This window comes from Diospyros lotus, chromosome 15 (genome assembly GCF_014633365.1).
Source record: "Diospyros lotus cultivar Yz01 chromosome 15, ASM1463336v1, whole genome shotgun sequence".
Taxonomy (NCBI): Eukaryota; Viridiplantae; Streptophyta; class Magnoliopsida; order Ericales; family Ebenaceae; genus Diospyros; species Diospyros lotus.
The window spans coordinates 19,188,484-19,245,440 of record NC_068352.1 but is presented as its reverse complement, the minus strand read 5'-3'; the positions used below and the strand labels follow the sequence as shown (position 1 = coordinate 19,245,440).

At 38.5% G+C, this 56,957-nt stretch overlaps 2 protein-coding genes across 2 annotated transcripts; one reads left to right on the top strand and one right to left on the bottom strand.

Annotated features, from left to right (window-relative positions):
- Window positions 1-20,291: 20,291 nt before the first annotated feature.
- Window positions 20,292-27,771, top strand: LOC127792548 (protein CONSERVED ONLY IN THE GREEN LINEAGE 160, chloroplastic). Its single transcript, XM_052323074.1, has 10 exons — window positions 20,292-20,780; window positions 21,882-21,928; window positions 22,026-22,101; window positions 22,195-22,290; window positions 22,492-22,572; window positions 22,672-22,763; window positions 23,125-23,217; window positions 25,956-26,024; window positions 26,908-27,110; window positions 27,488-27,771. Exons 1-9 carry the CDS (start codon window positions 20,451-20,453, stop codon window positions 27,047-27,049), a joined length of 1,026 nt encoding a protein of 341 aa, XP_052179034.1. The 5' UTR covers window positions 20,292-20,450; the 3' UTR covers window positions 27,050-27,110; window positions 27,488-27,771.
- Window positions 27,772-28,359: 588 nt separating this feature from the next.
- On the bottom strand, window positions 28,360-43,832 carry LOC127791830 (phosphoenolpyruvate carboxylase-like). Its single transcript, XM_052321955.1, has 10 exons — window positions 43,062-43,832; window positions 41,782-42,173; window positions 41,480-41,564; window positions 33,906-34,128; window positions 32,411-32,514; window positions 32,210-32,297; window positions 31,775-31,929; window positions 29,790-30,788; window positions 29,130-29,516; window positions 28,360-28,823 (listed from the first exon to the last, which is right to left on the bottom strand). Exons 1-10 carry the CDS (start codon window positions 43,224-43,226, stop codon window positions 28,524-28,526), a joined length of 2,898 nt encoding a protein of 965 aa, XP_052177915.1. The 5' UTR covers window positions 43,227-43,832; the 3' UTR covers window positions 28,360-28,523.
- Between the last annotated feature and the right edge of the window lie 13,125 nt (window positions 43,833-56,957).

The window sequence follows — 56,957 nt, the reverse complement described above, 5'->3', positions numbered from 1 at the left end:
ACGTGCGTAGTCTACTGTGATTATCTCCTCTACCGAAATCAAGAGACTGAGCGACAAAAACATCTGTGATGGAACGTCATTTAAAAAAAAATTAAAAAAAAATATCTTATGAAATTTTATCAGGAGATAATGATAGTAATTATAATTTAATTTTAGATTTAGGTGAATTAATAGATATCAATTTTGATAATTGATAAAATTATTCTTTATTTTGACTTAAAAAATTCAAATTATATAATAACTTTTTGTTGTTGTTGTGTATTTGGGTTTTAAATTACATAAAAAAGTTTAAAGTATAAAAAATAAATATGTATCTTTTCACCAGTGGAAGGCTGTCACGTGGAGGCATAATTTAATTATCATGGGCGTTTGATGCGCTTCCATGTCGGCTATAAATTCCCTCTCCGGAATTAGAGTTTTGACTTTCTCTAAATTATTATGCAATGCAATTATATTTATGAATGGGCTAAGGTGTAGGCACGCGATCTATCGCGCGTGACGCGTCGGTTACTGGGGCTTGAGCTTAAAGTTGACCTTCTTCGCGTACGAATTACGCTCCTTTGGGTAGCGTGGAAATTGCGACACAAATAGAGGGGGAAATTGGGGGGGCGGGACCGACCGCATCGGATCATGTCTTTTTCCTTCAATTATCATCCATGGCTACTTGCGGTGCCAACGTTGTACGAGTGTTAAAAAGTAAAAACTCTTATCTCTCTCGGCACGAATTTAACAGTGAAGTTTGGAGATGATCAAATCAGCTCTAACAGGTTGCAATGCGACTTGGCGAGAATCTACCAATAACAACAAAGGGTCGAGGAGCTAGAGTGTTTGGCGATGAACTTCTTTGATAGGATAGAGAAGGGAAGCAAAAATGAGTTGAGGAACTAACCCTTGTGTTAGATTTGGATGTTGGAACCTAAATTCAACCCATCTTTCATTCTCCTTGGGATCTATATGAGTTCAATTTGAAAATGTCAAACTCACGTAGGTTCGATATTCTAGTCCAAACTTGAATGTATTCCATTTCAAATGTGAATCTCTCTCTCTCTCTCTCTTCTTTGGAACCGATTGTGGCTAGGTTAACCCATTGACAATATATTTTCATGTTGGTATGGTTCAGTTTTGACAATATTGAGATAAATGTATTTAAAAAAACTTAAATAATAAGTTACGTAACTTCATTTTTAATAATTGTTAGATAAATTTAACAAATACAATATGTTATTACAGAGATACAACAATTAACATTTATTTATTTGAAAACCTCAATAAATAGTTGGTAGGGCTCAGCGAGAAGGAAGAGGCAAAAGACCACCGAAGAAGAATGGAAAGCGAGGGCTCTACCCACTAGTCGAGGAGTAGAAGGGCGGAGCACTAAAGAAGTAAGAGGAATGGGCATCGGAGAGAGGCAGGGGTGCCTTGGATGGGTCTTCGGAGGATGCCTACAAGGTTCGCGAATAAGTCTTTCGAAGGATTTACAAGACAGAAGGCAATCAGAAGACACATAGGGATTTCTCCTATACAAGCCCTCTGATGCCTAAGTTAGTACATGTTATGAAGAAGTAAGAATATAGTATGATGTAGTATGCTCATGTGTATCATGCGAATAAGACGCATTGGTGCACTGTGAGAAGGTGTACGAGTGAGCGATATGAGTGGACTGTGAAGATGGACTCCTCAAGTGAGTGATATCGAAGGAGAAAGAGAGAGAAAGATTATGCAGTCATGATGGCTTACCTGAAGCCGATAAGGAAACAGGTATTTACAAAGGTCGGTCATGACTGGGACACGGGGCTAGTCGTGACTGGGACATGTGGATGTAGGGAGTGCATGATTCGTCCACAACACTTGGTGGCTCAGGGGTAGGCATGCATGGAGGACCTAGGTGAGAAACCCCTATCGGGAAGGGTCCTAGGAGGAAAGAGAACCTTGCGAGGTTGGCCTTATCGTTATGAGGTAACGAGGGATGAGATCTTGTGGGTCGCTATGAGGTTATCAAAGATTTGACCAAGTGCTACGCGGATGCCTAGGAGGGTCATACGTGGATACCTGTTAAGAAGAGGCTCGTAGCACAGTGCGGGCTTGTTGGCCGAAAGGCATGTAGAGGTGAGGGCATGAGGCTGCTTGGGTGCTGCATGAGCACGTTGGGGAGTGACTAGTTTATGGAAAGGGCCACGTGGGCACAGCCCGAGGCTGGTTGGGCACAACATGGGTCACGCATGGCGAGCTGAGGTGTGTGGAGGCTAGCTAGGTCTTTTGGTGGCTAAGTTTCTAGATGCTCGGGTCTTTGAGGCTCGAGTCTTCGGAAGACTCGAGTGGGTCTTTGAGGTTGTGCACGAGTCTTTGAATGACCTAGGTGTGGCTAGTCGTGGATGCCCACGCACGCGGGAAGTCCTTGCACGCACTATAGCACACAGTTGTGGTTCTTTCGCGACCAATCTTCGACTAAGTGTCTTTCAATGCCTTTTAGAGTTTCTTGATAACTCTTAGAGTCTCCCAATACCTCTTAAAGTCTTCCGATGAGGCTTGGAGTTTCTCCATGAGTGTCTTCCACATGCAAGAAAGACTCTTTCATGTGCACGGGGCTTTCTTAGGTGGGCAAAAGCCCCCATCAAGGCTTTGGTCGCCCTTTTTATAGGGCTTAGCCGCCTTGCCTTATCTTACTTCCTTTTCCCTTGGCTTCCTAAAGGTGATACCTCAGTGAATGTTTGTCTGGCCATGAACATGCTTCTTGAGGATATTTTCATTTGAAATAAAGAATCGAAAATAAAATCAAAACCTTTTTTGATTATCGACGCGAGAAGAGGTTGAATCTTTGTGCTGTGAGGTGTCACCCACCTTCTATAAGTGATCCACACCAAAAAAACGCTTTATGAATATCAATGAGCACGCCTCTTAGATCTCTTTGCATCAAACATGCAAGATTTAGCCTAACCCATTGGGTTTCTTTCCTTAGCTTTTATCAAAAGCTATTTTCTCTCTCTAAGGAGATGGAAAGACTTCTCAAGAGATCATCAAACCCATTGAGGAAGGTATAGGCTATAAGAGGCCTTATATAAGGGAAAAGTCAAACTAGGGATAAAACAAAGTCCCAGTTTTTACCCATTCTCATTCTTACTCATTTTTTTGTTAGTTTTACATAAATCTCATTATATGCGCAGCAGAATAAAAATTTAATTTGCAGGTATCACGTTTTTAAAAAGTTATTGTTTACAAAATTGAAGGCAAAAATGAAAAAATACCTCTTTGATGAAATCCAATTTTACTGTTAGGTTCCTTGCCTTATAATCCTCCAAGTGTAGGATATCGAGTCGATCCACTCAAAATTACTTAGATTCAAGAATTTCAAGAGAAGAGAAAGAAGAATTTTTCACAAAATTTCTAACTTACTTTTGAATTCACACACGCACACACATTTCTCCAAGAATTCTCTCAATTTTCAAGTGTTCCAAGAAGAATTAAATGAAAGGTTAATGGAGCTATTTATGGAGTTCCAATATAACCCTATTCCTTTAATGGGTTGGGCTTCTCAAACCCATTCCATTTAATGCTATTGGGCTAAGGTCAATCCAATGGAGTTTAATTGTGTTAAGTCCAATCCAATAGTGCCATTGAGTTAAGCTTAATGTGCTAGCAAAAACCCTAACCCAATTAATAATTAAATAATTATATTCATAATATAATTATTTAATTATTCTTATTTATTCAATAAATAAATGTACTATTATTAGTAATTTTAAATTACCAATTTAATCTTCTTCTATTTGAAAGTGATTTCTTTTTGGATGAGACTTTTTGGATTCACAAATAAATTGATAACGAGAATAGTCAACTATATTCTTATAATTCATGAGTGATATCTAACAATATATCATGATTATTCAATTTATTGTGAAGCATGTATTGTGAACCTTTTACTACATCACCATGCAATATAGTGCTTCTATCATCTTATATTCCGATAAGATATAAGATTATAGTTTGCAGGTCAAATCTCTTAATTTCGTCATATGACCAGATCCAAAATCAATCTTGACAAATGTGACATAACCTTATAAAACACATTCCATCGTTATATTACCTTGGCTAAGGATTTATCGTCAAGTGATTACTGAATCGCATATGATATCCTCCTCATCTCCTCATATATCTCGAGGTGATAGATTCCATATTTGACGCACATATACCTCATGCATCACTGAACTAGGCATATAAATACGTATAATCGTTCGTGACTAAAATAACCATATAATATCATTGATATCTTAATCCATCAATACATAGATATCCATGTCATCTCAAGTCTCAGGACTAATTACCCATTTGCAGTTAATATTGAATCATTGAACCGTGAGATAAAACTCATGTGATTCAATGTTATCAGTCCCGTTCAGTGAACTCGTTCATACAACGAGCACTCACTCATCTTTCTTTCATATCTCATATAGAATGACAAGAGACTCACAAACCTTATCTTTCAGTATCTCATACTAAATAAGAAGAAGACGATGTGCTGGCCTTTATGAGCTGCTATTATCCAGAATAGGAAATCTATGGCCAGTAACATGTTTATAGTATAATGAATTGTGGATTATCCGTAACTCGTATTCTTAACTCTTAATAATGGTATCCACTCCTTGTTATACTAATGGATATATGTTTTTAATTTAAACCATATTGCAATTTAAATAAAAACATAAACTTACCATTTAAATAATATTTAAAGAATTATAAGGGCAATTTATTGAATCTTACTTCTAATCAAACTCTTTGATTATGATTCGTAATTTATGTCATCTCATGACAAACATTAGCATCTTCCCCTTAAACCAAGATTGACGTCTAGCAACGTATTATGGCTCTCATATCATAATAAAATGCAAACAACACTTCAGATGAACCTTTTCGCGATGAGTTCTTGTGCTATTCGATCCCTCTATCATAATGCCCCAGTATGGTCTAGAAGTATGGTGAAATGTCAAACCTCCACTAACCAACACTATGTGTACAAATGTTAAGTCCACAACTCCTATAATTGAAGTAATAACTCTTATTAATTCTCAACTATCTGCGTTGGCCAACTACTTCTCGAGTTGTGACTTCATCATTCACATAGGGCATATACCTTTTTAAATCTTACTGAGGTCGATAGATTCCATCTTGCGTACTCACTTATCTTTGTATGATTCGAATCATACTCAATAACTATTCCATTAGGGACCCATCTTATTGGACCCCGTACAGTGGCATCAAAGTATGACGCTTTTTATACAAGATAACTATGGTACCTCAGGACAAGAGATTACTAGCACATGTCGCCACATAGAACTCTCAATTGACATTTAGTAAGAATTACCATTTGGGTGTTCTGAGGTTAGGTCATTCAGTGAACTCATTCACCAAAGAGCACCTACACACTTGCATTAGTGTCACCACACAAGTAGTCAATGAGATCAACTACTAACCTTACGAGCATGCATAGTGTGTACCAGCCTTGACAGTATTATAGAGGCCCCATTCTATAGTCTTATGACCAGGAAAAGTTTAAGAATGAAGTATCAATAATTCAGTCTCATTAGTATGATCTTATCATAAGCCGATTGATATTGCTACACTCTTTGGGCTTTATAAAAATAGGAAAACATAAAGATGAACGTATTACCAAGTATTAAAAGAAAAATACTTTTATTAATCAAAATATTTTGAGATTAATAATAGATGTAACCAAATCACAACTCTTATTATTAGCTCATAAGTTACAACTCTATTATCATTAGCATAAGCTCGTTGTATGATAGTAGGGAAATCGAAGATCCTTGCTCCAGCAAGGCATGTTGAATCTCTGCTCGAACACCTCTCTGAAACTTGGTCGCTTTCTAGGCCTCTGAAGATATTAAATCTAGAGCAAACTGAGCCAAAGAAGTAAAGTCACCTCATATTGGGACACTGTATTGCTACTTTACACCAACTCGATGAAGTCATGTCTTCTGTTCCCGTATCTAGTTAAGAAAAAAGTGCTCAATGAATGCTGGTTGGAACTCCTCCCATAGTGGTTCTTGATTCCAAAATTGCTTTCAGACCATTTTTCACCATCACTCGAAGTCACATCTTAGGAGAAAAGTAGCTAATTGCACCCTCTGTCTGTCAATACAATCCATAGCCTATAGATGCTTTTCTATAGATAACATTCAGTCTCCACTGCTGCAACATCTATATTCCCATAAAATTCAAGTGGTCTGAGTGCCATAAAGTTCTTGAGCAACTGACTTCCTGTATTGTCACTTGATCCTTGAACCACAGGATCTGAAGTTTGCCCCTTATCACTACCAATTGGATCCCCCTCGACCCCCTGGTCTACCTAATCCTGCCTCGTTTAATTAGTTGCGAGCGTTTCCATAGTCATCATCATCCCTGCCAGAATCCCTCACACTTTTGCCACCTCATGTCGCTAATCTCCATTGGGCTCGTCTGGAGACTCACGTGTAGGCTCAACTCGACCTCGGCTGAGGATCGACGACCGTCCCCTATGGGCATTCATCCTTCCTACACAACCAACATATCCACAAAATTAATTCTATAACCAAACTCACATCCATTCAGAAACATGCCCCTAACTCTACCCAACATGCCTACGTGTATACAGACTTGTCCTAACCCCACTCTGATACCAACTTATGACAACCCCACCTTTGGAGACCCTGGCCGAGGGAACTAAGGTAGAAGTGTCAAAAAGGAATGGTATCCACTGGAGTCATAAAGGAGAACACCATAATCACCTTATAACTAATAACAAGGTTATATATATATATAATTGAACATCAAGTTCTGGCATATACAATGAGGCCTTATACCCATAGAATCACAAAAAAGAGTAATATAAGGCCTTCAAAAGGGCAAAACATCTACAAACAGACACCATGCCAAAATCCCCCCAAAGACCTTCTAGTTGGAATAACTCTATACACGTTTAGACATTGGATCCTGCATTGTTAGGCTCCCCATCTTCTTTAGACTTGCCTCTACCTGGAATGATGTGAGCACAAATGAGCTACAAAAGCCCAGCAAGTATAATAAAATAAAAGATTATCAGGGGTAATAGGAGTATCAGGGTCTGAACCATAGAAGATAACGAATATCCCCACTCATGCACATATGAAAGAGAGAAACCGAGCCATATGCACAATGATCATGCAACAACATACACCCACGATATGCTAGCATCAAGCCATAAATGAACATATGTAGAGAATAAGGTGCTTGCTCCCACAAACACTACTATAGCATAATTATATCAAGGGATCTAGTTCCACACGAATTCGGCATCATAGCCCACCCAAGCTTTCGGCTTAACGCCATGAAGGATATATCCCAACATATCCCGTTGGTAGCGCATATCATATATCACATATAATCCCCAAAATCATGCCATGCATAAGCATAAACATCATGTCTCACACAAAACTCATGCATAAGACCTTTTGTAAATAACATGCACAATGCCAAGTATAATCATATTATCATGTTTGAAATGCATGGGATACACTCAAGGATAGGGATACATGATTCAAGAAGGAGAAAAGAGGTTTTCAAGCTCACAAGCATTTGGGCCAAAATAGGGAGAATCGATCAACTGATGCATTGGCATCTATCGACAGATTGCCCTTTGGATTGCCCCCAATTTGTCACTTAACAAAGGCAAAAACCTCCCCGTTCCTCTGATTCTCACATCCGAACCATGACAAAGTAGATCAAACTCTTACCAAACCTTCACCCTAGCAAAGGAGGCATAATTCCCAAGAAAAATAGGGAGAACAAGTCCCATTGGAAGCATTTACAAGGAAATTAATCAAGGAAGTAAATTACAATCATGTAGCAACTTTGCTCTCAAACTAGAAAGTTTTGTAAAAACCATTTCAAAGGCTTGAGATTTTCGACTTCTAATCATTAGAAAGGATGAGAACTTGCCTTAGTATCCTTTTTGATAATTCTTAGCCCTTCTTTACCTTCAACACAACTTATATGCTGCCATACATAGAGCTTTATATCTCTCTTTTGCCACAAAATAGAGGGAAAATAGAATTCTAAGCTAAGGAAGGCTAGAAGGTGAGTTTCCTACCTTGAAATCCCTTCCTTGAAATCCCTAAGAGCCCTAGCAGCTGGAGAAGACTCTCTCGATCCTCTACCGCCTCAAAATTGCTTATTCTTCTAGCTTTTCTCTTTATATATATATATATATACTTTAACATTTTGATTTATTTTAATTCCTTATTTCTAGCCCATCTTAGCATTTTAATTACCTTTATTTAACACTTCATTTCCCATAAATTAGAGGCTATTTACCTTGTACTTTAGCACTTTCACCTCAGCCTATAGTTTTAACTTGCTTCTTTCTCATTTGACTTTAACTTTGAATATTCCACCCCCTTTGCTTGCTCTTCTTTGACTTGTCACAGATTCCCCTTTGACTTCCTTAATAATTTCTTAGTCATTTAAGCCACCTTGCACATACCAAAATAATTCTCCAAGTAATTACTCACATAATAAGAAATTCCTAGAATAATACTATCTATGTAGGCATAACATACTATCGGGCCGTTACATACATAAACATAGTAATTGATTTCCAATCACATAGTAATTAATTATCATTGACCCCAAAAAGAAACTCCAAATAGATATAATAATTAATTAATTCCTTTTCCATCTTTTTCTTTCCTTTGCTATGGATCTTTATCACAATTCATAAAGAGCATTCTCAAATCTGTTTTGAGTGTTCATAGTTCATACTATGTTAATAATATAAGAGCACAAATATTTGATAATGAACAAGGTTCATATCTACCATTTAAATTGAAATAAAGGGTCTTTTTGTATCATAAACTAACAAGCAACTTAGCAAAACATAAAGACTAAAGGATACTTACACATGTACAGGAGACCATATGCAATAAAATTATGACAAAGTGGATAGTTAAACAAAAAAAGATCCCTGAAAATTGTAGTAATGAGAGAGTAATATAATATCTATAAAAATATATGTATATATGTATATTGTACGCGCACACACACACGTACGTATATTCTAGTCACTACTATCAGGATCAAACCGGTTCACTTGATTTAGTTGAACCCAGTATATTGGTTCATTTTTGGTATAATCAGGCTTAACTTTCATTCTAACTATTGCAATAATTGAAAGTAAAACTATCACCCAATAATTAATGAGTTGTTTTGACACGGCTTAAACACCACCCAATTTTGTCAATTCCTAAATAAATAACTCGTTTTACCTTCTAATTAAATGAATTTTTCCACAGGACGGGGTATTATACACCTTTATATATAAATGATAAACAAATACCCAAAACTAGTCTCAAAGCCAAATTTTAGTAGCCATTTAATAGTGACATTAGTTACAATTAAGTCACAAAAGATGAAGATTTAAACAAACAAATTAACCCACCCACTAACTAGCCCACAAGAACATATATGTATATACTTGCCATAGTCTACATATATATATGACTCGTATAGTACATGGGTAAAAAATAGAAGCAAGACAATGAGAACGAACAAAGGTGAACAAATTAACCTTTGAAGGTCAACGAACCTTTGAATAGAAGAAAAAGACTAAACCTTTGGATCTTTAAACTTTGAAGGTGAACGAACGAAGTCGAAACAAAGTAGTAAAGCAAAGATAGAGAACATTACCACACATAAACAACAATCAAATGCATCACCGCAAATTAACCTTGTTTGTCATAGCAACCATTGGCACTGGTCAAGCACGTCGTAGCAAAGGGGAACGCCGATTGCTTATACTCTTAACCATTTAGTGTTTAGGGTTTGCACAGAACCAAAATTGGGAACTAGCAAGGCAACAACCAAGCGTGATATATATATGTTTTCATCTCTAACTTGGAAAATAACCCAGATAATGAACTCGGTAAACTCAGTTCAAGTTTATCGAGTTTAACGAGTCAAATTGTGATCCTAAGCTGATTCCACCTAAACTCGATCCTACACGCTAGTTGACTTATTTTATGCCTACTGACTTGTAAAATTTTATGAGTCAACTTACGATTTTAACAACAATGCCCATTGTTATTCATGACCTGGTAGGAAAAAAAAATCTAAAAAAGATTTCTAGATTTGGGACAAACACAAACGCAAACATAGCTCACATCTCATCTATATCGAGCCTTTGAAATTAAAGAAACACAAACACAAAGAAAGAACACAGACAAAGAATGAACACAAAGTAACAGTTAAATAATAGAGAGAGAGAGGGAGAGAGAGAGAGAGAGAGAGAGAGAGAGAGGTTACTTGGAAGGAACGATCGACGGTGACTTGAGAGGGAATGATGGTGGTTATTGACAGAAGGAACGACCGACGAGAACAAATTGAGTGAATGACTAACGTCGAGGCTTCGGGATTCGACGATTTAGAAATGGGTGATCTTCAGTTAAGGAATGATGACCAGAATCGGAAGAGAGAGAATGACGACGGTGACCGCCTGAGTGACTATTGCTGGAAATGCATTCCTAGCCATTTTATGTATATTGAGAAATGGCCCTAAAATATTTTGCAATTTACAGAAATGACCCAAAAAAAGTTTCGGGCCGTTTTCTCTGTTTTCGAAATGGAAAACGATTTGGAAATGCCAAAACGACGTCTCTGAGTCATTTTCGTGCTTAAGTGCTTTACATTACACGCTTTTCTCAATCAAAGAGGAATAAGGGTAAAAATATGAAATTTAAGGAGCTTAAATGGACACAAGTGGACTTGGGAATATTTTAGAATTCCTAATAGCTCGAAGAACTTAGAGATGAAAAGTTTGAGGCTTAAATAAGAAATTTAATAAATGAAGGGGCATGTGATAAAGGAATTTTGGAATTTTGAAAATGAAGTAAGGGGCCAAGTGAAATATATAAATCCAAGGGGGTTCATATGAGGTTTCTTAAACCTTGCGAGATAAGGTGAAATTGACGAGGTAAATGTAAAAACACAAAGTTATGTATATATATGTGATTCATGCATGTTCTTGAATATTCTCGATGAAAGAAAAAAGAAAAAAGAAAAAAGAAAAAAGAAAGAAAGAGTTGTTAGAGGTTGGTGAAAAAGAGGAAGAGATACTGAAACAACATTGTTGGTTTTTTAGAACCTTGTGAGATAAGGTGAAATTGATAGGGTAAATGTAAATACACAAAGTTATGTATATATATGTGATTCACGCATGTTCTTGAATATTCTTGGTGAAAGAAAGAAGAAATAAAAAGGAGTTATTAGAGGTTGGCAAAAAAGAGGAAGACTCACGGAAACAACACATTAGTTTAAACTCCCTGTTTCTTTTCTTTTTCTTCTAATTTGAAGCTATAATCCTCTTCCTTGCACCTTTAAGACCCTTAGGTTGTCTTTACATATGTCGAAGAAGTAAAAGGTGTTGAAGAAATCAAAATAAACACTAGATAGTTGGTTCAAACAATACACAACTGCCTTCAAAATTAATTTCATTAATCCTCATTTTTTTATTTTATCGATTTGAGGTTATAATCCAATTCTATGAAACTCTAGTATACATGAGAGGTTTTGCATGAGTTGGTCCAAGTTAAAACGAACTAAAACTTGAAGTTTAAAAAGAATGGGTTTGCAGTTAGGGGTAAATTTGTTATTTTTAAAATATAATAACCTAAAATTAGAGATTAGCATTGAAATATAAAATTTAGAGGCTATTACTATTTTTAAAATGCAAAAAGTGATTCTTGTGATTGCATAAAATTTTAAGGATAATCATTGTAATTTTCAATTATATATATTGTTCTTTCTAGCCCAATGGGGTTGGTTGGACTAATTGCAATGGCAGCGGAATGTCGTGGTCTGGCTATGGTGGTTTGCACCTACAAGCACTCTGATGCTCAAATTAGTGAGGATTCAAAATAGAAAAGTGTGTGTAAGGCTTGGAAATAACATACCTTGGCCTGTGATCAAACTGGTTTATATAGAGGCGAGGGTGCCTTGTGCGTCACTGGCCATCATGGGAGGATATGAGGCTGAGATACACGGTAGTGATTGGGGCCATTTATGAGAATCTTAGATTCTGTGAAGATTAAGGGCTGATCGGGAATCAACGTGCGAGTTGCTCAGAGTCGATAGGATCTGTTACTAGTGTGAGGATCTCGGCTTGGATGGAAAGGTTATTGGAGCTTCTTGGGCCGAGATCTAGTCTGGGGTTGGGCTCGATTCTAGGCTATGGGCCTTTGGCCCAATGGATCAGTACAGTCTAGAGCCCCCCAGGTCGGATGTTTAGGTAGGCAAGGATTCAAGCTAGGACCATAACCGATGTGATGGTTACGTTCTAGCTTGTTAAGCTTGGTGTTGCCTAGCTTAGTGTTGCCAGGGTGTTTTTCGAGGTTCTGACAAGTAACATATGCGGTTTCAAAAATTGGGGTGTCTGCTTCGAGAGATGTGACGTCATGGGCGAACAGGGACTTGTTTCGACATTTTAATCTAAGGCGTTTAATGCGCATGATAGGTGGCATGATCTCTGTGAGTGTTTAGTGATGTTTGATCTCTAGCCATTGGATGCACCATGCGATATTTATATCAGGGCATCTATAGTTCGTTTTCCCATTTATCACTTTTGCCCTTGTGAACTATTTTTGAATCTTGATTTCCTTAGAGTTCTTGCATTTTTCCTACCTTCAAGCTCCCTCTTGCCTTCTTTTACAAACTCGCTCATTTACACAGGTAACTTTGCGCAACCTACTCTTTTAGTTTTTTAACCCTCCATTTTCTTTTACTATTTTCGGCTGGTTTATCGAGAGTTGTGACGAGTACGGGGAGTGAATCTGGGGAGGAGAACGATTCCATGATTGTCGTAAGAGAGCCCTTGGTAAGGAATCTGACACTTGGTTGTCAGGCTTTGTTGGTTGAGTATACGGGAGTGATTTGATGTGTTGACTAGGGTAGTTGAAATATATATCGAAAAGGGGAACGACTTATAACGGGTCTGTTTTCTTTGGTTCCCCTAGGGATGGTGTAGGTGCTTCTTCCATAGTTGAGTCATCTTTCAACCCGCTTTCTGGCGCAAGTGGTGACTATAGTTGGGTGAGTGAGGATGTGTCCAAGGTCGCTTCCGCATACAACTCCTTAAATAGTGTTACTGTTTTGAGGTCGCGGATCCATTTGTTAGTGATTGAAGAAGACGAGGGTTTATTTGAGTGTCGACCCTATGGGGAAGAGGATTGGGTTTTTATGGTAATAGACTCGGGGTTGATCTTTGTGTACGAGATGTTTTTTACACATCTTCGTTGATTGGTTTGAAATGCTATGGCACACACCCAAGAGGGGGGGTGAATTGAGTAATTTATAAACTTCGGCACTCTTCTGTAATCTTGACTTTGATCAATAAAGAATATTTCATTGATTTTCTGCCTTGTTTGTCCATTGATCTTCTACTTTATTGCATTCTGTTTTCTTCTAAGGTTGAGTCGGGAAATGTGATGGTCTTTCCTTAATTTTTTTACATTGTTCGGTGTAAGTGTTGAGCCCCGATTTGCATGCTGATTTGATTGTGTGTAATCTATTTATTATTGCTTCTTTTTGCTTTCAAGGTTAGGTCAGGTGAGTGTTTGTGAGGCGATTAAGGCCTTGATATCCTGAGGTCCATTCGTCGGGTCTGGCCCAAGCGCAGATGGGTTGATTGACCAAGCTTGACTGGGTAGGGTCAGCTTAGGAAATCGGGGTGACCTGAGGTCCACCCGCTGGGGCTGGCCCGGGCGCAAGCAGGCGGACTAACTGAGCTTAATTGGGTAGGGCATGACTTGGGAGTGTAACAGAAACAATCCTCTAAGCATCCATTTTCATTTATAAGAGAAGCTCGATGTAGAACCAAATAACATCTGACTTTATTAATAAGTGAAACTTGGTGTGAAAATTTGAAAAGCATAACATTTGATCTTATTGATAAGAAACCCTCATAGAACCAAATAACATCCCATCTAACAAAACAAATAACTTCATTGATAAGAAGACCTTGGTGCTGAATTGGGTAATAGAACATCTGAATTTATTGACAAAAGACCCTCGGCGTAGAACCAGGTAACATGTCATGTAACAAAATTAAAACAACAACGGCATTACCAAAGATTAGATTGGATCTATATAAGAAACATGAAGACAGACTGCAACATAAATTAATTTTAAACCGTAAGCAATTGACAAGGATGATTGTGAGGCCGATACTTAGCTATAGTACTTCCGTAGGCTGTCTGCGTTCCATGATCTCGACAGTGGTCATCTTGAGAGTTCAGTGAGGTGGTAAGCTCTGTTGCCAAGGCTACGAATGACCTAGTAGGGGCCTTCCCAGTTGGCATCGAGCTTTCCTTCATCGGGTTGTTGTCTCGCAATCTCTACCTTCCTCAAGACTAGTCTCCTTCCCAAAAACTCCGGGGGCTAACCCCAGAGTTATACCTTTGGGCTGCCCTTTGCTTAGTTGCTTGTTCTCGGATGTGAGCTAGCTCTCATACCTCATGGAGAAGGTCCAAATTGATTCTTTGCTCATCTCCATTGGTATCTTCTTGGAAGTGCTCCCTTTGGGGTCTCAGCTCCCCAACTTTCACTAGGATCATTGCTTCCCAGCTGTAAGTGAGCTTAAATAGGGTCTCCATTGTTGATGTTTGAATTGTGGTACGGTATGACCATAGCACCATAGGGAGATCTTCCGGCCATGCCCCTAACACCTAATCCAGCTACTTTCTAAGCCCAGCGAGGATAACCTTGTTGGTAGCTTTGGCCTACCATTTTATCTAGGGATGCTCAACTGATGTGAAAGCTTGACGAATTGTGAGCTTCTTACAAAATTCTCAAAATTTTGCGTTGATGAATTGAGTGCCGTTATAGAAAATAATTAACTCGGGCAGGCCATATCTACAGGTAACATTTTTCCAGATGAATTTTTTAACCTAAATGTCATAATTATTGCTAGGGGCTTGGCTTCGATCCACTTGGTAAAGTAATTGATGGCTACCATAATATGTCGTAATTTTTGCTCAACCAGTAGAAAGGGTCTGAGCAGGTCAATTCCCTACTTGTAGAAGAGCTAGGATACATTGAGGTTGTGGAGTTCTTTCGATGTGGAGTAATGGGCATTCACATACTTCTGGCACTTCTCGCATCTTTTTACATATTCCAGGCATTCATTGCGCATGGTCGGCCAATAGTGCCTGGCTTTTAGTATTTTTTCTATTAGGAACTGGCCTTCGATATGCCTTATGTAGACCTTCTCATGGACTTTGAACACCAGGTAAGCAGCTTGCCCCCATCCACGCACTTGAGAAGAGGCATGGTAAAGCTTCTTTTGTATAGTCGATCCCTGATCATGGTGTACTGGCTGGTCGTCCTCCTTAACTTCTTGGCCTCCTCCGGGTCGTCAAGGCAACACTTCTTCCCTCAAGAATTGAATAATGGGAATTCCCCAAAAGCTGGGGTCTATCTCCACGGCATGTACTTCTAAGTCAATAGTTAGCGAGTTTAAAGTTTCATGTATGACCGATTGGTTGTTTCCTGGAGCCTTGGTGCTAGAGAGCTTTGAGAGCAAGTCTGCTCTTGAGTTTTTCTCCCTTGGTATGTACTCAACGTAAAAAAATTCAAAAGCTTTGGATAGGATCTTGACCTTGTCGAGATACTTGCCGAGTTGGAGATCTTTTGTCTAAAATTCACCTTTAACTTGATTAGCCACTAACTGTGAATCAGTCTTTGCGATCAGCCTAGTGGCTCCAACTTTCTTAGCCAAACCTAGCTCGGCGATGAGGACTTCATACTCGGTTTGGTTGTTGCTCACCCTGAAGTTGAAGCGAAGGGACTGTTCGATCAGAAGATCATCTGGTCCCTCCAAGATTAATCCTACCCCGTTTCCCTTGATTTTTGAGGCTCCATCAACCGATAAAACTCATGGATTACTATTGGGACTTAGGGTAGGTGAAGATAATTCAGAGCAGAAGTCGGAAAGTACCTGGGACTTAATGTGTTTGCAAGGTTGGTACTGTATGCTAAACTCGAAAGTTCCACTGACCACACAATCATTCTGCTTAAAAGCTTGGGCTTTTGGAGCACCTACCTAATTGGTTGATCAGTTAGCATTGTGATTTGGTGACTTTGGAAATAAGGTCAGTTGTAACTAGGGCTTGGGCTAGCTTCTCAATCTTATGATATCGGATTTTAGGCCCTTGCAAAACTTTGTTGACAAAATAGATTGGCTGTTGTGTTTGTTCATCTTCCCTTATTAACACTGAGCTGAGGGCGCCTTCGAAAACGAAGAGATAGAGCAGAAGCTCTTCGTTAGGCTCTAGTCTGGAGAGAATGAGAGGGGTGGTTAGGAAGTGCTTTAGCTTTTACAAAGCGGCCTCACACTGTTTTGTCTATTGGAAGTTTGCTAGCTTTTTTAAACACTAGAAGAACGGTTGAGCTCGATCTGCTGACTTTAAAAGGAAGTGGGAGAGGGTAGCAATTTGGCCTATTAGCCGTTGGACTTCTTTCACATTGTTAGGGCTGCGCATTTTGAGGATGGCTCGACATTTGTCCAGGTTGGCTTTTATTCCCTGATTGGTGAGAATGAATCTGAGGAACTTTTCGGCCTGCACACCAAAAATGCACTTTTATGGATTCAGCCTCATGTTGTGTTGTCAGATTTGCTTGAAGATCTTAGCTAGATCTAAGCAATTGTCTCTATTTTTCGACGTCTTGGCCAGCATATCGTCAACATATACCTCAATGTTGTGTCCTATTTGACCAACAAACACTTTGTTCATTAGTTGCGGGTATGTAGCCCCTGCATTCTTTAATCTAAACGACATGACCTTGTAGTAGAAATTTGCATCCTTGGTGATAAAGGTTGTCTTTTCTTTATAATTTGGGTGCATTCAGATTTGATTATACCCTGAGTAGGCATCCATAAAGTTGAGATATTGATACCCTGAGGCCCCGTCCACAAGCCGGTCAATATTTGGTAAAAGGTAAGAATCCTTTGGATATGCCTTGTTGAGGTTGTTGAAATCTACACACATCCTTCATTTCCTCAAAGATTTCTTTACCATCACAACGTCTGACAGCCAGGTAGTATAGTGCACTTCCCTTATGAATCCGTCCTGGAAGAGCTTCAATGCCTCTTTAGCTACCGCCTGTCACTTTTCTTTTCCCAATTTTCTTTTTCTTTGTGTGATCGGCCTCGCATTGGAATCTATGGCCAACTTGTGGCAAAGAAATGATGGGTTAATGTCTGGCTTATTTGCGGGTGTCCAAGCGAAAAGGTCAGAGTTTTGCTACAATAGTGTGGTTAACTGCTCCCTGAGGTCACGGGAAAGCTTGGTGTCGACCCTGGTTATCTGCTTCGGGTGGGCCCTTAAGTTCACAAGGAGAAGCTCCTTTGTGGCTTGTGGTTAGCTATTCGGGGATTCACTTTGCTGGTTTAACTCGACCATGTTTACTCTATGATATGTGGCTCGGGTATTGGTGGTAGCAATCTGGTTGTCGCAACTCCCCCCAGCAGGCGGGGGTCGCTAAACTCTCAAGCTGTCGATGTAGCATTGTCAGGGCCTCCTTTCGGTTAGCGTGGACCACTTCGACCTCGGTGGCCGAAACTAGGAATTTCATCACCAAATGCAGAGTGGAAACGATTGCGCCCAAAGAATTGAGGGACAAGCAGGCCAGTAAGGTGTTGTAAGGCTTCTGGTAGTCAACCACCAAGTACTTGAGTTGATCGTCTTAAGTAATGGTGCTGACCCTGAACGTCATTAGCAACTTTATGTACACCCTTATGCTCACCTACTCCTCTAAGAAATCGACCAGGTTTTCGTTAAATGGTCTCAAATCTTCTTTAAGTATCCCCAACTTCTTTAAAGTTGACAAGTATATCAGGTCGATCGAGCTCCCTTGGTCTATTAGGACCTTCTTAACGACGAAGTTAGCCGCGACTACAGATATCACCATGGGATCGCCTAAGTTCTAGTTAATCCCTACATAGTCCTTATTGGTGAAAGAGATCACTGGGTGTCGGGACATTTTTCTTAGCTGATGTTTAGTGTTTCTAACGGTTATCATCGCCCTTAAGTGACGCCTTCTTGTCGAGTTGGAATCACCTCCACCTGCGAAGCCCCTAGAAATTGTATTAATGACTCCTCGTATTTGATCTAGAGGGGCCATCCTAGCTTTCTGACCTCATTCAGCACTAGATCTTCTTTGTGGGCTACGACTTCTTCTTAGGCGTCGATCATAACACAACTCTTTGCCTCGACTCTTGCTCTTATAAACAAACTAGCGGAGGTGGCCTTCTCTGACTAACTTTTCGATCTGGTCCTTGAGGGCGGTACATTCTTCTGTCAAGTAGCCGAACATATGATGGTAATCACAGCGTTTGTTGGTGTCTACATTTGGGTCGAGGTTAGGCTGAGCTCTAACCTCGAGGAGTGGAGTTATCCTCAAATTGTATACTTCTTGGAAGATTCGATCTCTCCTAGTGTCAACGGGGTATAAGCATTGTAGCCCAATCGGGGTGGCTTGGGTCCCCTGGCTGGCTCTCTTTGCCCCCTGGCTCAGTCCTTGTTCTCTCTTCTATGACTGAGCTCCCTCTTCGGGTGGCAGTCATGCTCGGTGGATGGGCCTAGCCGCTGGTTCGGCTATGGCTGAACTTGTGGCTGGGAGCTACTATATCTAGCAGCTGACACTTCTTCCATATTTATATAATTGGATGCTCGGACTCTTAGCTCGTCAAGGTTGGTGGGAGGCTTCTGAGCCAGAGAGTCAGCAAAGGTCCCAAACTTGAGCCTCATCATGATGGCGTGTAGTGAGATAGCTAGATTGAGATTCCTAATTTGGATGGCCTACTAATTGAACCGGTGCATGAAAGCTCAAAGCGGCCCATTCTCTCCTTGCTTCAGGTTGATGAGGCTGGCTGAGATTTTATGATGAGCTCAACTGGTGGAGAAGTAAGCGAGGAAGTATGTGACAAGCTTGAAGAAGTCGTGGATGGAGCTTGGCTCTAGAGTGGAAAACCACAGTAAGGCGGACTCTTTAATGTGATAGGGAAAGCTCAGCACATGAGATTGGATCAGCTCCCCCACTTAACAGCATAAAAGAGTTGAACATTGTTAAGTGCTCCTGGGGATAAGTGGTTTCATCATATAGCTCCAATGCGCCAGGAAGGAGGAATCTTTCTGACAGGGGGACAGACATGATGAATTCTGAGAAGGGGTGACTTAGAGTGTACAAGGATGCCAACGGTAGGGGAGCAAGAGTGTGAGTGGCCTGAAGCTGTTGGTGATAGTTGACTTCTACATTGTTGTCTACCCGCTCGTTACACTAGTCGCGTTGTTGCTTGCGGGTTAACTCAGCAGCTTGATCTTGAAACTGTCGAATGGTTTGGAGGAGGGCCTCCATGGTTGCTGAATTTTTTGGTTGATAGGTTGACGATGGTATTCAGAATCTCCTGGTTTGGGGCCATGTTATTGTGGCTTTTGTTTCTGACCATGGATAGTTTGTAGAGGAGACTAAGGGTTCGTCTTGTGGGGTAGGTAAGTTTTAATGAGCCCCACAGTAGGGTGCCAAATGTTCCTTCTGGCCCAATGGGGTTGGCAGAACTGGCTGCAATGGCAGCAAAATGTCGTGGTTCGGTGGAGGTGGCTAGCACCTACAAACACTTTGACGCTCAAATTAGTGAGGGTTCAAAATAACAAAGTGTGTGTAAGGCTTGGAAAGAACATATCTGGCCTGTGATCAGATTGGTTTATATAGAGGCAGAGTGTGCCTTGCGCGTCGCCAACTGTTATGGGATGATAGGAGGCTGAGATACATGATAGTGAGAGGGGACATCTCCGAGGATCTCGAATTTCGTGAAGATTAGGGGCTGATCGAGAATTAGCGTGCGAGTTGCTCGGAGTCAATAGGATCAGTTACTAGCACAAGGATCTTAGTTTGGATGAAAGATTATCTGAGTTTCTTGGGTCGAGATTTAGTTGGGAGCCAGGCTATGGGCCCCGGGCCCAGTGGATAGTATGGTCCATATATATGTGTGTGTGAAGCTTTCACATGTTTTAAATAAAAATAAAAATTCAACATAAAACATAAAAAAAAAAAAAAAAGGGAGAAAACATCAAACCTCTTTGAAGCAGTTTTAGTGCCAATTAAATTCGCCAGCATTATGCAGAAAATCCCTATTCTCCTGCTACGACGTCGTTTCACTCACAGTTACTTGCGGGAGCCCGAAGGCCATCCCTTTTGTTCGAGAGAAGATCACAGTCCGTTGTGTGGTTGAAGTAATCAGTTAACGCCAAGCCATCGCCACCATATCTCTCCGGATATTTTCCAAATTCTAACTCCGTAATCCAGTTCAAAAACCTTCCCAATTTTCATTTTCCGATTCACCCTTCAACCAGCAAACAGAAGCAGAAGCTGCTGCAATGGCGACTATCCTCAACTGCTACTGCATCTCAGCCACCTCCGCCGCCAACGCGAACTCTCCCATCTCTCTGGACCCACCGACTGCTTCAACTCCGCCGACGAAGATCATTCTTCCCAAGAATAAGCCCATGAAGTGGTCCACCGGAGTGGCCCCCGGAGAGTACGGAGGCCCGCCGACGACTTCCAAACTCCGGAAGTACTGGGGCGGCGGGGAAGACCCTCTCACCTCCGATGGCTTCATCTGGAACAAGGATTTTGTTGGTCCCATGAAACGCTTGATTCAGGACCCTCAGGAATCGTCTCCACTTCAATCCTCTGCTCCTGTTAAGGTCCACTGAGAATTGATTCTTTCCCCTTTGATTGCTGCTTCTTTCGCATACTTGATTTAGAAATCAAATGGCTTTTTTTGTATAATTTGTATTATTAAACAATAAAAGAAGGGTTAATTACCAATAGGAAAAGAGAGAAAAACTGAATTTTACCAAAGTTTCAGTTCTAGGCTGAACTTTTAATTTTTTCAGTAGTATCTTACTTTTGGATGGTCTGTTAAAATGATATGAAAAGAGATATTCTGTTAAAGTATGACGTGGCAAGCTGATGTATATGAGTTGTGTGATGAGGTTGCAAAAATTATCCTTGCCAAACTAAGTTTTTTGTTATCCAGTTTTTTTATTAGCTTTTGTATGGTGAGGTGCATAATTTTTGCCACCTCATTATCCAACTCATTAGACATTAGTTTTCTAACAGGATCAAACGGCGGTCCATAATTAAAATTAAAATAAAAGTAGGATGCTACTATTGAAAAAAATTAAAAGTTAGGTCTGAAATTAAAAACTCAGGTAAGAAGTTCAGTATTTTTGGTAATTAGTGAATTTATTCACCTCCCAAGCCACATTATACAAAATTCCCACAATATTTTCCCAATGGGTTTAGCTATTGTTTTTATCTCTTGGAAAATGTGTGATATTTGCAGTCATACTTATCCATGGTTTAGAAATCAAATGGATTTTGCTATTTTTCTTTTCAAATTTTTTCTCTGCATCATTAACTATTGAGCATAGCAAATGATACCCAATAAGAGACTGGCATTCAAAGCATACAATTCTGGAAACTAAAAATGCTATGTTGAGTTAATATTGATGGCTAAAGGAATGATATTCTTAGTCCAAATTTTAATCTGTTTGTTTTGTTTTTGCTGCTAAATCACTGTCTTACTTACCTCCAATTATGAAGTTGATTTTTGGTTTTGATTTTATGCATTTCGTGATTGCTCATTAGTCATCTTGCTTACTTGATGGGCATGTTTGTAGCAATTATGATCCACCAGGGTTGGCTTGTTATTTACACTGGCTAGATTGTGTAGTCACGTGTGTGTGTTTTCTTATTGTTCTTCAATCAATTATGAATTCAAATGGTTTTGATGTCAACAGGAGCCTTCTGGGTTTCTTAGTTTGAGCAGAGTTATGAGCCTTGATAGGTTTGCTTTCCTTTCTCTTTGCTAGTTTACTTTTGTTTAGAATGGTTGCTCCCCCCCCCCCCCCCTTCTTAATCCGTACATGTACTGTGTCATGCAGTTTGGAAGTTGATTTAAGCAAACAGCTGACTTCTCCTACTAAACCCGTTGTCAACCAGCCAGTTGAGGCAGCTCAAGTATTATAGCATTAATCCTTTCCTTTATCATTCTAAGATTTGTCTTGCATTTCCTATTTTCTTTATAAGAAAAAAGATTTATATTATCTTCAGGTCAGTGGCAACACAAGGCCAAGATGGAGACTGGTACCAACACGACGAGAGCAGGAGAAGTGGGATAGAGCTACTAAAGCTGCAACTGGAGGAAGCGTAAGTATTTCATGTAATCTGATAATAAAATCAGTGCCCAAAAGTTTTCTGTATTTCATCTTTGCTAAAAGAAAGCCCTGTCTACGGTGATGCTATTTTTCAATCTGAAAAGAACAAACTTTTTATCCTATTTATTGTTCTTTATAGAGTATGGAAAGGATGAATCTGTGTTCAATGCTACCATTGCTTCTTGTTATGTAGGATGTGATGTTTCGGGAAATAAGGCGACCTCGAGGAGACCCAGAAGTATTAGCTGCTCAGTCAAAGGAGCAGTATCTTGAGGTAAAATCACAACAAAATTTGGGTCAATATTTGGTGACTTTTGGATGCTAAAAATATGTGTTTCTTGACCTTTTATCTGCTTTAAAATTTGTTGTGCAGTTGAAGACGAAGTTGCAGATTCTCACTCTGGGAGTAGGTGGTATAGGTTTACTCTCTGCTTATGTTTCTTATTCTCCTGAGATTGCAGCAAGGTAACTAAGCAGAAAAAGGCACACTAGTAGTCCATTCCTGCCTTTTGTTATTTCTTAGGGTGACTTTTTTTTTTTTTTTTGGTTGGGGGGGCGACTGATGGAGGATCACAATAGTTTGCAATCAAGATGTGAAGATTTTATTTTTTCATTTTTTTAGTTCCGTAACCTCTTCCTCCCCTCCACTCTGGGCCCATTTCTAGTTCACTCTTTTTATTTAATTTCTCTCTTTTGGTACTCTCCGTTGTGCCTTACCATATACAGTTTTGGTAGCTAGTTCTCTGATGATTTCTTATTGAGACAATATTGTCCAACCATTTTCTTTTCCAGATAATTAATCTTAATGTCCTTTGCATGTATGCAGTTATGGTGCTGGGTTGCTAGGTTCTTTGGTTTATATGCGAATGCTTGGGAGCAGTGTGGATTCGTTGGCAGATGGAAGCAAAGGACTTGTTAAGTAAGCATTATATTATTCCACTCAACAGGAAATTTTAGCGGATGATATTCATGACATGCCTAGTATGTTCATGGACTTCTCCCATGGGTTTCAGACCAATCTCTGATATTAAACTGAAATATGTTATAACCAGTAAATTTTGTCTCATGAGCACCTAAATTTAAAGGGACTTTAAGAGTAAAATTCATCTGACTTGATCTACATTGGCTAAGAACTGATTCGTCATCCAAACATAGATGCATTTTCATTTTCTTTGTGGATGTGAAAATATTTAAGATTGAAGAAATTCAACTGCATACTTTTCAGTTTTCTTTGGATACATCATTTGTTGACAATTTGTTTATCATGAATTGATGATGGCTTTTTGAGTATCATGCGCTTTTAAGGGAGCCAATGGGACAATTGTCTGCTCTAAAAGAAGGAATTGTCTGAAACTGTTTTCTGTGTGGTTTAGAATGCTGGATATAAGGTGACTCCATTTCCTTTAAAACGGCAAAGTATTAAATTAAACTTCAGATATGCATGTCTGACTTTACAATGGTAAGTCTCAAAGGAAGATTTCTGGGTAATTTTGTCTAAGCAAAACGGCTATTGAACTATAACCACAATCAGATTCCTGCTCCTCATAGGTACATGTAACATGTTACGGCCATAATGCTCACCATGAGGCCATGCATGACAAAGGTATCACCACAAGGCCCCCTAACTAGAATGGTCATTCACCATGAGATCTCCCCACTATGAAGTTGCTTGCTGAGAGGCCCACTCACCATGATGCTGCATGGTTGTGAGGACCACTCACCATGATGCTGCATGGTTGTGAGGACCACTCACCATGATGCTTCATGCTTGTGAGGACCACTCACTTTGCAAGTCGCTTGCCATCAGGACCGCTTGTGAAGCAGTCTGCTCACCATAACAGCTCTCTCCATCAAAGTCATTCAGGGGCAACCTGCTGACCACTGCCTCTCCCATGTGGAGCCATACATTCATGTTTGCTAAACACTTCCTCAACATTCAGATTTTAGGACATAGGAGCTTTGCTTGTGACCATCTTGGGATGTGTAATTTAGATGTTAAGTGCTCTTTCAATGAAATTACCCCTCCCTTGAGGGAGTTTTCATCTTGATATGAGAGAGAGAGAGAGAGAGACAAATCTCCCTCAACCACAACCTTGGAGTTGTTGAGGATGGTGAGTGTAATGCCATGGGTCCTCACCAAAAAGTGCTAGCTGAAGGTGACTTATGGGATCCATGGGACTAAGTAATACACCTAAGGCCTGTTGGAGATGTGGAGCCTAATTTGTGACACCTATGTAGAGCTGGTATGGGGATCCTGTTGACTGGTCAGTGGGTAGGGGTCAAGGGGGCAGCGCCCCTTGTAACGGCTTGGGGGCGGAGCCCTTGAAACCTAAACAGGCCCAAATTAGGAGTTCTATTTTTGCCTTAGTCTTCATATATAAATACTTGGATATAATTATTGTAATTGTAACATTCTTAAATGGTGAAAAAACATCTAGTGCGGCTGTAGACACAGGCATTCCTTGCAGTACCATATAAATTCGGTCTTTTGTGTGTGTGATTTTGTTCCAAGTTTTCTTTATCATTTGATCTGTTCCCTAACAAGACCTTCCTAGTAAACTTCAAATGCGCGATTAGGTTGTCACAGTCACTGAGCTATTGCATAAATCATGGTTGAGCTCAATCTTTGATGCTTTGCCATCTGTAAATAGGGGCCCCAGGCCTCTACTCCATATAAAGCAGTTACAGCTCATTATTCTGCACTTTCTATCTATACTGTGCATAAAGCTGTTAGAGCTCATTGTTCTGCACTTTCTCTCCTTATGGGCTTGAGATTCCCTTCCATTGCCTCTTTACGGCCTTGATTCCCCCCCCACATTGGCTTATGCCACTTCTATCCAATTCTATGCTATCTCCATCTCCATGTGTAGCTGTATGTGCTAGCAACAACCTTAAATTAAGCAGCAGGGCATCAAACTTAAAATTAAGGAACAGGACATCACAATAATGGTTCTTAAAATCTCCTTGGCTCAGCTAATGGGATTTTCTGAGCACTTTGCCATACACTCATGATGTCACCATGACTTAACCAGTGGAACTCTTTGCCCAAGTGGTCTGCCATTATTCACTTGCTACAAGGACGTTTATTGTATAGCTCAATTGATGAACTCTATGCACAAGCACTCTTTCTATGGCGTACTCATACTTACAAAACCTCGTGAAGACTAATGAAACCCTTGGTTCTAGCTCTCCAGAACACCCACTGACACATGCAGGTTGTGTAGAAATATACAATGAGGCTCATGGTTCGCATGATTGGAGATTGAGAGCCTGGTGCAAGGACACAAATTTGTGTGTTTGTCTTGTGGAGCACATAGGCATGCAGTGGTGTTTCACTGTAAAGTAGCATGTAATCACTTGTGCTTCATTGAATTCCATGGATGTAGATTTATGTTACTACCATTAACAAAGGAAATAATTTATGAATGAAAAACAGAATCAACCTGTAGTTCATTTTTGTGTTGACTACTCAATCTTAAAAACTAAAGCAACACCTTTGGATCTGTTCTATATATGCAGTGCCATATTTTCATCCACCGTGACTGAAATGCACATATTTCTGATCTTATTCTTTATAAATGTGGACATCTTGAAGGCACAGATGACCTTTTAATGGTTTCCATCGTTTGGCTCAATGGTGATTGCATTTCTTTGCAGGGGAGCAATTGCACAACCAAGGCTTCTGGTTCCTGTTGTATTGGTCATGATCTATAGCCGGTGGAATGGGTAAAGCCCTTGAACTAACACACTTTCTAGTTTCTTCATTATGTTGTTTTATTGTTCTCCAAGACTGACCTTCCTCTGCAGAACTTCTTCATTTTCTAGTTTCTTCTTTGTTCTATATCATGTTTTCTTTCTTCAGAACTTCTTTGTTTTTCTCATTTTTGATGACTTGATCTCACTTATTCTCTAATTTACTTCTTGTTATCATTGTTGTTCATCTTTTCTCCCTGTTGTCCTTCTTTTCCGTGTTCTGGACTCTACAGTTCCCTTTTACCTTTAGTTGCCTATCCATGGCCTGCATGTTGTAATACGGTTTCTGTCCTTCATTTAAATAATAGAACAGAGGAAAGGAAATTTCTGGATATTACCATACACAGATCATAATGCAATTTACTAGAAAAACTCACATATTGTCCAGGTAGTGGTGTTGAGTCAGTCACCGGCACCTCATGTACTGGCCACTATTATAAAATATGTCAGCATCTATGGTACAGTTGGACGTGCTGTGAGAGTAAATATTCATTGGGTGTTGGTAAGCAAGTCGGGTTATTTTTTCTGAAATTCTGGACTCCACGTATCATGGTTAATATCATATTATGGGTTCATAAAAATTGCATTGCTATTTGCACTTTCTCAATCGCTGAATGAGGATTTATCATGTTCGTTTAAACTGGAGAACTTTCATATCTTGTACATATGAACGCCCTGGCAGCAATCTGCGGAGAAACTAGACACATGTGGTGTATCTATTAACATCCGCCCCCTGCTGCCTGCCCGGCATCCATAGGTTGTGTATCATTCATCAATAGATTGTGGAACTGCCAGAGGACACTACGTGGTTACAATGAGTTTGGCAGCCCTGAGAATTGTTGTGTGTTGGGTGCAGGATACTTGTACCAGACTACGGATTCATGCAACTAGAATTGATACCGATGCTAGTGGGATTCTTCACGTACAAGATTGCTACGTTTATCCAAGCCATTGATGAAGCTCTGACGATTGTAGTTGGGAAAAATACTCAAGTCTAAACCACTGGACAACCTGTGCCTGGGAACCGGCTTATTCCGTATTTTGGAGCTGCTGCCAAAGGTATCATCCAGTTTCTATGTTTGACCCATTTTCTGCACTCTCCACCCCCTTTTTGACCCCAATCTGAATTTTTTTTAAGTTGTCTTCTTCACTGACAAGTCAGCGATATGAATTTCTGGTCTATTTAGGAGGAGGACTGAAATGAGAAATCTGAGGGCCAACCCTTTCCAGATCTATTCTTGGATCCGTCCGTGACTATAATAAAACACATTATCATGCTCTAATATCACTTTTTAGGAGTCAGTTATATGAATTTTAACTCGCCAAACTAATATAACTTAAAAAAAGTATTTTCTTGGTTTTTCACTTAATAAATTATAATTTGGTCCTTCATTGCAAGAGCCTTGAATAATAATATCCTGTTTCCTTTTGTGCAGATAATGGTTCCATAAATTGACTGGATTGTATCACAAAGCAATATAGCTTGGGAGGGTGGGAAGGAAATATGTAGAAGACAACCACAATGTTATATATATATATATATATCCATTCATTGAAGAGTTATAGAAAGCTCTGTGATTTTAGTTAGGCTGCCATACAAAGAGAATGAAGCAGTTGTTTTGTTGGGCATGCAATGACAAAAAAAAGGTTGCGGTATTATTATTCTCTGTTATTGTACAAAACCACCCAACGATTAATTCATTCACCCAACATTTCTTCATTTTCTTCCATGCATATTTGGCAAATAAATAAGTATCCGTCTGGCATTCTTGTGAAATTTTTTTATGCTTAAAAAAACTGAATAATTTGGCTAATATTTGCCTAAGATTATCCTAAAAAATGCTTTTAAGTGTTATATGCGTTTGGCTAGTAATAAAGAGGAGTGCTATTAGCAATAAGCTTACAAGAAAAGGTATTAACAAAATGTTCATGCGATTAATATTATTTGATAAGTGTAATGTTTATAATTTTAAATATTATTTTGAGATAACTTTGAATAAAAATTAATTTATTATTTTTACTATTACTTGATAACAGAAACACCTTATTAGCTTCTTCTCGAACGGAGTTCGATAATTAGGTGCCGGCTTTTGTTGTTTTGGCTAGCAAAAGGGTATGAGCTATGAAAAGGCTCGAGACTTAACTTGTTAGGGCATTCATTTCATTTTTGTTTTGTCACCTCTTAATATTCTATGAAGAATAATCTAATCTTTGATAGCATTATCGCAAATAATCCTTTGTGTGGCAAATCAAACTATCATCAACCCCTATGAATGCAAAAACTATTGGCAAGCAAAAGATGGAAGGGGGGGGGGAATAAATAGTCAAGTTTGTACTACTAGCACACATAATTCACTTATAAATGCCAGTTTCTTCCAGCATAAGCTACCTCTGCTAAAACCATAACATAATATGTAAGTTCATACAAGAGTTTAAACAACGGATACCTAAACGGCGCTGCCGGAGTAGGCGTTAGCCGGTGTTCTGCATTCCGGCAGCAATTCCCTTCATGGTTAAGATAAGGGTGTCTTCCAGTCCGGGAGCGTACTCGCTCGTCGGGTTAAGCTTCACAAGTTCTGCAGTTTGCGGCTTCCTAGATTCCATGGTTTCTTTGGACAGATGCGGCCTCACCTTCACATCGTAGCTCGAGTCGCGGATTCTTTTCAGTGTATAGGCTTGCGACACGTTAAGGGTTGTAATGTATGCATCACGAAGACCGAGTCTCTGCTTCAAGTAGGGGTCTCCCTCAAGTAGATCTTTGTGCCCAGCAATCTACAACAAGGAAAAGCAGGAGAAGAGTCAGATGTATCAAACTAACACACACGATTGAACAGGATTTATATATCCATCCAGAAAACTAAATAAATTCCTTGTTGAATCGTTCCCGTGTTCGATGGCCTAGGACTTTTGGCTGCTTTTGTGTAAGCACGCCTTGATGTGTGGCTTGATGGTCATGGTTATAATTTGAAGGGCGGGGGGGGTGGAAGACAAAACTTTGTGGAGAATTTGGACAATCAATTGCATTTTAATTCTTCAAGGTCTCTAGGTGCAAGTCCAGAAGTTTTTCCGTCATGTTACCTGGAGGAGAAGGCTCTTTGTTTCTTCGTAGTTGGCTCTCAAGCGCCCTCCAAATGGCCACAAGTCTTCAGAGACGAGGAGCTTGTCATACAAAGCAGCAATCCCCGGATCTCCCTTTGCAAACACCATCTCCACCAGGTCAATTGTCACTCGGAAGAAAGGCCACTGATTGTACATCTCCTTAAGCATGTGTAAATTTTTAACATCCTTCTCAATGACATGCTTGAATGCAGCACCAAAACCAAGCCAGACCGGCAGGTGAAACCTTGTCTGCGTCCATGCAAATATCCACGGGATTGCACGAAGTGATTCTATTCCGCCACTCGGTTTTCTTTTTGATGGACGACTTCCTATATTCATCCGACCATACTCTGTTTCTGGTGTTGCCTGCAAAAGAATAACAATTTCATAGTGTCTTAGTTCTACGGTAATTCCATCTACTCCAATTGGATGGAACCAGTGAAATTCTGCAAGATCATCCTCCTCAATGTTACAGAACAAAAAGATAGTTTCAATGAACAAAAATTTACTTCTGAAACGGTTTTAGATGCTGATGCTGTTTAAGAAAACTTGAACAGATGTTATTTTTCTGGCATTTTCCAAATGGAGGGTCCATATGGACAAGTTACAAAAAAGATTAACAAAATGAAAAGTACTCACCAGGCGGAAGTATTCAACAAATCGGGACTCCTGGAAAACTATGGAACGATATTCTTTTGTGGCAATAACTGCCATCTCGTCCATCAGTGCACGCCACTCTGGCTTTGGTGAAACTGGAGGATGCATTCCATGCTCCAGAGTAGCAGCTGTGAATCGCTGGAGAGTCCTAAAGCACAAGTGCTCCTCTCCAAAACACTGTTCAATAACTTCACCCTGAACTGTCACACGAAGAGATCCATGAATTGTGTCAGGTGGCTGAGACAAAATAGCAAGATGGGTGGGACCCCCTCCTCTTCCAACAGTCCCTCCTCGACCATGGAACATAGTAAGCTTCACCCCAAATTCCTTTGCCACTTTTATAAGTTCTTCTTGGGCTTTGTACAACTGCCATGCAGCAGAAAGACGACCAGCATCCTTTCCTGAGTCTGAGTACCCAATCATGACTTCTTGCTTTCCATTTATCCGTTTCCTGTACCAATCTACTGAGAAGAGACGAGCCAAAGCAGCAGGTGCAGCCTCAAGATCAGCAAGCTTTTCAAACAATGGGACAACCCTTAATGGCTGTCTGACTCGACACTCACGCTGTAAAAGCTCCACAGCAAGCACATCAGATGGTGCAGTTGCCATTGATATTATGTAGGCACCAAAGCTATCTGGAGGGAGTTCAGAAATGACATGAAAAGTGTCCAACACATCAGCAATTTCTTCAGTCTTGGGAAGATCAGGGCCAAATAGAGGGCGCTTGGCACTGAGTTCAGACAAAAGCCATTCCTGCCTCTGTTCTTCTGACCACTCTTTAAATGATCCAATTTCCAAATGTTTCGTAATAGCATCAAGGACATCAGTATGCCTTTCTGATTCTTGCCGGATATCAAGTCTCACAAGCGAGAGTCCAAATGTGGAAACTTGCCGTAAAAAGTCAAGAAGGCTTCCATCAGCAATTGGCTGATCACCGCAAGCACAGAGTGATCTGTAACAGAGTTCAAGAGGCTCTAGGAACTGCAGAAAATAAAATAAGCAATAAGAGACAAAAACAAAAAAGAAACAAATATCGTAAGGCATGATAAGTGCATTTTTCTCTTAATTGCAACTAGTTTATCTATTTAACCATTGAGAAAAGGGAGGCATGAGGGACAACAGGTACCAAGAATAAATAACACAAAGAAGCCATCTACAGTCTTATGAGAACTTTGGAACTGAAACATCATATCATTAGTAGTCAAATTCCTGAGGAAGGCCACACCGCCACTGTGATTTCACAACAGCTCTGAACCTACATCTACGCACGACATTGCCCCAGTTATGATCCAAATAATACTGCCTATGATTTTTGTAAGGTAAGGATAAATCAGTTACTGGCTTTCATACATAAGCGTTCTAATTGAGTAAATGCATTAACATATTGTTGAATATCTACAATTCAGAAGGGGGAAAGGCAATGTAGAAATATTAGTCACTTCATGTCAGAAGAACCAAAACATAAGCAAATATACTGCCAAAGTAGAAAACATTGTACAAGGATCAAACGAAAAATCAGATGGTAAATAACAAGATTCCAGAAGAGTAAGAGATATTGCTTCTTGATTTCCACTAAACTTTCACATTTCCAGTACACCTATATCTGTATAGTTCTAATACTTCATGCCACTAAGAGGTGGAAGAATTGCTAAAAATACACATGGGATTGAATAGGCAACAGTCAATTACAGTCTTTGGTCTGTTCTATTTTGGCATACTCTAATGTGTAGTATGTTGGGCGACCACATCCAGATTTTGTTAAACAAATGTATATACTTGACAATTCTGGGAAGTAATATAATGAAAAATGCAGAAAAACGTGCATATTGCCATTCAATGTATATAAAGTGTTTTATAAATATAAATATGCAATTCTTCTATGAACAAAGCAAATAGTTTAGGGGTTAATTCATGTATTCAAATTTTCTTGGTGAGAAGAATTCAGAAAGTTGGTGTTATGGATAGACCTGCTCAACATTAGTGTAAGTTGCCTCCTCAGGAACATCGGAGATCTCATTGGCTAATAACTGACGAGCACGTTCTCGTGTATAATACAGCTTGTCCCTTACGTCACCAAGAATAACACGGTAGGGCTCATTTGGAGGAACTTGTTTCCAAAACTCTGCATGAATAGTAGATATTCATGAGAACAAAACCTTAAAAGAAACTAACAATATTTTGACCAATAAGTTGGAGAAAAATGACTCAGTTACATGGTGTGTAATGCCTATACAAGTTGGTAATGAATGTGGACTAACTACTGAAACAATAACTTCCTACCCTGCAACACTTTGCAAGTTCCCAGAACTAGGAAGAAATGTTGAGAGCTAAAAAAATCAAAAACTTGAAGCAGTCTTGGAAACAAAATTTAATGCTATAAGTGGAAGAACATGATCACAAACCAATATAATGTTTCGCATCTCTCTTCGAGGATCTATGAAGTTCATCTGCACGAGCACGAAGTTCATCATTGCAACGCCACATTGACAACTGTAAAGAAAGTAAGAAAAACAATTGAAAAAGGAAGTGAGAGGTCCACTTAGCAATAAAATTAGATCAAACAAGGACAACTTTGAGAAAAAAAAAAAGAAGTCATTTGGTACCTCAAACATGAGATCCTCTATTTGAGAGAAGTATAAATTAGCAGCCATCATTCTAGCCAATAAGCATACATCCCTTGTTACTTCAGGAGTTACCCTCGGGTTTCCTGCAGTACATATCAATATAGATCTCAATAACATAGATAATATCTTGTAAGGAATGATTTTTGAGTTAATGTTTTCAGGTAGTTGCATATTTGTTTTGAGGTTTCACTGGAAACAGGCATATGCCTTAGTGCTTCTGGATGTCCGCACTGTGTGCGTGCGTGCGTGCGTGCGTGTGTGTGAGCGAGAGAGAGAGGGAGAGAATCAGAATTCCATTTTTGGTTAAATTGCAGCCAGACTCCCTGTGGTTTGGGCCATTTTTAAGGAGACCTCTCTGGTTTCAAAATGTCTTTGGAGGTCCTTTTTGCTTGAACACCTCATCTGGGGAAAAGTTTAAATCACTGTGGTTTATAAATGTCTTTGAAGGTTCTTATGACTTAATTTTTTGCTTGGAAACCTCAACTAGAGACAATTTTAAACTGACAAAGGGGGTGTCCAAGCAAAAAAAGTGAACCATAATGACCTCTAGAGACATTTTTAAATCATAGGGGGTCTCTATGCAAATGACCCAAACCACAAGGGGTCTGAGTACAATTTACCCTTCATCTTTAATAGGGGTATACAATGTGTACCTTGGGATGAAGTATGAGACAGTAAGGTGCAAATAGTCAAAAACACCAACACTTAAGGAGTTAAAGAACCAATAATCAAGAGACCACGCATGATATTCAAGAACTTGAGGTTAAAACTAGGATGATTATGTCCTCAAACAACCTATAAGTGCAGCAGATGAACTTTTTGTTATACAGAGATCTTCAGAGCACAGATTATTAAGTTGTTATAGGAAACTCCACTAACTGGAATCAATTAGAGAGGTGTGTAAACAATAAGAATATGTGAAAGTAAAAAAGGAAGGACAACTATCGTCATCCCTACTAGTGCTGGTACATAATCCTACCACGGCCATCTCTCTGTCACATACACTCTCTTTCATCATAACAAAGTCCCAACCCCCCTCCACCTCATATTTGCTACCACTACTAGTTTCCAACTTAGAGCTCCATTTACTATCAACAAGTAATGTTATATAGGAAAATCTGGAATGTTACTTTTTTGCAATTCCATAGGATTTTGGACTCTGAAGGGGACACAGATTCAGCAAAAAATAACTTGTCCTTCATTTGACAGTTCATTAAATATTGGCCTATCAACCACGTATCTCATATGTAAAATGCTCTCAGTTATATCTAGCATGGATACTCATGTTTGAAGCAGAATTTTAACATAGAATATGTGAGACCTTACGAAACACAGCCAAAGTGTGTATCTGACTTTCTTTGGGGACTCATAACCATCATATTGCTGGTTGCTAGTTTGTATCCTATGTTTTGCAACAATCAAGTATATAAGAAAGAATATGTGAATCAAGAAACTGCATTGGAAAGGGTCATACCATCACGATCCCCACCCATCCAAGAAGAAAACTGAATTAGCGGGGCATTATAAGGAACACGCTCATTTATTCCTATATTTTTCAAAGCAGTGTCAACACGTCGTAGGAACTTTGGAACTCCTTTCCAAATTGTCTCATGGAAGTAGCTCATTCCTGCCCTCATCTCATCTTGTGGAGTTGGAGGTGTTCTCCGGATTTCATCAGTGCGAAAAGCAGCTTGAATCTGGATGGTAAGAAAAATATATTTGTTGTATAGCAAAACTAAGATAAAAATTAGTCAAAATATTAACTTCAAGAAAGCAAAACGAAGATAGAAAAGGGGATTGGGCAACAAAATAATAACAATAATTAGTATTGTTATTATAATGCAGGAACAAGCAAACGAAGGAACTACTCTTAAGTAATAATGAACACTAGTTCCATGAAAAACACGATGAAGTGTGTCCAATATCTACTGCATGTTGTCTATAGACGGTGTAAACTAATCACCATGTAAAAAAACCAGTTATATTCAGATATTTAGGATAATAAGATCAACAATTTCTAGCAAATATCAAGTGATTACGCAATGCAACAAACAGAGGATGCCAATAGATTCATGCTATTAAACAACTGAATGGAGATTCTTATGCATTCATATGCATTCACATTAAAGCAGACAAAAATAAAGATAAATGGCCATTGGCTATTATTAGGTAAAGTATGGAAATTAGAATTTCAAATTTTATACGAGACCTAGATGGTAAGCCCCAAAAAAGGGCATGACCTTACCCATGGATACTTTTTCCGAAATAGGCTAAAGTTCTGAACAAGTGTTTTCCTGCTCCAGTGTTTGAAGCCATTAAGCATAAATTCCTAATCCCATACCAAAAATAAAATCTTCTTACTGTTATTGACGATGCAAACCAGCTCCCTGGTTTTATTTGACAGTTTTATCTAACTTGAAAAAAAATAAAAACTAAAAATGTAGCACAGTTTTAGGTACTATATCCAATAAAGAGAGGTATATATAATATACTAATTTTTTATATATATACCAATTCAAAATTAGTATTTTCATGTGGCCTGAGGATACATAGTAATTCTTACAGCAAAACCACTAGGAAAAATTATTGGTATTGACTCGGGGAAAAAAATTATTGGTATTGACTCGGGGAAAAAAATTATTGGTATTTGTCAAGGAGGCAGTCTATTAAGAGTCGTTTCTTTAAATTTTTGCTAATTAAGATCTTCAGTTGTATGTTTTCATTTCAGCTGTAGCCTTAGAGCCTAGGTGGTCTAGTAAGTTGGTTAGAATCAAAGTTGTTATGCGGTTAAGGGTGAGAGCCCCCCCTGTCAGGGGAATATACCCTCCAACAGCCTTATATAGGAACCTTTCGTGCGAATGAGGGGTCATGCTAACAATCAAGAAGATTTTGTTCTCTAGCTGGTCATTCTCTCTCTATTACTCTCATCTACCTCACTCTCTTCTCTCTATTTTCTCTCCAAATTTCTTGCTATTCTTCTTTCTGACGACTCCATTATCAAGTGGAGTTCTTGGTCACAACCTTGTTGTGACTACTACAACCTTACCTCAATCCTGAGGGAATTGAGAAGGGATTCAAAACTCCACTTGGTATGGAGTGATCAAAAAGAAGAAGAATAGCAAGGAATTTGAGAGAAGAGAGTGAGATAGCCGAGAGTGACAAAGAAAGAGAGAAAGCAGCTGGAGAATAGAATCTTCTTGATTGTTAGCATGCCCCTGCATTGCACGGAAGGTACCCTTATAAGGCCGTTGGAGGATATATTCCCCTGACAGGTGGGGCCCTTTCCTTTAACCGTGTAACAACCTTGATTCTAACCAACCTATTGGACCACTTAACGCCTAAGGCTACGACCAAAATGAAACGTAGAATTTAAAGGTTTTAATGAACAAAATTTTTAAAAGAACAACTCTTAGTAAACTGCCTTCGTGACAATGCTCCCCTCTTGAATGCTTCCTTGTCCTCAAGGAAGATTGAGTAGGCTAACTGCGCGGGGAAACTTCTTGAGCAGTTTTGGGAGGTAGTCCCATGTGTTACCATCCGTAGTGTTTCCTTGTCATTTAACCAAAACTTGGATCAAGGGCACCCCTCTTTGCTGGATCACTCATCTCTCGAGTATGGCCTCCGACTCCACCGCTTGTTCACTTCCCTTGGGTAGGGATGGCAGCGTGGAACTTGCTGGCTACCCCCCAATCGACTTCTTCGATAGTGAAACATGAAACATAGGGTGGATGTGAGTGTCGTCCGGCAATTGCAATCGGTAAGCCACTCTTCCCACCTTGTTAGTTATAGGAAAAGGTTCGAAGTACTTGGGGCTAAGCTTGGTAGCCTTTCCCTGTGTCAGTGACCTTAGATGTGGCTGTTTTAGCGTTAGATACACCTCCTCTCCAACCTCAAACTCCCTTTCTGTCCTTTTCTTGTCCGCATACTGCTTCATGCGGTGCTGGGCAGAGGACAACTCTTGTTTCATTTGCTGAGTCACTTCCGTCTTTTTCTGCAAGTATTCTTCTACCGTGGCTGCTTCTGATCCCCCTCTTACTGCTGGTAGTGCGGGTGGCTTGTATCCAAACAGAGCCTCGAAGGGGGTTACTCTAATAGCTGAATGTAAGGTGGTGTTATACCACTACTGTGCCAAGGATAACCACCTATGCCATTCTTTGGGACGCATTAGGCATATACAGCATAGATAGGTTTCAAGGCATTGATTCACCCTCTTGGTTTGGCCATCTGTTTGAGGGTGGTATGCTGTGGATAACCTTAGGTCTGTGCCCAGCAATTTCATCAACTCTTGCCATAACAGGCTGGTAAAAATGCTATCCCTATCCGAGATTATATTATGGGGAACCCCATGCAGTTGGACCACACGATCTAGGAACACTCTCGCCACCTCTTGAGCCGTATAAGGATGGGACAACCCAATGAAGTGGGTGAATTTGGTAAACCGATCTACCACCACCGAAACACTGTCCTTACCCTCTGATCTCGGTAGTCCGTCCACGAAATCCATTGGTACACTTGACCAGGCTTGTTTTGGGATGGGTAGGGGTTGCAATAGTCCTAGGTAGGGTACCCGCTCTGTTTTACACCTTTTGCATACATCACAACCCCTCACAAACTCCTTAACCTCCGCCTTCATCCTTGGCTAGTAGAATATTCCCTTAACCCTCACATATGTATTTTGTTCACCCGAATGGCCCCCTAAGGGTGACTCATGTAAAGCCTGCATGATCTTTCTTTTTAGCTCAGCCCTATCCCTGATCACTATACAACCCTAGTACCTCAACATTCATTCCTTTAGAGTATATCCTTCCACCTCTTCGTGCCTCACAGTCAGTTTTTCCAACAAAGCCGTAATTCTTTGGTCTCCCTCATAGCTGCTAATCACTTCCTCATACCACTATGGAGTCAACACTGTGACTGCTGCAATGCTTCTCTCTTCATGGCATCGGGAAAGGGCATCCGCTATTATGTTTTCCTTACCTTTTCTATATTGTATCGTGTAATCTAATCCCATGAGCTTGGCCATTCCCTTGCGTTGCAGCTGTGTTTGAAGCTTTTGCTGCAATAAGTATTTCAAGCTTTCGTGGTCCGTTTTGATGATAAATCGCCCCCCTTCCAAGTAATGTCTCCATTTATCCACTGCCATTAGGACTGCCAAAAATTTCTTCTCATAGATGCTTAACCCAGAATGTCTAGGGCCTAGCACTTGGCTTAGGAAAGCAATAAGCCTTCCTTCCTGTGCCAGCACCGCCCCAATACCAGTGCCACATGCATCGGTTTCTAGGGTAAAGGGCTTATCAAAATCTGGCAACTTCAACTCAGGCACCAGGCTCATGGCCCCCTTCACCTCTTCGAATGCCTTTTCTGCCTTGGGACCCCAATTAAATTCTCCTTTTTCAGCAACTTGATTAGAGGACGGCTGATAACTCCATAGTTCTTAACAAACCATCGATAGCAGCCTGTTAGCCCAAGAAATTCCCTTAGTGCCCTCACAGTTGTGGGTCTCGGCAAGGACACCATAGCCTCGATTTTCTTTGGGTCAATGCTCACCTTACCCTTAGAGATTATGTGCCCCCGACCAAACTCACACTTGGATTTCTTAATGAATAATTGGTGGGACCAAAGGATGTCTAGGGTGATTTGCAAGTGCAACATACGTTGTTCAAAGGTGGAGCTATAGATAAGGATATCATCAAAGAAAACTAAAATGAATTTCTGTAAGTGGGGCTCAAAAATTCGGTTCATGAGTGATTGAAAGGTAGCTGGAGCGTTGGTAAGCCCAAATGGCATTACCAGAAATTCGAAGTGGCCATGGTGGGTTTTGAATGCAGTCTTAGGATTATCCTCGGGTTTCATCCTAATTTGATAATAACTCGAGCGCAAATTGAGTTTGGAAAAGAATTGGGCATTTTGGAGTTCATTCAAAAGATCTTCCACCAATGGTATGGGAAATTTATCCTTGATTGTGATGGAATTTAAGTGGTGGTAGTCTACACAAAACCGCCACGTTCCATCCTTCTTTTTCACCAACAAAACAGGGGAAGCAAAGGGGCTTTGGCTTGGCTTGATAATGGATTGTTGGAGCATGTCTCTAACCATCCTCTCAATTTCATTCTTTTGGATAGGTGGGTATCGATAGGCTCTAATGTTAAGTGGCTCTATATTGGGTTTGAGGTTGATCGAGTGGTCAAACAGCCGGTTAGGGGGTAGAGACCTTGGTTCTGTAAAGAGGTCCTCATATTTCACCAATAATTCATCAAGTAATGCCAAATGTGTTACCTGATCAGGAGGTTCTCCCCGATTGTTGACTGTCAGGTAAGTCTGCCCTAGCTCCCCTTGTTCCTCGAGTGTGTCTTCCTTGGCCACTATTGAAAAGAGCTGTGCCCATTGAACCCACTTTCCCTTCATGACTCTCCTCAGACCTTTTCCAGTCATCAGCTTACACATCCCAGCTTCTCTTCCACCCGTGATGGTCATTCTTTTGCCCTCTTTCTCGAAGGATACTTCCATGTGGTTAAAATCAAAACTAATAAGGCTTACACTCTTCATCCAATCCACCCCCAAAACCATATCGCAACCTCCCAACTGTAGCAGCCTTAAATTGATTACAAATTTCTCCCCTTGCATCTCCCACGAGAACCCATTGCAAGCCGAGGTGCTCAACACCTTCTGGCCATTGGCCACTGTTATACTCAAGGGAGGCGTTTCCATCAACTGACAATTCAACCTTCTCGCAGTGTTCTCATCGATAAAAACTATGGGTACTCCCACTATCAATCAGGATCATCAGGTTGTTGCCGTTAGCCTGTCCTCCTACCTTAATAATTTTATTATTGGCCACTCCTCTCAGGGTATGAATGGATATTTCTCCATTGAAGTCTATGCCCTCGTCGCCCCCATCTTCTTCTTCCTCAATCTCCTGGTCACTTCCATCATTCCCTTCTAGCAGCAGGATCTGCCTCTTGCCGGGCTGGCCAGGGTGGTACTTGTCTCCACACCTGAAGCATAATCCTGCAAACCTTCTTTGCTCCCTCAATTGGTCTCCTAAGGGTGCTGTGCCTTGACCAGCAACTCCCTTTATCCCGCTGGTACCCCTACCTACTTCCCGATTAAAATACCTTCCTCCTCCATTTTGGGTTCCTGCTACCATCCCCTTTGTTTGCTGCCGTTGCTTCTTCAACAAGGCTTCTACTATTAATTCTTGTAACCAGGCATCTTCCGATGCTTGAGCTACCATTTGGGGTCTAAGTACCTTTACCATTGGTCTTAATTCATCATTGAGGCCACTAAAGTAACTTGACACAAAGTAGGCTTCAGTTAGGTAGGGGTTGTGTTGAATGATGTAAGACCTCAGCTCCTCAAAACGCTTTTGATACATCTCCACACTTCCCGATTATTTGAGCTTGTTGAATTCTTCCACAATGTTAGCCATGCTTCTTTCTCCAAACCTCCCACACAGAGCCTCTGTGAACTCCCACCACGTCTGGTTTCTCCTTAGCTATATCACTCCTTGATACCAGGCATCAACCTCCTCATTGAAGTAGGCGGCTGCCAGAGGCACCTTTTGTTGCTCTAGGATATTACGCCATTCGAACAGCCTTTCGCATTTCCTTATCCACCATCGTGGGTTAATCCCTTCGAACACTGGAATCTCCATCCTAGGGGGAGGAAACCCCTGAGGTTGATGGTTCATCGGGCCCCTGGGTCCCCTTCCCAGAATTCCTTCTTCTCTGACACCTTGGTTAATCTCCTCCTCTTGTATCTCCAGCTCTCGACCATCCCTGTCCATCTAAAGGATAGGGTCTATCCCTTCCCTCGGAGGAAATTTAGGTGCTAGCCTTATCGGTTGTTGTCGGCCTAACATGGCCATGTAAAGTTGCATTTGTGCACCCAGTTCCTCCTATACCTGCGTAATGGACCCTTCTAACCTCCTTTCCATTCCATCCATGGCGTTCTCCACCCGGCGATCCAGCGCAAGGATCACCTCCTGGTTCTGAGTTGTACCCAGCTCCAATTGCTCCATCTTATTTTGACATTCTGCTACCACCACCCTAGTTTGTTGCAACTGGGTTTCGAAGTTCTTCATACGCGTTCCCTCTGCCATAAGTTATCCTTTCCACCCACTGGTCAGAACAGAGCTCTGATACCAATATGTCACAACCCTGTTGTAACTACTATAGCCTTACCTCAATCCCGAGGGAATTGAGAAGGGATTCAAAACTCCACTTGGTATGGAGTCATCAGAAAGAAGAAGAACAACAAGGAATTTGAAAGAAGAGGAGAGAAGAGAGTGAGATAGCTGAGAGTGACAGAGAGAGAGAGCAGCTGGAGAATAGAATCTTCTCGATTGTTAGCATGCCCCTACATTGCACGGAAGGATATAAGGCCGTTGGAGGATATATTCCCCTGACAGGTGGGGCCCTCTCCCTTAACCGTGTAACAACCTTGATTCTAACCAACCTACTGGACCACTTAACGCCTAAGGCTACAGCCGAAATGAAACATACAATTTAAAGGTTTTAATGAGCAAAAATTTTAAAAGAATTGACTCTTAGTAAACTGCCTTCGTGACAGTTCTGAATTTCTCTATCAATCCCCTCGGGATTGTGGTAAGGCTGCAATAGTCACAACAGGGTTGTGACGGTGTTGAACCTAAATAAATCTATCTCAGTGAGCATGAGAGAGAGAGAGAGAAAAAGAGGGGGGGCGGGGGGGGGGGGGGGGGGGGGGGCCTCCACTATCCAATGACCACATGATGTGCGAACTCAATTGCTCAAATATTTCCCAGATCAATGAGCAAACACAACTGAAATCATTTTAAATCCCAAACGCAAAGGATGCAACTCACCAAAATCAGGGATTTTACCCTCATTCAGCACTAAAAGATTATAAATAAAAAATTAAATTAGCTCAATAAATTGTCAAAAGTACTTCAGTTGTATATTTGTATATCTGTTCTTAGACCAATGAAACATAATAAAATTTAAAATGAATTTGTTGTTCCTATTAATGTAGTAGCAGGAAAAATAAACCAAATCTAAACAAAATTACCTCTCTCTGCAAAGCCTCATCAAGCTCCTGCTTATCATCAGGAGTAGCGTCTTTGGCATACAACTGGGTCAAACAATTCCGAATCCTGAAAAAAGTGGAAGAAAATTACTTCATTAAAGCAACCATGCCACCTTTACTGGTTACAGCTATGAATTTGGCTAAAATGAGTTACAAACAACCAGAGACCAAAGAAGGGAAAACAAAAACTGAATGGAAGAAAAAGAAAGTAAAAAAAGATCAAGGGCAGTCAAATAGCAAAAGTATAGGGCTGCAAACTACTAAACGTGGGCTGTATAACAGACCTTCCATGTTTTTGGAGTAAAGATCTACGGACAGATTGAGTGGGATGTGCTGTGAGGACCAAATCTACCGTCTGGTTCTTCAAAGAATCAAACACTTCTTCAGGTGACTTTTTCAGCTGGACCACAAGCCTCTTAATGGTCTCTTCAAGGTCTGATTCAGTTGTTGCAGAAGCTTCATCAGCAAAATCACCTTTCTTCAACTTAATTCTTCGTCTGTATGCTATTTGGACTTCCTCGGCCAAGTTAGATAAATTAAGCATGTGGGAGAATGATTTAGCAACTACAATAGAATCCCCAGCATCTAAACTTGTCAGCACATTCCCAAGTTCCTCTAGTTTCTGAGGGTTATGTTTGCCTTCATACTCAGCAGAAAGCTCATAACAGTCTTGAACCTAATCCATAGTGAAACAAACAATATATCCGAGTTAGAAATCTCACCGACAGAAATCTCACTTTTGAATTGCCCCATTTTCTTGTTTGCTAATATAAAACAACTAAAGAACTGACACACAAAGTTTGAAACAAATTTTTATGGGTCATTTCTTAACCATAGGAACTTTAACTCACATAAAACTGTGTTGTGGACAAACAGGATATCTTTCAGAGGGAACAAATCAAACATCAATAAGTATATAGGTCAACAATGCTATACCTGCATTCTTGAAAGCGGCTGACCAAACAAAACAAAAATCAAACTACAAAAATATTCCAGATAGGAAAACAGAATGAAAATGCCTCTTCTGGGCCAACGCAAACGATTCACCGTAAGGCTATATTTCAACAAGGATTTGTCAACCGAAAGGCAAATTTCATAACTTATATACATGCATTTTCTTTCCTTTTCCTTCAATCCTAGTTCCAACTGCAGCATAACAGTAAACCAACAGGGACCTTAACAAACAATTTACAGAAATCACAGGGAGAAACACAGTTTCAAACAATAAAGTCCACGACAAGATCTTCCTTTTTTATGGCAAAGAGAAAGTGGTTTTCTTGCGAAACCAACCACTAACTGAAAAATTTTGAGAAACACCTTATTGAAAGTGAGGACCCTTCTGGCGAAAATATATGCAATATGATACCTTTAAAAACAGTGCAACAAGCAAACCAGCCCACAATTTCTCAAAATCAATGAGAAGATTGAAACTTCTATAAGAAATAAAATCGGGGGACAATTCCTTGAAAAGGAATAATAGTTAATTAAACCTCAGAAACAGCAATGACACTGATTGATTGGAAGAAGAAGAAGAAGAAGAAGAAGAGAAATTAGGATTGGTTACCGTTTCTCTAATTTTTTCTCCATGCAAACCCTGAAGAATGTCGAGGAACCGATCCAACAAGAGAGCGTCATACTCCACCAACTTATCGTCTTCGGAGACCTTCCCAGGCGCCAATAGCCTCAGCTGGGCATCAATTGAGGCCATCTTCTCCAGATTCCGAGACATTTTCAGTCTCCAATCTCTGCTATTTACTCGCCTCAGTACGTTCCGCGAGTCCTTCCAGTAGAAACCGAACAATTAAGTCAAAGAAACCCCGTGAAATCAGCTGAGTTCCAACTTTCAACCACAATCACGGATCAAATTGGGGGCCAACACTACTACTATCATGAGCTGAGAAAGAGAACGGCTGAGAACGAAATCGAGAATCGCAAAAGATGCAATGAATCCAATGATTCTCGTGGAGCGGAGTTAAAGATGATCGCGGGAAATGGGAATATGATGATCACTGAACGAAAAGATAAACCTAAAAAATCAGAGCATCGTCATAGATCACGCGAGAAAGAGAGAGAGAGAGAGGAGACAGAAAGCTCCTACTTGAATTTTCAAGTCCTCATATATTCGAATAAAAGGACCATCCATGTTCGCTCACTAGAATATTCCTCAAATTCAGCGTCAACTAATCTGTGGATTCCTAATCAGGTTTTGATCATCATCCCATCTTAATTAATTCAAAGCCCTAAGCCCTAAGCCCTTTCGATCGGCCTCAATTATAATTCCTCTGGATCCACTCTCCTCTTCCTAGCGACTCGTGCTCATCGTTCAGATAAAGGACGATGACGTACAATTGATTTTGAGTGCCGCGCGGCGTCTTGCATTATTATTATAAGTAGAAAAAAAAGCTTTGAACTTAAGAAGATGGCCGATTGATTCTCTCTATTTAATTGTCCAAGCCGATTCCATACTCATCCCCGTGCGTCAAGTAATTGTCACGTCTAGCTGTTCTATTGATTTCTCAACTTAGTCATATAAAAAATTATTTAAGAGATTGATTTGTTAAATTTAAGTTTACCACGCTGCTGTTACCAGCACAACGCTAGATGTGGACTTTCATTTCAAATCATTTAGACAAATGAATTAGACTATAGCATGTATTTTGTGTAAGATTAGATTGGTCATATTAACATTGAGGGTTGAGAGATTTAATTCATTATTAACCTTACCTTAGTGGGGTACCCATATGTCACGATAATCTTGGTTTGCTTAAAAGAATGTTAAATTTGTCTCTAAAATAAAATAAAATAAAAATAAAAAAAGAGAGAAAGGAAAGAGGTGATGAGATCACCAATCACCTTTTGTGAATTGTGATTGAAATGAAATGTCTCCAGTCCACTGTGGAACCAAAAGAAGGACTGGACACTAATAAGACACGGACGGACTTCTTTAGTGAGTCACGATGACCCACCACGGAAAGGTAGGTCTGACCTAGTGGAAAAAACAAAGGGGTTAGTGTTACGGGTGTACGAATCTGTTTATTTTGTTAATTTAATTTGAGCGACAAAACTTATTTTCAGAAAATCAAAATACTTTTGCTTTTAATTTTTATCAAATTCATGTGAGTATTTAATTTATTAATCTTATAAATATTTCTTTCTGCACACATTTAAAATTAGAAAATATGTTGCTTCTATTTTGAATCTTTTATATCTATAAACTGTATTGTAATAGGTCGGTTTAAATATATAATGACATAATATCATAATTAAATATTTATTTTTGTTCTTAACAAATTGTTTGAATGTAACTAAACATATTTTTGAGGCAAATATGCTCTGAGATTAGGATTCTATAAATTTTTTTTTTTTTTAACACGAAAATTCAAGAGTTTTCACTACAAGATAGCCTTTGGCTAGAGCATTCCAGTCTTCCCATAAACCATGGCTCGGCCCACCTTGGGCAAGCGGGTCAGACGGGTATGTCAGAGACTGAAACTGGGGCCTTGCTCCATGAATACATGCAGAATATCGACAACAACATCAAAACAGAGTCGAATTCACCACCTTATTGTACCCAAGTTCTTGAACGTGAGGGTTTCATAATTTTATTCGCAAATTTGCTGGATTTCATCTCCACACCGTCGCGACGGTCCTATGCAAATCCGGTGACCGGCAAAGATCTCTACCGATTGCATTTGAAGTCGGATTGCAGCCACAATCTGATCGGGAACTTACAAGATTGGGTGGTTGTGAAGAGCGCTGCAATTTGGTGAAGAAGAGGAACGCCAGCGATGCCAGCAGCCGACATGAACGAAAGCGAACAAACGACGATGAGCTATGCGTAGCCATTAGAGCTTTTGAAGAGCCGTAGTTATGAATTTGTACACATCTGGTTTAGTTTCCTGACTCCTGATTTTCCCAACAGACAAACAGGGACAGGTGGGCTCTAAAGAAACGACAAAAGGGATCAAGTGGCCACTCACTTTGATTACGAAAGGGAAATTTCTAAGAAAAGTCCTCCTCTTCTCATAATTGAATTTGAAAATTGCAAGAATATTCTTGAGATCTTTGTTTTGCAGTTAAACCAAGGTTTGTGTTACCAATAATATTAAGATTGTAGTGTTTCATACACAGATTAAGTGATCGGATCACAATAAATTAAAATTTGTAACAGTAAATTATGAGTTCGATTTTTTACCATACAAAATTTTCATCTATAATTTATCTCTTCTATTAAAATTAAAACTACAAGCTATGAAAATCACACAAAAAATAGTAATCCCAATAATATTAACATTGCAAGCCAAAACACCTGACCATATAAGAAAATTAAAAACTGGAAACCAAGTGGGTCCCCAGTGGCAGTGCATCCCAAATGGAAGAACAAACAATGGACAGCTCCAATAACATAACCAGTGCCTCTAGAATTCTTTTGTAATGAATTCTAGAATTCTTACGTTTGGAATAACACAACTTAAAATATAGAACTTAATTGAATTTTGCAAACTTATATTTGTAATAATTTAACTTTTATTTGTTTTTATTTTTTGAAATACCCTTAATATAGTAATCTTGTTAAAATAAAAAAATGGTATAAAAAAACATATATACATATTTTTGTATTATATAATGTATACATGTATATTAAATTTCAAAATTAATCCTGAAATTAGGAATGAACTAAATATTAAAAAAATAATCTTGAAATTAGGAATTAACTAAATATATAATATTCAATAATTTAAATAAAATGAAATATAAACAAAATAAAATTTTAGAAAAAAGTTATACCTAAAAAGGCTTGCGTTATAATTTGAGAAAAGGTGTCGGAGGGGCGAGAGTTGCCGACAACAATGGAAAGAAAGAGTGGGTGGTGAAGAAAGAGGGTATGTTAGTCCAAAAATAAATTTTATATGAATTGGCAAAAAGAAAATTCTATGGGAAATTCTATTCACAGTTAGCTTTCTACTCTTCGCAGTAATAATTAAAATAAATTTAATAATTATTTTTCGCAACCAGAACTATTACTTGTTGCAGTCAGCTATATTTCAAATTTGCCCTATATACCCAGACACATCTCTGTCACGCCTCACCGCCGTTCTCAACCTTCACTCTCCTTTGAAACTTCCCTACACCGCACTCTCAGTCGTCGCCTTCTCTATAGCCGCGTCTCTTTGTTGTGCGCGTTTGGTGAGGTAAGTTTTACTTACATTTTTGATTGTTTTGGTTGTATCAGTGAGATAATGTTAATCTTTGGGTTCGATCTAATGTGAAGAAGCATTTTTGGCTTCAATGTAAGCATTTTTGGGTTCGACAGGCGTGTTCGGAGGCGGCCATCACCGGTTTCGGAGGCGGCTTTAATTTTTTATTTTTTTTATAAAAATATTTGAAAAACTTAATTTTTTAATTAAATAGTACTAATTAATATTTTTTATTTTATTTTTTATACAAATATTTGAAAAAACTTGATTTTTTAATTAAATATTGCTAATTAATATTTTTTTATTTTATTTTTAGAAAAAACTTAATTTTTTAATTAAATAGTGCTAATTAATATGCGAATTAATATTTTTTTATACTTAATTTTTTATTAAAACTTAATTTTTTAATTAAATAGTGATAATTAATATTTTTTATACTTAATTTTTTATTTAGGTATTGGAGTTGAATAATTTAATTTTTAATGAAAGCAAATATATATATTTTTACTTAATTTTTTAAATGCAATAATGGATTTTCCCAACTAACATATTTTATATTTTATATAATTATTATATTAACATATTTTTGGCTCCAGAACTCTAGAGTTCGGGAAACATTGATTTTCCCGAACTACAGAGTTCGGGGAAGCTAGTGTTTCTCGAACTCTGGAGTTCGGAGAAGTTAGTGTTGCCCGAACTCTAGAGTTCGGGAAACATGAATTTTCTCGAACTACAGAGTTCCGAACTTTGGAGTTCAGAGAAGTTAGTGTTGCCCGAACTCTAGAGTTCGGGAAACATGGATTTTCCCGAACCCTAAAGCTAATGTTGCCCGAATTCAGGAAACATGAATTTTCTCAAATTATTGTAACAAATTATTGTAATGGTAATAATTTTTATTTAATAATTTTTTTATTGTAATATTCTGTTTAATATTTTGTATTTTTGTAATATTTTGTAGGTATGATACTGCTATTTTTTATTTTTGTGTTATTTTGTAGGTATATGATATTTTTTATTTTTGTGTTATTTTGTAGATATGGTACGTGGTAGAAGAGGTGAAGTTTCTTCATCTCGCCAGCCTTCTTCATCTCGGGAGCGTCCTACTGCGTCAACTAGAAGAAGAAGGAGGATCAAGAGTTCTATTTTAGAGACAGTAGAAAAGCCAATAGCAGTAGAATAGCCAGTAGCAGATTATGTGACACCAGTTGAGGAGCATCCCAACCCTAATCAAGGGGAATCAACTGATCAACCATCTTCCTCTCAGCACGAGGATGATATTTTTGAACCAATACCTGGGAGTCCTAGTGATAGATCTATTCTAAAAAGTTTTAAAAATCATGTTGCATTTGCAATATGGGAAGGAGAGGTAAGTTATATTAATTTTTTTAATATTTATCTTTATAATTTAAATAATTACCTATTGCAAGTTTTTATAATTTAAATAATTAGGTATTTGAATTTTTTAATAGGAAATAGGCATATTAAAATGTAGAAATCATGGCCTTAAAATTCCTGAATGACCACTGGATAATCAGCCTTGTGTTCGTGATATTGTTATGGGTTCTAGTTTGTCACCATTACTAGAGTGTACTTATTGAAATATAAGTCATGCTATAGTCTCAGCATTTACAGAGAGATGGTAGCCTGAGACTAATATATTTCATTTATCATTTGGACAGATAAGTATAACATTATATGATGTTGCTGCTATTTTGAAGATTCCAGTAACAGAAAGATCTGTATCTGTGCCTCATCATTTGACACCTAGTGAAGCTAGTGATTTATTATGTAGGTTACTTGGGGTTTCATTAGATGTAGCAACACAACAAATTAGAGAGAATCGAGGAGCATTTGTAAAATTAGATTGGTTGAAAAAAACATTTATGCATCTACCAAATGAGGTTTCTAATGAAAAGATTCAACATATTAGTAGAACATATTTGTTATTTTTATTAGGTTGTACTTTATTTGTGGACAAGAGTGGGACATTAGTTTCAATAGCGTATTTGACATTATTAGATGATTTAAGTATGATCGGTAATTATACATGGGGAGCTGTGTGTCTTGCATATTTGTATTGACAGCTCGGCATTGCTAATAGACGAGAGGTGAAGAGTATTGCTGGATATCTTACGTTACTTGAGGTAATTATTTTAATTTCATAATTTTATATCATATATTTATATATATTTAACATAATTATTTATATTAAATTTACAGGCATGGGTGTGCGAGCATTTCCCTTTTACTAGAATTAGATGTAACTTGTTATATAGTGATAATCAACCACGAGCTCTCCATTGGATACTTGTTCGTGATACTGATTCCTTAAAATCTATTAGGGAGCAGTTTGATGATTTATCACCGGATGAGGTATTTATCATATATGATTTGTAAGTTAATTAATATATTATAAAATTAAATTTTAAACTAAATAATATTTACAGTTGATTTGGACGCCGTACCGGAGGGTTCAGGCACACCATCAATTTCCAGAAATTACATTTTTCTCAGGTTGTTTGAAATGTGAAAATATTATAGAGTCATATCATCATGAGAGAGTTTTACGACAATTTGGACATGTGCAAACTATTCCTCCACCTCCATTATCACCTGTTGAAGCTAGGCGGGGTCCGGGTATGGCTTCATATTGAGTAATTTATACATTTGTTGATGATATGTGAAATCGATGGGATATGCATTTATTACCACCACGTCGACGTGGTAAATATTCTAAATTTCCATGGCATTTTACACCTGAATATTTAACGTGGTATGGAGCTATTACACATCCAATTATACAAAATCCTATACATCGATCCAGTTTTGATAGAAGTGTAGAAGATATGGCCAGTCTTGCTGAATCAGTAAGTTTTTAAATTATATTTAAGTTATTATTGAATTTAGTTTATTTAAATTAAAAAAATTGATATAATTATTTATATTTCAGCGTAATAGACTAGCATTATATATTATCGATCAGATGATATCAAGTACTGAGCCTGTATCTGCTGATGCATGGAGGGAGACATGTATTGGGGTGAATACCATTCTAGGCTCTTAACATCCTAATATTGATAATATTGGAGCGACCACATCTCGTACATTTCCGCCAAGATAATTCACTTTGGAATATATAGCTTGCTTATAGTTGTTGTTTATAGCACCGAGTTACTTGTAGTTGTTGTTTATAATTATAATTCGTAAATTATAATTTTGAATTATGTATAACTTTTAATAATATTTTATTTTAATATTTACTATTAAATTTTATTATGATTTATGTAATTTTAATACCATTTACACAAAAATTAACAGAATATAACTTTGTGCAATTTTGACACTTCTAACAAAATAAAGAAATATTACAAACATATAATATAAAACATACACATTCCTCATGCATAGTTAAATAAAAAATATATAATGTAAAACATACACATCGGTAATTCATCATTCATCAGTTAAATCAAAAACATCATTTGTATTAACATTTTTGTTAATAAGAGATAGAAATGTTTGAATTCGAGTTATATATGGTGTTTCCCATTCACGTGCAATATCATATCGATATTTATGCCAATTGCGTGCAATGGGAGGAATTGGTGAACCTGATTTAAGAAACACCTGAAAAAATATAAGATAATATTATTAGTAACAAATTTATATTAACATAATTATAAACATATATAAATAAATTATTAAATAATAATACCTGTACAAAATGACAATCATCCACAAAACCAATAGTAATAATTCTATGTTGTATAACTGAAGGGGCCGTTGATCTCAATGGAAGGTAGGTAAGACACTGCATTCGAGATAAATAAACCAACACAACATTATATTTTGAAGCAATCAAATGACCCATGTCAGGTAAAGTCATCCAATGTTGAGGAGGTGCAACACACTCAAAGCAAGAAAGTACGTGCATTAACTCATCTACATGCATAGCAGATCCATATAACTCTATATATTCATCACGAAAAGTATGCAACTTTCCAATCAGATTCATACGAATATCCCTCTAGTTATGCTCACTCATTCCAAGTAACGCAGCAATAGCACAAAATCCACAATGTCCATCCGACTCCACATTAACAATATTATGTATAAAATGATGTATTTTTGATGGGAATGAAGCATCATAGCCTAACAATCTGTGTTTGGCACTGGTACGATAAAGTTTACCTTCATTCGGTGCCTTAACTGAGCTCTGTGTTGTTAGAGATGTACTATCATGAATAGATTGTACTATTTCAAAATATGATGGATCACGTCGAGTGGATGTATCAACCTGAATTTTATTTTTTGATGATGGCTTACCTTTTGTCCGAACTTTCACACTTGGTGGGATCAATGAAGTCGTAGCTGGATCTATTAATTCTCTCAACTTCTGTTTTAATACGATTTTACCTCCTGCTGGTTCTGATTGAAATATATTATATAGACTTTCTAATTCTGGATCAATAGTTAACACTGAGGACACATCAACAGTCTTCACTAAATCTAATTTTGTCCAATAAGGGTGTACAAATGATAAAGGAATTGGTCGTCCCTCCATCATTAATTCTGCAATTTCATGTGCATAAGGTAAACCATGTGTGCTTCTTATCACACATCCACATGCAATCTTATCCACCCCCAATTTTTTGAGCTATCTGTGTTTGCTTTAATACCATATTCATTGCATTTCTTGATATAATACCTCTCAATTCTCTAAAAGTTTCTTGCCTGAAATTATGTTGTACCAACATTAAACTCTTCTCAAAAGACCCCTTTATCTCGATATGTTGTAACTCAATAAGAGAATTGATAATTTTCCATGATGACTCAAAATCACCTTGAGATGATCCCAGATATCTCTTTAGCTTCGCATGTGCACTCTCAGCCCTTTGAATAAAAACATAAATAATATTAGATTAATAAGAGATTAATTAGAGATATTATAATAAAAATAATAACAACAACATTTGAGTTTACTAAAGAATACCTGTTAGTAGTAACATTGCCAAAATGTAATACTTTATTTGTCTACGCTGCAATAAATTTTTCTTTATAATCATTCAGCCATATCTTTCTCACATAATCAAGTGCTTCTTCATATGCATGATACTCAACCATTAAGTCACAAAGTAGACTTTGATACTCAATCTCAGTAGAGGCAAAAACAAGAAGATTCCATTGTAACATAAACTTCTCCCATGTCTCATTTCTATCAAAAAATTTCTTACACTTAGCAAGTACATTTTTAGATATATGCCACCTACATAATAACGTTGTCGTACTCGGAAAGACTTTATGTATTGCATTCATCAATGCTAATTCTTTATCAGTGACAATTACTCTTGGAAATGTATTAGATCCCATCACATTCTTTAATCTCTCCATAGCCCATGTGTAGTTATTCTCGTATTCATGGTTCATAAATACAAATGCAACAGGAAAAGTTAACTCAGTGGATGTCACACTAACAATCTCAAGAAGTGGATATCTATACCTGTTAGTTTTGTATGTACAATCCATTATCAAGACATGTGGAAATATTTTTAATAAATCTATGGACATCGGATGAGCCCAAAATAAGTCTGTAATACAATTTGATCCATCGCTTCTGTGCCACTCCACATAATTACATTCTCTTAATTTCTTCATCAACTGTTGCATTTATGATCTACCATATTTCTCAGTAAGTTTATATCTTTGACGTGCATTATATATAGTTTTGATAGTAGTAACATTATTCTCATCATCTGCCTTGAGGCTCATCAAAATATTTCTAGGTTTCACAAGATTCTCAGACATTGTTTTTAAAATTACTTTATCTCTTTCTGTAAGCCTCCCTGCATATGAATGACCCTCCAGTTGAACTGCTAGTGCATGATTGTGCATTTCACATACAACTTTCAACTCCCACTGCTCAAATTTCATACCAAGTAATTCAAATGGACAATCACACTTTTTTGAACCTGTGCACTTTCGTTTTAATTCTCCTATTATTTCTTCTTTCCTCTTCGATGGTCTATACTTTCCATTACGTTCACAAGCAAAACGAACTCTAGATCTTTTTCTAGGACCCCCAGATTCTAAACTTTTGATCACAATCACAATTCCATTTTGTTTTCCAATTTTCTTAGCCCATCCAATGAGTGCTTCTCTAGTATCAAATAGCTAATACAACAACAAAAAATATTCAATATATTTTTTTCAATAATTATATATTTCAAACAAAATTATTAAAAATCTATCATACCTCATTGGTAGTAAATTGTTGAATAACATCAAATTTCTGGATTGCACAATTGGATTCCTATAAAAAAAATCAATAAAATAAAATATAGATTGCAACTTGAAAATGAAAAAAAAACCTAACATTCAGGAAGCCCCAACTTTTTCGAAGGCTAGGGTTCGAGGAGACTATGATTCCTCAAAAGCTAGTATTCGGGGACCCGAGGCCTCCCCGAAGTCTGGACTTCGGGAAGGCCGGCCTTCCCCGAAAGCTGAAATTCGGGGGAAGCCATACTTCCCCGAAGGCTAGAATTCGGGGAGGCCAGCCCTCCCGAATTCCAGCTTTCGGGGAGCCAGCTTCCCTGGCATTATTCAGTAATCTTTATCTTTTTCAAAATACTTTTTTTCATTTTACAACTGATTGCAATACAACCCATATTACACTCTTACAAATAGAAACACATATTTTAAAACACATATTTACAGAGATTACTTATTTGTGCATAATATTCTTTTTCTAAATAGATGTTCTGTTCTTCCTCAAACTCTTCCCAATTCTCCGTCAATATTTTAGTGTAGTAATCCATGATCGATCGATATGTATGAATCATTGAAATGTGTTTGAGAGAAAATAGATGAGTTTGAAAGTGAGTCTTAAATTAGAGAGATAGAGATTTTAGGAGAAAAGATTTGATTGGGATATGAGCCACTGTGAAGAAAAAAATTTCTCCGGCGAAAGACGTGATGTCAGGTGGTGGTGGTTGAGTATTGAAGATAAGGGTAAAATTGAATTTTTATGTGAGGGTATTTTAGGTATAGTTAAAAATGGTTGCTGAGAGTAAAACGCGCGCTGTGAATAGAATTTCCCAAATTCTATTTGCAGTAACTTGTTTTGCTCTAACCAACAATATTCAATTACTCTTTGCAGCTATTAATTTTTCAACATACCCTCTCAACCTATTACCATCGCACACAATCATCCACAACCACCAAATCCTTGGGTTTGGATTTTTCACAGTAGCTGAATTCTCTTGGGATTTAGATGCTTTAAATTAAAATGTTGTTGTAAATCTTTTTAAGATCTTTTATAGTTTCAGTTTGAATTAAAATATTTTGGATGTGCTTCCTGCTTCTATTTCCTGTATCAACTCTTGTTCCTATTGGCCTAGTGACACCCATTGCGGTTTTCGGCAACCCAACAGTGCTCAGGCTGGAATTCCTGAGATTTTAGGGACTTTATATACAAGACCCTTTACATTTAAAAATAAAATTAGATATAATAAATATGAATCAATTTTTTTATTATATAAAAATATTTAAAGTTACCACAATAATAATTTAAAATTCATAATATTTCACTTTAAATTTATTTTTCTAGCATTTTTAGATGAAAAATCAATAATTAGACTATTACAATCAATTTGTTTTAAGATATGTTTTTCAATACACCATCGCCAACCCATTTAACTTTTCTTGTGATTTAAATATAAAAATTAATAAAATATTAAATTCAAATATAATTGAGTGATTTAAATACAAAAATTAATACAATGTCAAATTCAAATGTAATTGATCAAGGAACAATGAAACTTGATTGTATTTGATATTCGAATTGGAAGCTACAAAATAAATTAATAGAAGAACATAAGAGAAGAGTTCAAGAGATATATAAATATTTAGTATAATAATATATATATAATAAGATTATTTTCTATTTTGCTTCTTCTTCTGCAAATAAATTAGCTATCGGTGCTTGTTGCCTGTGTGCTACTGACTGATAGAAGAAGAAGACGAGATGAATAGTCGCAGAGACGAAGAACTACAAGAAGAAACAAGAACACTGAACTTCTAGCTCTGAGGATGAGTGACTGAAGACACCAATAATGAGACGTAATTAAAAAAAAAAAACATCGAACTTCCTTTCAAAATATTATTATATTTTGTTTGCTGGCTTGCTGCCTGCTTTTTTACTTTTTTTTTTTTTTTTTATTGCTTGCTCCCTGCTATTACTCTACAAGAGAATAGTTTAAAATATTGCTTGCTTCTTGCTTTTTACTCTATAAGAAGAGCTCAAAATATTTTTATTTTAATATATTTCGTCTTGCATGCGCACCTGTAGTTCACTGCCCTATGCGCAGCCACAACCAACTATCCTTCCCATTAATTGCCATTCTCCCGCTCGAAGTAATCACCTGATTTTGATTTTTTTTTATTAATTGAATATTTTCTAGCCATTAGATTTAAAAAGGCCTTCACCTAAACAGGCCTTCTGCATTAGATTTAAAAGGAGGGTCCTAGGCGGCTGCCTAGACAACCTATATCCAGGGCTAGTCCTGGGTGCCGCTTAACGACAGTGGAACAAATTCACCACCTTGTAGCGTTGGACTCCCATCTTTTCCTCCAAATGAGTTTTATTTTGCAGCACCAAATTGACGCCTATTATTTTGATTATTCTTTCTTCGGCAATTTTTTGTTCTAATTCTTTTTTCTTCACTGACAGTATTGCGAGGAGCATGCCAATTCTGATAGTGTTATTGTCAAAAATACAATAATTAGAATTTATGAGTGGAAACGCTATAGCGACAGTAGAGCAAGGCGAAAATTTGACAAGTGTCTATTGGTGGAAGTGTGCGTTAGGTAGCTCCGATCTCCGATTAGATGGCTGAGATCTCGGATAAACCCTTGAGAGTATTTTCGGTAATGGATTAATCTATTTGGGAGTGGCCTCCTATGTATTCGAGGCATAACTACACTCACAAGAACAAGTTAGAAGGCACGAAGGGATTCTTCACCTGTGTATGCCCTCCAATGCTTAAGTTAGTACGTGGCGAAAAATAGTGCAATAAATAAAGAATGCCATTAATGAATATAAAGATGTATCTTTCATGGCAAGAGAGAGTTCGATCATAGTACTTTTAACAGGTGTCAGGGACGAAACTGCATGTTAGGAGCACTCGGATGGGCTTAAGAGGAATCCCTCCAGAGGACTGAATAACCTAGGGAGCCCTCCGGGCGAAGGTGGACTTTACGGCGTGCTCCCGAAGCAGCTTCTTGGTCTCTGAGTGGCTTGCTTGGGCAAAACCCCGGGGTGACAGGGGATACATCTAGATATTGTTTGTTACCCTCAATTTTAGCATATGTTCGAGATTACATCCCATTTACGTGAGGTATGAATTAATTCCTTCGAGGGGTGTCGCAATGCGGTTAATTAACTCCTCCCTATTTAACTTAATTAATTACATACACAATGTATAATTAATTAATTATAGCAATCCGTTATACATATATTACATGTGAAGGGCAATTGGAGAGTGCATGGACCAAGCCTAACATGGGCCCATTGGGCCTTGCACGAGAGAGGAATGCACGGATACAATCAAAGATGCATGCAATGTGAGTAAGTGTATATGATATGTATATTATATTTTTAATTAATCATATACATGATTTATGGGGTGCAATTAGAATATTGTAAGGCATAATGTAATACACGGGCAACCCAATTGCAAGGGGAGTGCTTGGGAGAATTATGAATATTATATATTTAATTAACTATATACATCATTATGGATTTCAATTAGAATATTAGCATAGTTTAAAGGGGCCCGCTAGGCACTATGGCTTGAGGATGAAAATGGCTTGTTGTGGAAGAGGAATTATTGGAAATGGTGGCAGACATGGTCTGCCCATTTGGGGAAGAAATTGACAGCATGTAGCACACGTGACCTAGGGAGAAAGTTTGGCATGGCAGGAGGGGCAGCACTTTATTGCTTGCAAGAAGGGGCTCGCTCACGCGGCCATTGGAGGAAACAGAAAGCTTGTGAGGTTGCCATGGGGGAAACAATCGTGCACGAAGAAGACGATGGCTGGAAGTAACTAGAACAAAAGGTCACACTAGCTTCATGAAGCTTGTGGCGAGGCCTTGCGGGAAGAGAAGCATGTAGTCGTTGCCGAGAAAAGGAAAAAAATGTCAAGAGAGAGGGCCTTGCTGAGATTAATTGCCGCAAATATGTGTTGCTGCAAGGAATGTGTTG

Coding starts and splice junctions, on each gene's coding strand:
- LOC127792548 (XM_052323074.1), top strand. CDS start 20,451: ATGGCGACTATCCTCAACTGCTACTGCATCTCAGCCACCTCCGCCGCC. Junction 22,102..22,194: donor AGCCAGTTGAGGCAGCTCAA/GTATTATAGCAT, acceptor TATTATCTTCAG/GTCAGTGGCAACACAAGGCC. Junction 23,218..25,955: donor GGAAGCAAAGGACTTGTTAA/GTAAGCATTATA, acceptor ATTTCTTTGCAG/GGGAGCAATTGCACAACCAA.
- LOC127791830 (XM_052321955.1), bottom strand. CDS start 43,226: ATGTCTCGGAATCTGGAGAAGATGGCCTCAATTGATGCCCAGCTGAGG. Junction 32,298..32,410: donor TAGAGGATCTCATGTTTGAG/GTACCAAATGAC, acceptor CTTTCTTTACAG/TTGTCAATGTGGCGTTGCAA. Junction 31,930..32,209: donor AGATGCGAAACATTATATTG/GTTTGTGATCAT, acceptor CTATTCATGCAG/AGTTTTGGAAACAAGTTCCT.